General features: G+C 33.8%; 1 protein-coding gene across 1 annotated transcript; it reads right to left on the minus strand.

Moving 5' to 3' along the window:
• Positions 1-42,732: 42,732 nt before the first annotated feature.
• On the minus strand, positions 42,733-43,988 carry LOC124237216 (eukaryotic translation initiation factor 3 subunit F-like). Its single transcript, XM_046656663.1, has one exon. It carries the CDS (start codon positions 43,979-43,981, stop codon positions 42,872-42,874), a length of 1,110 nt encoding a protein of 369 aa, XP_046512619.1. The 5' UTR covers positions 43,982-43,988; the 3' UTR covers positions 42,733-42,871.
• Positions 43,989-72,089: the final 28,101 nt, after the last annotated feature.

A 72,089-nucleotide genomic window follows, 5' to 3' on the forward strand; every position in this document is an offset into this window, starting at 1 on the left:
CTCTCTGTCTCTACGTGTTCGTTTCTTGTTGTTTTTATCTTCTATTTATTAGTGAGAATCAGATGTTATTTGTCTTTCACCTTCTCACTTATTTCGCTTAGCATAATATTTTTAAGGTCTATCCACGTTGTCACAAATGGCAAGATTTCCTCTTTCCTTATAGTTGAGTACTATTCTATTGTGTATATATATCACATCTTCTTTACCCATTCGTCCCTTGATTGGCACCTAGGTAGCTTCCAAATCTTGGCTATTGAATAATGCTGCGATGAACATAGGCGTGCATATTTCTTTACGTATTTGTGTTTTCATGTTCTATGGATAAATACCCAGCAGTGGAATAGCTGGATTGTATGGTAGTTCTATTCTTAATTTTTTGAGGAATCTCCATACTATTTTCCATAGTGGCTGCACCAGTTTGCATTCCTACCAGCAGGGTATGAGAGTTCCCTTTTCTCCAGATCCTCTCCAAGGCTTGTTATTTATTTTCTGTCTTGTTAATTGAAGCCATTCTGATGGGGATGAGGTGATATCTCATTGTATTTTAGATTAGCATTTACCTGATAATTAATGATGTTGAACATCTTTTCTTGTGACTGTTGGCTATATGTGTATCTTCTTTGGAGAAATGTCTATTCAGATCTTTGGCCCATTTTTTAATTGGGTTGTTAGTTTTTTTGTTGTTGACCTATAAGAGTTATTTAAAAATTTTTGATGTTAACCCCTTATCAGATATATAGTTTACAAATATCTTCTCCCAATTGTTTTGCTGTCTTTTCATTTTGTTGATGGTTTCCTTTGCAGTGCAGGAGCTTGTTAGTTTGATGTAGTCCCTTTTGTTCATTTATTTTAGTGTCTCCCTTGCCTGGTCAGACATGGTACTTGAAAATATGCTGCTAAGACTAATGTGGAAGAGCATACTGCTGATTCTAGAAGTATCATGGTTTCAGTTCTTGACATTCAAGTCTTTAATCCATTTTGAGTTAATTTTTGTGTATGGTGTAAATAATGGTCTGCTTTCATTCTTTTGCGAGTGTCTGTCTAGTTTTCCCAACACCATTTACTGAAGAGATTTTCCTTTCTCCATTGTATATTCTTTGATCCCTTGTCAAAAACTAGCTGTCTATTGATGTCTGAGTTTATTTCTGGACTCAATTCTGTTCCACTGATCTGTGTGTCTGTTTTTGTGCCAGTACCATGCTGTTTTGGTTACTATGGCTTTGTAGTATATTTTGAAATCAGGGAGTGTGATACCTCCAGCTTTGTTTTTTCTCAAGATTCCTTTGACTATTCAGGTCTTTTGTTATTCCATATAAATTTTAGGATTCTTTGTTTTATTCCCACGAAGAATGTCATTGGGATTCTGATTGTCATTGCAATGAACCTGTAGATTGCTTTAGGAAGTTAATTAACTGTGTTAATTCTTCCAACCCAAGAACATGGAATATCTTTTCATTTCTTTGTCTCTTCTATTTCTTTCAACAACGTTTTATAGCTTTCACTGTACAGGTTTTTCACATCTTTGGTTAAGTTTATTCCTAGATATTTCATTCTTTTTGTTGCAATTTTAAACGGGATTTTATTCTTAATTTCTCTTTCTGCTACTTCATTGTTAGTGTATAGAAACACAACTGGTTTTGTACATTAACTTTGCATCGTGCAACTTTAAATTTTAATTTATTATTTCTAAAAGATTTTTGGTGGATTCTTTATGGTTTTCTCTATAAAAAAAATCATATCATCTGCAAATAGTGGCAGTTTTACCTCTTCCTTTCCAATTTGTATCACTTTTATTTCTTTTTCTTCCCTGATTGCTCTGGCTGGTACTTCCAATGCTATGTTAAATAAGAGTGGTGAAAGTGGGCATCCTGTGTGGTTCCTGTTCTTGGATAGATGGCCTCCATTTTTTCTCCATTGAGAATGATATTAGCTGTGGGTTTGTCATATATGGCCTTTATTTTGATGAGGTGTTTTTCTTCTATCCTCATTTTATTTAGAGTTTTTGTCCTAAATGGATACTGTATCTTGTCAAATGCTATTTCTGCATCTATTGAGATTATCATGTGACTTTTATTCTTCATTTTATTAATGTAGTGTGTCACGTTGATTGATATATGGATGTTGAACTATCACTGCATCCCTGGAATAAATCCTACTTGATCGTGGTGTATGATCTTTTTAATGTATTGTTGTATTCAATTTGGTATTATTTTGTTGAAGTCTTTTGCATCGATGTTCATCAGGGATATTGCCCTGTAATTTTCTTTTTTTGTGTTGTGCTTGTCTGGTTTTGGTATCAGGGTAATGTTGGCTTCATAGAATGAGTTAGGAAGCTTCCCCTCCTCTTCAATTTTTTGGAAGAGTTTAAGAAGGATAGGTATTCAGTTTGCTTTGAATGTTTGGTAGCATTTCCTGGGGAAGCCATCTGGTCCTGGACTTTTATTTTTTGGGAGGTCTTTGGTTACTGTTTCGATCTCCTTAATAGTGATTGATGTATTCAAATTCTCTATTTCTTATTGATTCAGTTTTGGAAGGTTGTATTATTCTAAGAATTTATCCATTTCTTCTAGATTATCCGTTTGTTGGCTAAAAGCTTTTTGTAGTATTCTCTTATAATCTTTTGTATTTCTGAGATGTCTGTTGTAATTTCTCCTGTTTCATTTCTGATTTTATTTATTTGAAACGTCTCTCTTTTTTTCTTGGTGAGTCTCACTGAAGTTTTGTCAATTTATCTATATTTTGAAAGAAGCAACTCAACTTCAGTCATTTTATATATATATGTATATATATATATATATATATAAGTATATATATTTTAGTTTCTATTTCATCTATATGCTCCGATTTTTATCATTTCCTTCCTTCTACTTATTTTGGGCTTTGCTTGTTCTTCTTTTCCCAGTTCTTTTAGGTGTAGTGTTACATCATTTGTTTGAGATTATTCTTTGTTGAGGCAGGCCTGTATTGCTATAAACTTCCTTCTTAGATTTGCCATATCCCCAAAATTTTGATGTTTTCATTTGTCTCCAGGTATTTTTTGATTTCTTCATTGACCTAATTTTTTCAGTAGCATTTTGTTTAAACTCTACATATTTGTGGCTTTTCCAATTTTCTTCCTGTTGTTGGTTTCTGGACTCATACCATTATGATCAGAAAAGATGCTTGGTATTATTTCAATCTTCTTAAATTTATTGAGACTTCTTTTGTGGCCTGATATGTGATCTATCCTGGAGAATGTTCCACGTGAATTTGAAATGAATATATATTTCTGTTATTTTTGGATGGAATGTTCTGTATTTATCTACTAAGTCCATCTGGTCTAATGTGTAATTTAAGGCCAACGTTTCCTTATTGACTTTCTGTTTGGATAATCTATTCATTGGTGTAAGTGGTGTGTTAAAGTCCTCTACTATTATTTTGTTGCTGTCTATTTGTCCTTTTGTGTCTTAATAATTGCTTTGTATATTCTTAGGTTGTCCTGTGTTCAGTGCATAGATATTTACAAATGTTATATCCTCTTGTTGGATTGTTTCCTTTATCCTTATGTGGTGTTCTTCTTTGTCTCTTGTTACAGTTTTTGTTTTAAAGTCTATTTTGTTTGATAGTAGTATTGCTGCTCCAGCTTTTTTTTTTTTCAAATTGCCATTTACATGGAGCATCTTTTCCATCCCTTCACTTTCAGTTTGTGAGTTTCTTTAGATCTGAAGCATTTGTCTTGTATGCAGCATATATACGGGTCTTTATTTTTATCCAATCAGCCACCCTGTGCCTTTTAATTGGAGCATTTAGTCCACTGACATTTAAAGTGGCTATTGATAAGAATGTACCTATTTCCATTGTGTTACTTTTTTCCTGGATGTTTTACCAGTTCTTGTTTGTTCCTTTCTTCTTCTTTTGCCTTTCCCTTGTCATTTGATGCCTTTATTTAATATTATGTTTGGATTCCTTTCTCTTAACTTTTTGCGTATTTAACATAGCTTTCTGGTTTATGATTACCATGAAGTTTGTATATAATCACCTACAAATATGGCTATCTATATGAAGTTGATTGTCTCTTTAGTTTGACCTCCTGCTAAAAGCTCTACTCTTTTACTCCCCTGCTCCCACATTTTGCGTTTTCGATATCATATTTAACCTCTTTTTTTGTGGTTGTATATCCATTACCCTCTTCTCATGGAAATAGATAATTTTAGTACTTTTGTCTTTTGCTCTTCACATTAGCTTCATAGGTGATTGATCTGCTACCTTTACTGTATATGCTTTTACCAGTGATTTTATTTTATTTATTTTTTGATAATTTTCTTATTCCTATTTGTGATCTTCTATTTTCTCCATCAATAAGTCCCTTTAGCATTTCTTGTAAGGTTGGTTTCTTGGTGATAAACTCCTTTAGTTTTTGCTTGTCTGGGAAACTCTTTTATCTCTCCTTCTATTCTGAATGATAACCTTGCTAGCTAGAGTATTCCTGGCTATAAGTTTTTTTCCTTTCAGCATTTTGAATATATCATACCTCTCCCTTCTCTCCTGTAAGATTTCTGTTGAGAAGTCAGCTGATAGTCTTATGGGGTTTCCTTTGTATGTAACCTGTTGCCTTTCTCTTGTAGCTTTTAGGATTTTCTCTTTGTCTTTAATTCTTGACACTTTAATTATAATGTTTCTTGATGTGGGCCTCTTTTGGTTTATCTTATTTGGTGCGCTCTGTGCTTGCTGTGCTTGGATGTCTGTCTCCTTCCTTAGATTAGGAAAATTTTCAGGTATTATTTCTTCAAACAGATTCTCTGCTCCTCTGTCTCTCTCTTCTCCTTCTGAGACACCTGTAATACAGATGTTATTGCACCTGATGTTGTCCCAGAGGTCCCTTAGACTGTTCTTGTTCTTTTTAATTCTTTTATCTTTCATCTGTTCAGCTATGGTGCTTTCCTCCAGTCTTTCATCCAGATCACTAATGTGTTCTTCTGTGTCATCTACTCTGCTGTTGAATCCCTCTAGTGAATTTTTCCTTTCCAGTATTGTGCTCTTCATTTCTAGTGGGTTTTTTATATTTTCCAATTCTTTGTTGAAGTTCTCACTGAGTTCATCCATTCCTCTCCCAAGATCAGTGAGCATCTTTATAACTACTAGTTTGGACTCTTTGTCAGGTAGATTGTGGCTATTTTCTCTCCGGAAAGGAATTACTGCCTCTTCCATGTCTGTCAGCAGTGTCCTTGTTGATAGGATTCTTTTTATCCAGTTTTCAGTTCTTTCTCAGGAGTAATTGTTCCAAGAGTAGTTGTATATTTGTTGTGTCCCTGGCAGGAGGTGAGTTCAGAGTCTGCCTATGCCACCATCTTGACACCATCCTCCATATTTACCATTTTTTATACTCTTTATTCCTTTCTGGAAATCTGACATTATATCAGATATTATTTCCCTTTAGTAGGAAAACTTTCCTTTAGCATTTCTTGTCTTGCAAAGTAGCTGAAAATTAATTATTTTTTAAATTTTATTTGAAAATCTCTTTAATTTACTTTCATTCTGGCGGGATATTTCATTTTGTTTAGAATCCTAGATTGACAGGGTTTTCTGCTTTTCCTTGCTTTTACCACTCTGCACTTTAAAGTCATTCTTGCACACTCTTCTGTCCCCTATTGTTTCTTGTGAAAAGTCAGTTGTTATTAAAATTTTTTTTTCTGTAGGTAATATGTCACTCTCTGGCTGCTTTTACATTTCTTTTTCATCTTTGGTTTGTGGCGGTTTGCTTATGGTGCTTAACTCAGTCTTTTTTGTTTGTGTGTTGATTTATTTTTATATTCCTTGTGTAAACGATCCTGAGTTTCTTCAATTTTTGAGTTTATCTTTCATTAAATATTCAAAAAATTTGATTGCTATTTTTTCAAATAATTACCTCCAATTTCACTCTTCTCTCTTTGTGGGACTCCAGTTACCCATATGTAAAGGATTTTATATTTAACCAGGAGATTCTGAGTCTCTGTTCATTTTTTGTTTGTTTTTATTTCTGTACATTACTTTGGATAATTTCTTTTAAGTCGATGTTCAAATTCACTGATTTATTCTTCCATCATTTCCAATATGCCATTAAGGCTAATCATTGAATTTTTTTATTGCAAATGTTTCATTTTTCAACTCAATTTTCAATTATAATTTTCATTTTGTTCCCATAGCATTTCTTGTATTTGAATTTCTATGAACATATTTTCTTTTATGTACTTCAGCATAGTTTTAATGTTTGCTAATTCCAAGATCTGGGTCATCAGGAGGTTGTTTATTACCTTTTTTTAATTCAAGTTTTGACACCCTTACAAGTGTCTGCTTTTCTTCAGTCTCCAGCATCTTTAGATATATTGTAGATATTCTTTTATTGTTGTAGATCTTAAGTATATCAGTCAGGGTTTATGGGGAGAAGCAGAATCAGTAGAGATATTCAGAAATTTAGTACAAGGTATTGGTTTATGTGATCATGGCGGCTGACCAAGCAAGTCCAAAATCAATAGGGTAGTCCATCAAAATGCAGGTTCCTGAGCAGGATGAAACTCACAGACATTGACCAAAGTTGCTATCCATAGATAATGTCTTCTCTTTTTTGAGGAAGCCTCTGCTTATTTTTAAGTCCTTTCAACTAATTGAATCATGCTCACCCATATTACACAGTATAATCTCCCTTACTTAAGTTTTCTATATAGGGATTTTTATTACATATGCAAAATACATTCAAAGCAACACCTAGATTAAAACACCCCCTAGATGAATGTTTGATTTTTGATTGAATAACAAGACAACTTAGACTAGGGAAGTTGACATATCAAAAAAGCCATCACATTTTTCTTATGGTTCTTTCTCCAGAATTTTTGTCATTACATTTCAGTTGTGGGAGGGGTGATGTCACTATGACAGAAGGAACTTAATGATTACTGGAAGAGGAAACTCTCATTTTTCTAATTTTATTTTTCTCTCTTTGATATTTCAGCTTTCTTATCCTCACTTTGCTTTCAGTAGGTTCTTACCTTGATTAGGCTCTTTCCAATTTCACTTTATTTTGTGAATATTTTATTTTTTGCTTCTTGTTTGTCCTGAGCTCTCCTGACTTGTGCTTTATTTCCTTTTAAAACTCTTTCTCTCCTTAATTGCTCTCTTTATTCTATCTTTCTAAACTTTTATTTCTGTTTTGTGCTATTGATTCATGACTCAATTTTATTTACTTAATTATTTTTAATTCACTGGAAAGTAGCTGCATAAAATAAATATACTACCTTTGGTAACGTTATCTCCTTAGGTGGTTTGTCTGTTGTTTGCTTTTCCTCTTCATATTTTCCTTTTTTAGGTAGTGGCATTTTAAAAATTACAGCAAAGATGCGCAGATTTGGATCATTTATAATCCTTGATTTATGACCTGTTCTTTTAATTGGTTTTTACATAGGTCACTTTTTCTGAGTTAAGTATTTAAGTTTAATAATGAAATAGACACTCAAAAATCACATCCAAAATAAGAGATAAAAAGAAATATATCTATATCCTACTACCACTATCCTCTGCTTCCCTCAATCTTTTAGACTAGGAGCACCAAACTGCAGTGTGGAGGTTGGTCATCTGCTTTTGTAAATAAAATTTTATTTATATAATATCTGTGGTTACCTTCAAGTTGAGTAATGGCAATAAAGACCATTTGACCCACAGGCTAAATTAGTTACAATCTGAAATTTTAAGGAAAAGTTTGCTGAGCATTAAACATGTTACAGTTATCACTTTATTGAATTTTTAATTTATTCCTAAATTATACACATGTACTTTACTTGTTTTTAACTTTATAAAATGAATAGCATGCGTTAGTACTCTTTTGTGTCGCATTTTTTCACCGTAATTGTATTAAAGATCATCCATACGAATCACTTAAATCCATTCATTATTATTGATGTACACTATTTCATTGTATGAATATTTCATAATTTATTCACTCACTCTTCCTTTGGAGGTAATCAGAATTGTTTCTGGGTTTTGGTGTCATGCAAAGTTCTATACTTTAAGGGCCTTGCCCAATGTCATATGATTATTAGCTAATTCAACTGGGACTAAGGCTCATATTAAGACTTTTTTCCCATTATATGTTAATGAATATATTGTTTTCACTATTATGAAGATCTATAACAACTTCGGAGAAATCTTTTAATATTTAATATTCAATTCACTACAGTTTTAATGTTAACATATAATGATCTGTAAACTCAAAAATATTTAAATTAATTTTTGTTAATGCCTTTGTAAACATATATATTTTCTTGAAGAACTTTATGAAAAATATTTCTTCATTTTCTAAATTTGATTTTATTGATTTTAAGTTCATGTATTTCCCATACTTTATCTAACAAATTGCCCCAGCTTTTTATGAATATAACTCTAATAAAAATCCTAAGATCCTTATGAAGAGTTTCCTTATCAATAGTTTAATTAACTATAGTCACATTTTCCTTTGTATTTACTTTGTAAATTCTGAATACTTTGATTGAGGTTTAAGTATTTATTGACGAAATTAATGTTTCATGATTGTGCTGGTGACTGTAGAGGTCAAAATATGGCAATTATTTGGGAAATAAAATATAGCTTTTTAGAACTCAAGCGAAGTTGGTATAAGATATAGACTTTGAAGTCTGTTTTATTACTAGAAAACACATTTATTAAAATTGTTTGCAATAGTAAAACACAATTCAGAAATCTTGTACCAAAACATGCATTTTCTCATGATTAGTAATACACACAAATTATTGCAAGACATAAAAATTATGTTGCTGCACAAACAAGATATCATGTGATAATATATTTAAACAGGTTATAGGCACATGCAATTTCCACTGTATGTTTTATATTAATATAAAAATTAACTACTCATAAAATGTAATAAAAGTCATATTTTTCTTGCTGAGCCTCAATGATCATAATTTGTGTATTAATTTAATGACCAGAAATAATTAAGTAAAGCTAGTTAAATCCTACGCATGTTATAGATTATGGTATTTGGTTGGATGTTCAAGATAAAAATTCCAAGCTCCATGAGAACTATTTTCAGCTTTATAAAACAACTAATATTTTGAAGCAATAGATTTGTCTTTATTTTTCATGTTAAGAAGAAACTTCAAAAGAACTAAATCTCAAATTTTCATAGTTACAGTTAGATTTGCATTTGCCCACGATCTGTTATACCAAGTTATTTCTTCCTATTTTGGTTTGAATATACCCTTTAATCTGCTGAACTAGAAAATTCAGGTCTTAAGTTCATTAATTGCATGGGCATGTGCTCAGGAAGCAAAGTTATCTACATCATATTTATGGTATAGTACATTATATTTAAAATAATGCAGGTTTAATATTTAACCAACAATTATTAAGAATTTTCTGCTGATTTTCCAGTCTCCCCTTCTCAAGTATATCCTTTCTGAATGTTTGGAAACATTTTTTTAGTTTTTTTTTTTGTGAGGAAGATTCGCCCTGAGCTAACATCGCTTGCCAATCTTCCTCTTTTTTTGCTTGAGCAAGATTGTCCCTGAGCTAACATTTGTGCCAGTCTTCCTTTACTTTGTATGTGGATGCCTCCATAGCATGGCTGGTAAGTAGAGTAGGTCCATACCCAGGATCCAAACCTGTGATCCCCAGGTTGCCAAAGCAGAGTGCATGGAACTTTAACCACTTGACCTCAGGGCTGGCCCCTGTTTTGAAACTTTAAATGGTAATTTCATATTAGCTCTTATTACGAACCTTTCATTTATTGGTAAGACGTACTTTCAATACCTATTTTGAATTGATCTTCTTTCTCTAGAAATTACCTTAGGATACTCTCTCAAGGCCTTTTCCTTCTTTCTCTTAGATATCTTTGACTCCCAGTTCATTTTCTCTCATCTATTTACAATATTTTCCACTCTTATCCTTGCATCTTTCATTTAGGTCCCTAGAATGACTGGCAAGGCCTAGTCTTACAAGGACAGTATGGAGATTCCTCAAAAAATTAAAAGTAGAGCTACCATATGATCCCGCAATCCCTCTTTTGTTTTTTGGGTATATAGCTAAAGGAAATTAAAACAGGATCTTGAAAAGATATCTGAATTCCTATGTTTATTGCAGCTTTATTCACAATAGCCAAAATATGGGAACAACCTAAGTGTCCATCACAGATGAATAGAGAAATTATGATATCTATATAATTTTATATATATATATATATATAAAATTCAGTCAGTAAAAGGAAGCAAATCCTGCCATTTGCAACAATATAGATGGACCTTGAGGGTATTATGCTAAGTGAGATAGGTCAGAGAAAAACAAATATGGTATGATATCACTTATATGTGGAATCTAAAAAAGCCAAACTCATGGAGACAGATAATTGAATGTTGATTACAGAGGCAGGAGGGTGGGGTAAATGAGGAGATGCTAGTCAAAGAGTATGAACTTCCAGTTATAAGGTGAATAAATTCTGGGATCTAATGTACAGCATGGTGATTATAATTAATAATTCTGTATTATATACTTGAAAGTTGCTTAGAGAGTAGATCTTTAATGTTCCCACCTCAAAAAAGAGATGATAATTATGTGATGGATGAGGGTGATGGCTAATGCTATGGCTGTAATGATTTTGCAATATATAAGCATTTCAAATCAACATATTGCACACTTACACAACCTTACGTCAATTATATCTCAATAAAACAGGGAAAAATAAAAGAAAAAGAGATCTGGGTTTATGTTTTATATTTTTTCAGCTTATCACTAAAGATTGCTGCATCTCTTTCTACAGCTCACTCAGATAGGTAGTTGTTAAAATCAGAAACAAATGGGCACCAATCTTGAAAGTTTCCTAAGCAAACGAAATCACTTTAGTCACACAAAAAAACCTTATTTTACCAGATTAACTGGACCTGAGTCATTTCTTATGCCTCTGGAAACCATGAACAAAACTTGAACTGTTTCCCAACGTTGACAGGAGGTAACCACTGAAAATTCTAACATAACCAATCACTATAAAGAATAAACAGTCACTGCTTTCTCACTATATAAGCCACTTTATAACAATATCTTCTTGAGCCTCATTTCATGTTTTGCTTTGAGTGTTCCTGGTTTGAAAACTGTATTGTGGTGTGTGCACAATTACCTTTTATTAATTACTACTTCAGTGATTCATTGGTTTTACTTTGGCTATTTCTGAACTTTTTTTTTTTTTTTTTAAGAAAGATTAGCCCTGAGCTAACTACTGCCAATCCTCCTCTTTTTGCTGAGGAAGACTGGCCCTGAGCTAACATCCATGCCCATCTTCCTCTACTTTATATGTGGGACGCCTATCACAGCGTGGCTTTTGCCAAGTGGTGCCATTTCTGCACCTGGGATCTGAACCAGTGAACCCCGGGCCACCAAGAAGTGGAACCCGTGAACTTAACTGCTGCGCCACTGGGCCAGCCTCTATTTCTGAATTTTTGACATTTCATGGAGTCAGAAGTGTGATCCAAAAAAGACTCTCAATGATTCCAAGGCTGGTGAGCAAACAGTTACTGGTTTCCACATTTTCCTCACTGCTCTCTTGCCAACCCTGATATTTGAGGGTAAGTTTCTCTTGGATCTGAGCTCTGCTCTTTTGTATTTTGAGCTCCCTAGCTTTATTATGCATACTTGCTTTCTGTTTCTGTTTTGGTTTTTTTATCTGTTATTTGTTGAAGCTTCCTAGTAAGTCACTCATTCTGTTTGAAAGGTGGAAACACATGTCATTCTTTGTGTTGTAGAACAGCTTTTGGAAAACAGAGCCTCTCATAGTCAAGACATTTTAGGGAATCCAAAAACAAGATAAGTTCTGCCTGGTCGTTGGATCAGGATCTTGTGACTTTTACTGGAAAAATATGCAAACTTTCAGATAATTTCAAATTGTAATGGCCATTCTAGGACAACCTTGTTTTAGATAAGTCCACCTTAAGGGATTCCCTTAAAAGAGAGAAATTCACGTCTCTCAAAGACAATAGAATACATTTTTTAATTGGTATGCAGAAGTTTCTCAAAGGCAAAATGACTCCAAAAGCTGTTCTAAAAGGATCCCTGCAACATGTAAATAAAAAAATCTCTAGTAAAATACTTTGGTCATCTGAGCAGGTAAACTTAACTTAGTAAAACAAAATCTGTATGATCTCTGTTTCCATCTGTGTATGTGTTTATGTTGTGTATATATATATGTTGTAGATATATTTTTCTACCTCTGGATAGTATTGCCAAAATTAATTTGTAAAAGAGCTCAACTTAATTAGCTTAAAAATAGGTGCTTATAAATTAATTATTTCTAAATTTCAGAAGTGTAGAATCTAACCCAAATGTTTTTCAAGTTCACATGATCTTAGATAATTTTTTTTTTTAAAGATTTTATTTTTTTCCTTTTTCTCCCCAAAGTCCCCCGGTACATAGTTGTATATTCTTCATTGTGGGTCCTTCTAGTTGTGGCATGTGGGACGCTGCCTCAGCGTGGTTTGATGAGCAGTGCCATGTCTGCACCCAGGATTTGAACCAACAAAACCCTGGGCTGCCTGCAGCAGAGTGCGCGAGCTTAACTACTCGGCCACGGGGCCAGCCCCAATCTTGGATAATTTTTGATAAATAAATCCTAGTTTAAATTCATTGGTTTTATAAAGCAGACATATTTTCAAACCTTACCAACAAGAAAAAACTTAAAATGATGGTTAACTGTCTAATGCATATTTAGGTCTATTAATAACCATGTTTTGTGCTAGCCTGAAAAATTTCTATGTGGCAAGCCATATCCCATATATCAGATGCTTGTGGCCTGCTTCAGGAGTACAGAGAAGTCCAGAAAATAATGTATTTTTTATACTGCTTTATATGCTGCTTTAATGTATTTTTTGAAAACCCATACATAGCACACGTGGCAAAGAAGAGAAATGAATGGCTGCTGCACTGGGCTGGCCTCTACTGTAGGCAGTTCAGCTGGACACTGATGCCCAACTAGAGGCTGAAACTCAAGTTAGAAAGTTGGAAGAGGGGCTGACATTAGAGAAGGACATGCAGTTGTTCACTATCCTTCCAGCTTCAGGGCTGGCAGACAAGGTGAAAGCACAGGATAATAAATTTGAGAACTCAGAGTGCCATTTTTCAAAGCTAAGAGGACAAAAGATGCCATGGATTAAGATCCAGGTGCTTGTGACAAAGCCTAATTAGACTGAAGAGACAGAATCTCTGGCAAAGTGATGAAAGTAAAACAGAGGATTTTATGGTGATTGATGGGGAAAGAGACAAAATGACCCATGCAGTCTAACCCCTAAGGCAAAAGAAAATTTTAAGTAGCAATTACCCCAAAATGCCTAGAAGAAAATTTGAATGTTTTTGTCTGTTGCTTGAAGTTGTAAATCTTATCATGTCTTTCAAATGTAAACATCCCAGGATTTAACCAAAACATTGTCCACAGAAACTGAAGGAAGAAAAAAAAGACTAAAAAATACAGACTGTTATGGAAGTTCTCTTGTCAAAATGAATTTGAGAAAAGAACTAAAGTTTTTTACAAAACTACTAGAAATAATAAGGGAAAAGAAAATGACTATATAAAAAAGTAGGTAATAAAAATAGAATATGTATTTGAATAAGGAAAGATATAAAGGACATTTTTCTTTGGTAAAGGGAAAAAAAGTGATTCTGTCCTAAAACGAAATGACTGTTCCAAGACAGAAAAAGAAAAAAGATAGGACAAAACCTAATTGGATATAAAAAGTTGCAGAAGGTTGGTGGAAAGTTGCAGAAAGTTTATAGAAAAAGAATCTTGAGAAAGAAATTTTATGTATGGTCAAGCTGACTGAGATTAGAATAGACTTGTTTAAGTTAAGAAGAAGAGAAGAATTTTGGTATCAAAAGTACACTGGTACAAAATTAGAATTTGGCTTTCTTTCTATTAAAAGGACCAAAATTTCTTAAATTATTGATCTGCTCTTAATAAGAAATTACAAAGGTTTTACTTTATCTTTAATGTAATCTGCCTAGAAAGCAAAGATTCTACTATGAAAATATTCCCTGTGCTCCACATTGTCTTTATCAGGTGTTTGACTATTTTTTTAAAAAATGAGTCTTTTCAGTATTAAATAACAAAGACTTCTTTTTACAACTGTTAACTTTCTGTATCTGCTTTTAAAGTTTTTTAATTGTTCCTTTGGTTTAATGGAAAACCAACTATTATTTCACAGTAATCTGTGATGCTATTTGATAAAGGCTTTTAAATCCTGTGACATTTTTAACAAACTTCCCAAAATCAAATTCTAAATTGAGTAAAAAGAGAAATCTTAATTTATCTAGTCTTATTCGATATATTAAATTACATGGGAAACGTCAAATAAAAAGTAATGTTTAACCTCATTAGATCATATTTATATGTGATATATATTATTAAAATAAGTAATTCAGAAATTATCTAAAATTTCTAAATATCTGTTATGTTTTGGTATAATGATAGCAATCATAATTCCAGCTATCTTAAAATATTGTATATCACAAAAATAACCAAATTTACTTATCAATTGCATTATTTGTATGTGTATATGTGAACTTTCACCAGATCTTTAACCATAGCAGTTTTGATGTCTTTTGTCATTTACTAACAGTTGTTTTATGCTGAAAATTTTGCAAAAGTCTTCTGGCAAAAGTACTTCATCTTCAAAGAGATTTATAGAAAAGACCCTTACAAGTACTGTGAAATGCAGGTTTCTGATGACTTTAAGAACGTAACACTTAACTGGGTAAAAATTTCTAAAACTCTAATGGAAAATTGATTGATTCATAAAGTTGCTAACCCAAGATGAAGCAAAACAGAAATTACAGAATAAGGATGATGATAATTTTTATGAGTTTATTTAAAACATTGCTGATTCTTTAATGTTCTATTTCCCAGACAGAAAGGACTGCTTTTTCTCCCCTCTTTTAAACTATGTATAACTTACAGCAACTTGATAGAGAGTATCTTTACAACAAACGTTGAAACATTTATTTTTTCTCCCTACCTGATCCCTCCAAAATTCTGAAACTCTTATTAAATATTCTTATTTTTCACAAAGATATATTTGTTTGCAAAAGCTCAATAAGAATCTGTTCTCCTTGTAACAAGACAAAATTGGACAAGTCTTTGGCTTGGCTTCCTAGCCTTGAGAAGCTTTTGAAAGTCCAATGTGAGGTTTCTTATAAAAAATTCCAGCAAAGCAGATTTTAAAAATCCTATAAGGTTAATCACTATTCTTTCTGCACTTCTGTAAATAATCAGGCCAAGTTTATTGAAACTAGACTTAATTTGCAAACAAATTAGTGTTACTGGTAGAAATAGGGATGATTATAAAGAAAAAAATTATGTTTCAGTAACACACCTTTATGGATACTAGATTCTAGTGCTGCTGATTATCTTCAAAGTTTTGTTTCTACCTGTGAACTATCCTGAATCCTGGCTTCTTTTATTTTCCTCCAATATTTGGCTAGAATTCTCCAAACTAACATTTTCAATTTTCTTTCACTCTTTTCACTTGGTATCACTATGAAACTAAAGCTGCCCTTTTCCCAAAGCTATGCAAGCTAAAGCTGGACAACTTAACATAAACTTCAGGAAAGCACCTCAACAGCTCACGTGTGGACAATGTTCGTGCTTGTTGCTGTGTAGCCACTCAGAAAGATCACCAGAGATATTCAAACTGCAAACCAGGCAAATCTGTCAGATTACCTCTACTTGCCCTCACTCCATCGAAAGATGCTTAGAAACTGATATCTAGAAATTTTCTCAACTGGCTGCTCTCCAAACTCAGAAACTGAATATGTAATTTACTTAGACTATTAACCTTTCTTTTTGTTTCCATAGAAATGACTATCATTAAGTTACCTAATTTAGGTAGAAGGTCACCTGTAACACCAGCTCTTGAAATAAAACATCCTCACATTTACCCTGTCCTAAATAATCATGAGAACATGTATTTTGCTAACAGGTCATGTTGTGCATGTGTAAACAACTTAAAAAGATTGCAACCTATCTGAGTTACTTAATTAGTTAGATCTTGGTTCCTGGGAATCTCTGCTTTGGGGAATTTTTTTAATCCTTGACTATTGTTCCCCTTACAGTCATCATATTAGCCTTTCTAGTACATTGTATACTCTCGAGGGTTTTAAATGCCTGTTGGCAGTCACTCACATGCCAAAAGGTATCCATCAGGATCAGACAACTGAATGAAATCACCAATAACCACATAAATGATGAAGACAGTGATTACATTACCCTCCAGCCTGATGACACAACTAGTGGAACTAGCAAATACTGATTTCCTTCACTATCCTGAAGGGAAAGTTCTTATGAAACCTGTCCTAAGCCAAAATGATGTAAAATGAAGTAGCAATTACCATTAACTTATATGGGAAAAATTTTTGTGTTCCAAGATCCAAAAAATAATATACCATATCATACCAAATAACACGTAAGACCTAAAATAACACTAACATATAGTAAAAGCGGAAATAATATGATAAATACACAGCCTATAGGAAGTAGAAATATTGTATACACAGTAGTGGTTTCACTTACCAGAATCAAGAAGATAGTGGGCACACTGGAAGGCTGAGAGATGGTGACAGTGGTGACGGTGTGTGAGACTGAGTCATGGAAAGTTGGGGTGGTGGGAGATACAGACAGCAGGAGAGAGAGGAAGAAGGTCATCTATTAACATCATCGTCTGAATCCATCAAGGCAGGCAGGTCACTGACATCTACACCTTCTTCTATGTCTGCTTGCCTTGATGTTGAAGGTTGACTTGGTTGTCTGTTTTGGCTGATGAGTCAGCCTTGAAATACAACAGTATGCTTGACTCATTAGCTTCTATACCTGCCCATTGCAAAACAAATGCTCAACATTGTTTTCACTTTTTGTCTTCTTTTGTAAAAGCGAAAATCTTCAGATTTCTTTTGGTTAGTGAAAACGGGTACTAATGTAGGTCTTTTGCAAAAGCAAAGTGGCGTGAAGTGAACTTTCGGAGAGCAGGGGAAACCTGTATGTGATTCTTGACTTGACTACATCAATAGTGCTAACCAAGAATAATGCCCTATTGGTTTGTCATACTCTCAGCCTGCTGAGGGAATGACCAAAAGGGGGACATTGTTAAAATCAGAACCAAATAGAGACCAACCACAAATGTTCCCTGAGCAGGTAGAACCAGGTTAGTCATACAAAGCTTAATTTAGCCTCTTCTGCAAGTCTAACTTGATCTGAGTCATTTCTTGCTTATGCCTCTGGAAATCATAAACAAAACTTGAACTGTTTCCCGAGGTTAATAAGAGGTAAGCACTGAAAATTCTAACATTATAACCAATCACTGTAAAGAATAAAGAATCACTTCTTTCTCACTCTACAATCTGCTTTATAACAGTATAACCCTGGGCCTAATTCCGTGTTTTGGTTTGAGCATTCCTAGTTTGCAAACTATATTTTGGTGTGTGAATGATAAGTTTTTATTAATTAATACTTCAGTGATTCATTGGTTTTACTTTGGCTGTTTCTGAACCTTTGATAGTTTTATAATTATTGTAATAATTGTACACAATAAATGTGTATAATTATATATATATTGGCTTCCTTTTAGTTTTACTTTCTCATTAACCAAATTTTTAAAATGATTCTAGTTACTTTTTGATTCCCTAAACAAACCTAATTTTTCAAGAGATATTATTTTGTTAACAAGACTTTGAAATTTATTTTTTGGACTTTGTGGCTGAAATATTGCCTGAGTTTTTTTTCTACTTCTACTCCCCCAAATGACATATTGTCTATTAAACAAAAACTATTAATACATGTATTCAATGCTTTAAATTACCCTCTAAACACTGATTTCATTGTATCCCACAATATTTGATCAGTTGCATTTTCATTTTATTTGCACGTATTTTTACGTTTCTCTCGAAATTTCTTTGATCTGTACGCTTTTTATGTGTCGTTTAATCTCTAAATATTTGGGACATTTTGAGCTATCATTCTGTTATAAATTTTTAGTTTAATTCTATTGTCATTTGAGGACTTTTATGATTTCTATCCTTTCCATTTTCTTAAGGTGTATTTTATTTATTTTTTTATCTTAAGGGATATTTATTTATTTTGTTTTATGGCCCAGAAAGTGGTCCTTCTTGGTGAACATTCCATGTGTTCTTGAGAAAAATGTGTACTCTGCTGTTGTGGGGTGAAGTATTCCATAGACGTCATTTAGATCAAGTTGATTGAAGGGGCAATTCAGGACAACTATATACTTACTGATTTTCTGCCTGCTTGATCTATCGGTTACTGAAATGTGGTTATTGAAGCCTCTAAGTATAATAATGTATTTGTCTATGTCTCCTTGTAATTCTGTCAGTTTTTGCCTGACATATTTTGATGCTATGTTGGTCAATGATTGTCATGTCTTTTTGGAGAATTGACCCCTGTCTGATTATGTAATATCCCTCTTCTGCTTGATAACTGTCCTTCCTCTGAAGTCTGCTTTGTCTGAAATTAATATAGCTACTCCAGCTTTCTTTTGATTAATGTTAGCATGGCATATCTTTCTTCATCCCCTTACTTTTAACCCATCTATGTCTTTATAGCCTGTTTCTTGGAGAAAATGTGTAGATTTTTTTTTATCTCCTTTTCCAGTCTGTCTTTTATATATAAATTGATTATTGCTATAATTGATTTAACATTTACCATATCTGTAATTTTCTTTTTTATTCATTACACTTGGTCTTTTTATTCTTAACTCTTTTCCTGTTTTTTTTTTTTATTTGTTTGTTTTTGTGGGGAAGATTCGCCCTGAGCTAACATCTGTGTGAGTCTTCCTCTATTTTGTATGTGGGATGCCTCCACAGCATGGCTGATGAGTGGAGTAGGTACACACCTGGGATCTGAACCTGAGAAACCCAGGGCCAACAAAGTGGTTCATGTGGAACTTTAACCACTTGGCCATGGGGCTGACCTCTGTCTTTTCCAGTTTTAATTGTACATTTTACATGATTCCATTTTATCTTCTCTTTTAGTACGTCATTATACCACTTTTTTAAAAAAAAATTAGTGGTTTCCGTAGAGTTAGCAATGTACATGTATAATTAATCTAAGTCTGCTGGAAAACGATACTATGAAATTCTTATAATATTCGCAATTCCTCCCTCTCCTCCCTTACAACATTTCTGTCTTTCATTTTATTTATCCATGTGTTATAATCACACAATATATTGCCTCTATCATTACTTTGACCAGGTATCATTTAGATCATTTAAGAATTAGAAAAATGAAATATTTTATTTTACTTTTATTTCTTCTCTGATGCTCTTTCTTTTTATTGATCTGAGTTTCTGATCTGTATCATTTTTGTTCCCCTTGAAGCTCTTCTTTCAACATTTTTTGCACAGAAAGTTATTTGAGAATTTAAACTGGTGGGTAATTCATGCAGCTTTTGTTTGTTTGACAAAGTCTATTTCTTCTTTCCATTGAAACATAATTTTGCTGAATATTGAGTTCTTACACCACTCACAAAAATGAACTCGAAATGGATTAAAGACTTAAACATAAGACCTGAAACCATGGAACTCCTAGAAGAAAACTTACAAAGAGACTCCTTGACATGAGCCTTGGCAATGAGTTTTTGGATATATACCTAATGCACAGGCAACAAAATAAAAAATAAACAAGAGGGACTACATGAAACTAAAAAGCTCGCACATAGCAAAAGAAACAATCAATGAAGTGAAAAGACAACCTATGGAATGGCGAAAAATATTTGCAAATCATATTTCTAATAAGAGGTTAATATCCAAAATGTATAAAGACTCATAGGACAGCGAAAATCAAATACTCAAATTAAAAAATGAGCAAAAGACCTGAATAGACATTTCTCCAAAGAAAATATAGAAAGGCCAACAGGTACATGAAAAGATACTCAACATCACTAGTCATTAAGAAGATACAAATGAAAACTGCCTCACATCTGCTAGAATGGCCATCATCAAAAAGATAAGAGATAACAATGCTGACAAGGAAGTGGAGAAAAGAGAGAACGCTTGTGTACTGTTTGTGAGATTGTAAACTGGTACAGCCACTATGGAAAACAGTATGGAGATTCCTCAAAAAATTAAAAACAGAACTACTATATGATCCAGCAATTCTGCTTCTGGGAATATATCCAAAGGAAACAAAAACACTAACTCAAAAAGATGCCTGCACCCTCATGTTCATAGCAGCGTTATTACCATAGCCAAGACACGGAAACAACTTAAGTGTCCATTGATAAATGAATAAAGAATTGTGCTATGTATACACTATGGAATATTATTCAGCCATAAAAAATGGTAAAATCCTGCCGTTTGCAGCAAAATGTACATTGAGGGCATGATGGTAAATGAAATAAATGAGACAGAGAAAGAGAAATACTATATGATCTTGCTTATATGTGGAATCTAAAAGCAAAACAACAATAACAAAAAACAAACATAGAAAAAGGGATCAGATTTGCTGTTACCAGAGACAGGGTATGAGGGGAGAAAGAACAGGATAAAGATAATCAAAAGGTACACAATTTTAGTTACAAGATAAATAAATACTAGAAATATAATGTACAGCATGATGACTACAGTTAACAGTACTCTATGATATATACGAAAATAATTGAGAGTAAATCTTACGAGTTCTCATCACAAGGAAAAAATTTTGTTGTTCTTTTCTTTTTTTATTTTCTCTTTTTATTGTATCCATGTGAGATGATGGATGATAGCTAAACTTATAGTGGCAATCATTTTATAATATACGTAAGTCAAACCATTATATTCTACATCTTAAGATTGTGCATTGATTGTGTCAATTGTTTCTCACTAAAACTGGAAAAAAAATTATTATACTTTGGTGGATTTTTTTATTTCAACACTTTAAATATTTCACTCTATTTTCTTCTTTCTTGCATGGTTTGTGAAGTGAAGTATGACATAATTCTTCTTTTTGTTCCTCTATATCTAAGAATTTTTTTCCTCTTGTTGCTTGCAAGAACTTGTGTTTTTATTCGCAGTTTGAATATGATATTCATGGGTGTAGATCTTTTGATATTTACCCTGCTTAGTTGTTCTCTGAATTTCACCTGTGGTTTGGTGTCTGGCATTAATTTTGGAAAAAAATCTCAGCCATTATTACTTTAAATATTTCTTTTGCTGTTTCTCCTTTCATTTTTGTGTATGTTGGGGGGAGGTATTTCCATTATGTATATACGACCTTTTATAATTCAGAGATTTTGAATATGCTTTTCTACTTTTAATTATTTTTGCAATTTGGTGTAAATAGCGTTTACTGACGTTTCTTCAAGCTCATAAATTCTTTCCTCCGTGGTGTCCAGTCTGTTAATGAGCACATCGAAGACATTCTTCAGTTCTGTTACAGTTAATTTTTTTTTAATTTCCAGTATTTCCTTTTGATTCTTTCTTAGAATTCTCATCTGTTTGCCTATGTTGCCCAGTTGTTTTTACATGTTGTCTACTTTTTTCATTAGAGCATTGAACATATTCATTTTAGTCATTTTAAATTTCCTGTCTGATAATTCCCAAATCACTGCCATATTTGAGTCTGGTTCTGATGTTTCCTTTATGTCTTCAGACTATTTATTTTCTTCTGTTTAATGTGTCTTAAAATTTTTTGTTTAAAGCTGGATGTGATGTACCTGGTAATATGAACTGAGTTAAATAGGCCTTTAATATGGGGTTTTATGTTAATCTGGTTAGGAATTGGGCTTGTTTAATATTTGCTGTAGCTGTAGCTGTCAGAGGCTTCAATTTCCTCTTTTTTTGTCTTCTCTACTGTGATTGGGTTTCCCTGAAAAATCCTTCTTTAAAAATAGAGTCTAGAGGCCAGCCCAGTGGCATGGAGGTGAAGTTCATGCACTCTGTTTTGGCAGCCCGGGGTCCATGAGCTCAGATCCCGGGCATGAACCTACACACCACTCATCAAGCCAAGCTGTGGTGGCATCGTGGCATCTCACATACAAAACAGAGAGAGATTGGTACAGATGTTAGCTCAGGGACAATCTTCTTCACCAAAAAAAAGAAAAAAATCTACCTTTTGTGGCTTTTCAGCTGTAATTTATCGTTATTATACTGGAGCTCTGTTGAGGCCGTGATAATGTTTAGGGGGAAGGGAAGCGTTATATAATCGTATTATAAATTTTAATCTTTTAGTGGGCCTATGTCTTTGATCTTCACAAGTGTTTTTCAGCTTCCTCCTGCCTCCCTTAGGAGAGAAAGAAAGGGTGAAGGGGTTGGAATTAGGTAAGGGTCTTAGAAAGTCTTTGCCCTTGTTGAATAAACCTTGGTTCTGGGGACTGCTCTGGACATATTACAAAATAGGTACTTATTCTGAGGATTTTCCTGGTTCTTCTACTTGAGGAACTGATGAGGTTCCTAGAAGTAAAGACCACAAACCGTGGGCGGTGGGCGGTGGGAGTCATAAGACCGAGGGCATCAGAAAATTCTCATCCTCATAGTGGTCCACATTCTGCCTCCAGCAATTAGTCACAATTACACTTAAAGTGTTCCTACTGGTTTATGGTTCTAGAGGCTTCTACTCCAGGTCAGCTGATCTCAGATATGATTCTCTGTCTTCACCCGTATCTCCAGATTTTTGGGGTGTTGCTTTGCCCCATGACTTAAATTCTCTGATGGTTCTAAGAAGTGTCATTGAATTTCACTTTGTTCAGCTTTTTGTTGTTGTTGTAAGGACAAGAGTAACAACTTCTATGCCCTTTATATGTCCAAGCTAAAACAGGAAATCGTAAAATCCTCTATTTATTTTATTTTTTCCTTCTGTTCAGCTCATGACCTGGCTGTGACTGAAACCCTACTCTGGGTCTCCAACATTCAAGATTATAGTCATATATTATGTCATCAATAGAGGAATCTAACTTGTTAGTTCATGGCTTTACCTGGCTAACTGCTTGTAGGCAGTCACATGAGTGCTCATATTTAGCTAATGTAATTTCTTCCTTCCTCTTGATCAGTACTTTAAAACTAGATGAAAATAAGAAATAAATTTTGTAATTGGTACAGCTAACATAAAGTTAATATCTCTATTCATTTAGAGATTCTCACAATCCATCCAAAGTGTTCACATTGCACAAAAGCTTGAGAAACTGTAAAGCCGTCTACCTTGACAAAGGAATGAATCTCCATATTTACAGCTTGGATTCAAAGTTTCTTGTTTATTCTTTGCTGATGCATCACCATCTTTTGTAATTACATTTTGACTTCATTTATTTGCAGTCTTTCTGCTGTCTGTGGACTGTTTATGATGAACAGAAGCTGAACAATTTGTTTGTTGTTCCCATTTAATGCACCTAATATATCAGAAGCATAAGTATGTCAAATACTCACTTCTTTAAAGATAATGCATTTATAGAGGGCACTGCTTTTTGGCTTAAAGTTACTTTGATTCCAAGGGTTTAAAATGTATCAAATATGAAGTAACATATTGGGAAGTCTCTATACATATAGAAAAGTTTCTAAGTTAATTCAGCATTAAATGTTAGTGATATTTTATCTAAAAGAAATAACTTTTTGCCAAATAAACACAAATAAATATGGATATGTCATTTGGAAAGGAGTTTGAAAAATCAGAATCAGAATAAAAAGTATGCACATTTATAATATCTGACATAGAATTTTTAAAGTATAGATTCATTCTACACTTAAATTTCCGTTGTCTAAATAAATAAATTCCTTAGTTTCCTCATTACGGTATAATACATCTTTGGCATAAGATAATGTTAGAGAATATTTTCTACAAATAAAGTCCATAGTTTCAGAAATACAATAAAATATTAATAAAAATTAAACTCTAAAGATTTTCTTTTGATGAATTTGCAAATGTTTAAGGAGATTTTTTAAGTTAATACGTTCCTTTGAATATACATACTTGGGGCTCATTAATATTATCTTTTAGAATTAGTTTTAAAATACTCACATACATTAAATTGATATGTAAAAGAAATCTGTCAATGTTTTTCATTAATTGTATCTTTTTTAGGTTGAAACTACTGTATTTTTGCATATTAATTACATATGTCTGTAGCTTCAAGGCTGTTTTATCCCTTCTGCTATTAATAACAACAATGATAAGAATAACTGACATGCTAGGTGCTTTGTATGTGTTAAATAATTGACTCTCTCTGCAACTTTAGGAAACAGTCTTTATTAACCCAATTTTACAAATGAGAAAATTGCGACTAAGAGTAGTTAACTTGCCCGAAATGTCATACCGACTAAATGTCAGAAGGAGGCAGCATTAAGATCTGTCTGACTCCAGTATGCTGGGGGTCAAGCATTGTTATGTTCTATGTTTAAATATAATCAAATCGATACATTTTTATTGTCTGAAGTGGCAATACCTTTCTTACATTAAAAGAAAATATGCCAATGAGAGTTTGTTTTCTTTTTGTTTTTCACTTGTACAAAAATGAAATATATATGTATAATGTAATATATAATGCATATATATGTATATGCAATCAGATTATATTCCCAGTGGTAGAAAATCAGATGAAATAATCAGATAAATAACATTGTTTTTTATTAAAATACTAGATCGCAGCAATTCTCACATTAGAGCTGTTTTTCTTTCTTTTCTTTCTCTCTTTCTCTCTCTGTTTCTCTTTCTCTCTTTCTTTCTTGAGGATGAGCAACATAATAAAAAGTCTGGTACTTTGGAGTCAGGGAATATTCCAGTTTTATATTCTACATCTGTCACTCTGCAGTTAGATGATTTGGATATGTTGCTTGTCTTTTCTATGGCTTGTCTTTTCCCCCCACTCCCTCTCGTTGTACTAGGGCCACAGCTACTTTGCACTGTTGTCCTAGGATTAAATGAGGCAATACAATATGGTAGGAACTCAGTGGATGCTTATTTTTTTCTGTGTCTTTCAAAAGACTAAGAGTATATATTTCTTCTTATTTTTCTTCCATCACTTGTGTCTGCCCTAGTGAAAATAATTTGATACAGGATACCAAGTACTATGTAGCTCACTTTACCTTTTTTTCCTACTTAAAAAAGAAATTGCAGTAAAAATAGGTAACATGAATTAATTTTACTACTACAGTGTAAAGTTATTTTTGTGAAAACAAATTCTCTGATTGTGGTTAGGTATAGTATTTGGTTTGACACACATAGAGTGAAAAAATTCTTTTGGGGTGTGTGTGTGTGTTTGCACACTATGTGTTTAAAATAACTTATCAAATGACTTTTGAACCATTTTGTTGTGCCACGTGTAGAATAATGAGGTATATAAGGGCAATTGTTCAAATAATGCAGCATGACTGAATACTGGTGAGATCCATAGACAAGACCCAAGAGGACAGTATTCTTGTAAGAAGCATTCAAGCAAGATCTAATAAGCTCTGCTTCTACAGGCCAAGTGACTTTGAGAACACACAAAAAGGGAAGTGACTCTGAATTACATTGCCAGAAATGTTTCATTATCCTCCTGGAATGGAAGTTATAATGAAGGCAAACCCCAGAGTTCTGCATGTTCTTCTTTATTATTAATATGAAGGAGAAATGATGAACAGGGAATTTTTATAGAAACACTTAGTCACTAAAATTATTTCCTAAACTCTCTGCTGGTGGAACTTTGATAGTTCTGACTTAACAAGTCGTGAAGTTTGGTATCCATTAACCGCCGATTATGATTTATTTTCTAGTTAATTTTCCTTTATTTATTGCTCTATTTATCATATATCATTTTGGAAACCTGACTCTCACTATTATATTCTTTAAGTGTGTTTAAGCCATAATTTATTCCTTACATGTATTTCTATTCTCTAAATAAACTACCTTATTTTAGAATGAATATATTTTAACCAAGCAAATGCTATTGAAAAACATATCCTGTTTATAGTGGAGATTCCCTTGATATAGTTTCTTTCTCACTCTTTCTTACCCTCTACCTCTGTTTCTTTCTCTCCATCTCTCCCTAGTTTCAATCTCTTTCTTCAAGATGAGCATCTGTTTACAATACTTTTTAAATATTAAAAATGCATAACCAACTTTAATGATCTCCACATACTTCTGATGGAAACTGACTTCATGACAATAATCAATATAGTTTTACATTTTTATTCAAGAAAATATGTAAGTTAGGTTAAGTTGTTTGAATTTCAACCAAAATAAATCACCAGAATGATGTTTCATTTTCATACTTTTAATTTAATGTTTATTGTTTCTTTTAAAACCTAAATGTATGTCACTATGTTCAAATGTAGTTGAGATTTACAATAACATTCTCTGGTCTACATAACAAATAGTGTAACATATTACTTTATGAATCATTTCCCTGGGTAGATATTTCATCAGCTTTTCAGACGTTATCCTTAAGGTACTTATTTAATGTCTGTTTGGATGCCTGCCACCTTCATATACTAGTGCTATGTTTACGAACAAACACGTGTGTGAGAACAGATATTTTTATGTTGTAGAAATTTAGTGAGTGTTCCAACACAAGATCAGGTGACTGTTTCTGAAATTGTTTTTGTACATCTTAGCCAGTCTTTAAGGGAGATAGAATAAAAACAATATCAAATATCATGGACACATTCGATAAAGAACCATTTCACGCCAATGATTGGGTCCTTTAAAGCGGGTCCCAACGTGATCATGGATGATTCATATCGCACTTGCAATACTAAAGAATGCTTAGATTATGAGTTAGTCTCCACCATAGAAACCCCAAAGCCATTAATTTTAGATAGTAACATAAACTTAACTTTTATCAATGAATCTTCTTTAGCTGTTCAGTACACTATCTTATGGGACACTGATCACCAAGTTAAAGAGGCAAACCAGAATTCCTAAATTGTCCCTGGATATTAGGAAACATGAGTATAACCTTATTCTACAGAGAAATATTGAAAGATCAGTTAAATCAACGGTAGATAATGTATCTTTTTCTTGTCATTTGATCTAAGTTTGTTAAATTTTCCTTTTCTTACAGCTTAGGCAAACTAACTGATAAACAGCCTTTGATAATACCTAGCTAGTGTTCAATTCCTCATTTTAGAAACTCAAAGTGGGGGAGGGGAGTCCAGTGGCATAGTGGTTAAATTCATGTACTTTGCTTCAGTGGTCTGGGGTTCACAGGTTTGGATCCCGGGCGCAGCCCTAGCACCCCTTGTCAAGTGACGCTGTGGTAGCATCCCACATAAAATAGAGGACGATTGGCATAGATGTTAGCTCAGAGACATTCTTCCTCATAAAAACAAAACAAAACAAAACAGACAATACCTCAAGGGAGGTAAGTAGCATTCAAGCACACAGAGCTAGTTTAGGGAAAATCAGGATTAAAAATCCTGTCTTAAACTCTGAGAGGAGAGATCTCTCACTATTCCATATTCAGTGGAACAAAAGATCAACAAGGACTTCAACATTATTAGAGTAATGATCATTGTAAAGCAACCCTGATGGGCTAGATAATCTCCACTTGCAAATGACAATAAGATACTCAAATGTACTGTCAGAAGTCTGTAACAGCCTTTGAGAAGAAGGCAAAATGAATACATTTAACTCATCTGCAACCAGTGAGAGTCACTGGGGTTAAAAAATTGCAATATGAACAGTTGTCAATGGAAATAGGCTGGTTCTCCCTAAATATTGACTTTGCCTAAAATTTAGCCTATAATACAGTACTAACAATTCCAGACCTTGAAAGTATAGTTTAGACAATGAATCAGATCCTTCATGCCCATCTGACAGGATCTTTATGGATGACTTAAGAAACATTAAACAATGAACATGATTAGGTGCTAGCAGATATTTCGTTAATTTAATTGGAAGTTTAAAAACCTATTTGGACTTATTACAACAAAAGATGCTGATATTTTAATGAAATGTTACTTTTATTGTAAACATATACATACTTATATGGTGGCAGTTTTGAAATAAAGAGATAAAAATCTAAGCATAAAGTAACAATATATAACGGAAAGAACATTTGGCAAAGTATCAGGAAATTGAGGTTTGTCATTCATTAACTAGTTTCTTAACTTGCTTTGTTTTAGTTTCCTTAGGTACAAACAGTAGTTTCTCTCTGTTGAAACCACTGATCTCTCAGTGCTCTTCTAGTGTTAAATTATGATTCCTGAAATTTTTCATACTGATGAGATAGCCACATCATAACAAATATCACAAGTAAGAGAATAGATTTGGGTAAAGCAAAACTAAAAATGCTATTAATAATTTGTATTCATATCTAATAGTCATTTGAAAAGATCCTTGGACATTAGTTTGATAATTCTTTCACAAAACAGTTGGCAAAATCAAGTCAATATAATGAATATCTATTGAGTAGATTCAAGATATTTTTAAGATGTAGGCCCTATTTTGAGTATACTCTAAATGATTAAAAACTATACAACGCATCCATCAATTATAAAAAGAAAATGTCATGTGTAAAAGAAAATGTCATGTATAAATATGTGTAATAATTTTAGACCCTATATCTTACTGCATTCAAGTAGTCATCTCAGATAACTTTCCTGAAAAATACAGAAGCTAAGGAATGATAATAGAAATGTATCTGGTCTATATGTTGAAAAAAGTAGAACTATAAGACTCAGGAAAATGTTTGCAAAAGGTGAACAAATCCTCCATCAAGAGGGCAACATACATTTCCTTACCTTATTCCTCTCTCACTTAGGTGTAAAAATATGTCTCGGGAATACGGAATTGCCTATGGTAGAAAGGTCCTAGGAAAATACCAAGGATTTGCATGGGTTTCTGGACAAGAAGAAAATATTAACAAGAGTCAGCTTTTGGGTAGGTTTTAGCTTTTACTCCTGTAGCTGACATCAGAGATAGACTCATTCACTCATTTCAATATCCTTCTAGTTGCTTTCTTTTACTATAGAAACCTCAGTAATTATAGATAGAATAATAGAAGTTACTGGTGTTTCCTTCCTGTGGAGGTTGTTGAATGGACGGTGTTATTATCTGGAAGTTGTTGCTGGTCCTTTGCAATCTTGCTTTACAGATGGATACACTTGGTACCACAGGGATGTTATGGGTATTGATCCTAGTAGTTTTAAAATCTAGGATTTAACAGAGATTCACGGTGTCTGAACCAACTGGTAAAAGTAGAGCAGACTTTCATGTATGAAGGGGGACTTTCCTGTTATCGCCCCGTTCTTTAGTGAATAGACATCATATAGCAGAAGGGGGTGTATGCGTGTGTGTGTGTGTGTGTTCTGGAGCAAGGATACAGAATAAGGGATTCCTATAAGGAAAGTAGAGGAAAATGATATAGAAATAAACTACAACTATTGAGCTAAAAAGCAATTCTGGTTAAGTATCATTGGTAACACTACAAAATAGGATTAAAGTATAAGAGTAGTATAAGTGAAACATTATATCTGTTTAATTTAACTGATAGAAATGTTTTTGAATATTTTTGGTCCCAATTTTGACATTATTTGTGTAATTCTGTACTAAATTTCTTAATATGCAAGTAGTGATACAAGCCTAAATTATTCATTGCTAAATTGTTACCAATTTTTACAATGTTTAAAGAAACGGTCCCTAAGGGAAAATCCATAGCATTTGAAAATTTTTTCACTAAGGAAATACAAAGACATGGATTAATTCCCAGATATTTTACATTTTGTTTGTTTTTTGAGGAAGATTAGCCCTGAGCTAACATCCGCTGCCAGTCCTCCTCTTTTTGCTGAGGAAGATTGGCCCTGAGCTAACATCTGTGCCCATATTTCCCTGTTTTATATGTGGGACACCTGCCACAGCATGGCTTGATAAGAAGTGCATTGGTCCAAGCCTGGGATCTGAATCCACAAACCCCAGGTCTAGGCGGCTGAAGCACAGCATGCGAACTTGACCCCTACACCACCAGGCCCGCCCCTCAGATATTTTACTTTTTTGCTGTGCTTTGTTTGTATGATTTTTTAATAAAGTACAAAGTCAGGCAATTTATGAAATGTTAGATTATAGAATTTTAAGCTTGAATATAGAGAATGCATCTGAATTAATGTTTTGAGGGACATGCAAGAAGAATATTAGAAGCAAATCAAAGTTTGCCAGATGAAGCTGTAATGAGACACTCAGGGTGGGAAACCATGAAAATGTAGCAGAAGCTGTTGCGACAGTTTTGTGAATTTCTCCAGAAGCCCTCAGCTGTTCAGAAGTAAAAGGAGAAACCAGATGGTGGAGTTTAACTTGGTTCAGAATCGATAAGGCAGTGAAGACTAAGAGATGAAAGAAAAAAAGATGGACATTGTTATCCCAGCAAAGCTGAAATCAAGATTTTCTCCAACTACGTTCCTTCCAAGAAGAAGCATTTACTACCTAAATCTACTTCTGCCCTGATATCTAGCAAAGTTAAATATGATCCCGGGTTCAGTGAAGAAAATTTGGACCAAGATAACTTCTCTAAAAGCTGTGGATTTGCTTGTGATTCTGAATTTTTTTAATGTGGGACCAGTGCTGTGATAGTCTTGCAAATTTTAACTTTTTGGACTTTTTTAAAAAACAGAAGATGTGGGAGACTTATTGTTGAACTAATAAGTGAAGACACCATATCCATTCCAGAAAAAGGCAGCCCAGGCTGTCTCATTGCCCCCTGGGGACCTGCGTGAGGCACCCGGAACTGAGAGCAAGCAGAATTAGAATTGTAGAGGATGAGGATTGATGCTGGACTTCAACTTTTGGAGGCTTTAGTTCAAAAAGGGCATATTTTGATTTTGGCTTGAATTCTTTCGGGTTTCAAATAAAATGTTAAAAATGTCTTCAATTTAATAAAATGAATTTTTTATTTCATGGAATTCTAAGTTATAAAGAATTCTTTATTATTCTCTGGGAGCTTTAGAAAGTTAAATTTCATATTCTAATTTAAACATATATACATATATAAAAATATATATAGAACAATTTCATAAAATTTATATATATCTATATATATTTTAAAACTTTATGAATCTAAATTGACCCCTTGTTGGAAATGCTGATTTTTGCTCATATGCTTTTGCACACTACAACATGAGCAATTTTAACTGGGGAGTTACGGCAGCAATTCTGTGCAGCCCTGGTGGAGGACTTGTCTCTGACAGGAACTTTGCGTTTGCTTTTCTGGGTGCTCAGGGATTGTCAGTATTTTGGGACTGGTTTTTATGAAGATTTCTCAAGTTAGGCATTCTATATCAAAAGTAGGACATAAAGTCCAACTTCAAAACCATGTGTGATATAGTTCATGGTTACAAATTATCTAGAGACTTTTTTTTCAAACTAGAGACCAGGTCATGATAGAAAGTTTTTGTCATCTTCCTTTAGTTGTAGGTAGGTTCTTTGTTTTGCCTAGTTTACCATTTTACTAATTATGGAGCCCTTTGAGGATTCCTCCTTTACATGAGGGTCTAAATTCAACTTGCGTCTCCCATGGGTTCAGGTCTTACATCCATCTCCCATGTATGTACTGGAGTGGTTCTTTGCGCCCTCCCAGGGTAGCCAAAACTTCCCACCACTAAGTGCTGACTGAACTGGTTTATGTTCTTCTGTATGCCTGCCACGAAGGGTTTAATCTAATTTCATAGTATTTGAAGTCGTACACTTAAAGAAATGTTCAAATTTTTTGTGATATTTCTAATATTTGCAGTGGGAAGAGTTTCTGGCTTTCTAGTTAACAATTTGCTGGAACCAGAATTTGTTACTTAGTTATTGTTAAATATTTAAACTTTTTTTCTAGTTTTTTTCTATACTAATTAGTCTATTCAAGTTCATTACATCCTGGGATGAATTTGGTAATCTGTGCTTTACAAGAAATCTTCAAATTCTTTTAGGTTTTCAAATTTCTTGTTATAAAGTTGCAATGTATTATTAAATATTGAAAGACGTGAAGATTTATTGAATGCCTACCACATTCTAGGCACTGTTCTGTGCACCAGGAATATGACAATAAACCATATAGTCATTTTCTTTGCTTTCATTCAGTTTTCATTCTAGTGCGGAATTTATAATGCAATTAAATAAAAACTATATAATGGATTATAAATGTTGGTTTAAAAATTAAAGACATCAAAAATTCTCACAAGAAAACATCTATGGATGTAGGCAGGCAAAGGCTAGCACAGGAGTACAACTATGAAATCAAGGACTAAGCACTATTTATTAATCTGCCATCTTAACATGGCATTGTTGTTGCTTAAGGTGATGATCATTGGACGATGATGTTTTTCTCATTCTTGCTTCCTTGTGCTATCACATGGCTGCCAGAGTTTGAGGAAATTTAAGAAAGGAAGAGAGGGAGAAATGTGAAGCCATTAATTCTTCGCTTGCCTCTGTCTCTTTCTTTTAAAAGTAAAATATTTTCCTTAGGAGCCTTCCATCAGACAATTGCTTTAGTCCTATTGTCCAGACTCTCACATAATCAGCTCTAACTCAAAGGAGGCATAAATATTGAGCTTCTGGCAGGAAAGAATAGAATTGTCAGAAATGGTTTAAAGCACGGGCTCACAAACTTTTTATGTAAAGGGCCAGAAAGTAGTATTTCAGGCTTTGCGAGCCGTACAGCCTCTGTTGCAACTATGCAGCTCTGCCAGTGTAGTGTGAAAGCAGCCATAGACTATGTAAATAAGTGAGCATGGCTGTGGTCCAACCAAAGTTTATTTATAAAAACAGGTGACGGGCCAGATTTGGCCTTTGGGTTTTGCAGTTTTGGACTGATCATGATTCATTCCCTGACACAGAGCAAATTGTTGCTTCAAAAAAGAAAAAAAAAAACGAAGAAGGAATCTTTGCTGTCAAGGAAAAACAGAGTGTTGCGGTTGGTATGACCACAAGTCCTAAATTTAAATTCATTTATTTTTAGTTTTGGTTCATTTATGGCAAAGCGATAAAGACTATATTTTTTTTTTCAGGTGTACATCATTATATTTTGACATCTGTAAGATTGTGCATTTTAATTTCCCATTGTGAGTAAACATTTTTTTAAACTTAATTTTTATTGAGTTTATGATAGTTTACAATCTTGTGAAATTTCAGTTGTACATTACTGTTTGTCAGTCGTATTGTAGGTGCACCCCTTCACCCTTTGTGCCCAACCCCACCCCCCTTCCCCTGGTAGCCACTAATCTGTTCTCTTTTTCTACATGTTTAACTTCCACATGTGAGTGGAGTCATACACAGATTGTCCTTCTCTATCTGGCTTATTTCACTTAACATAATTCCCTCAAGGTCCATCCATGCTGTTGTGAATGTGATGATTGTATTCTTTTTCATGGCTGAGTAGTATTCCATTGTATGTATATACACCACATCTTCTTTATCCAGTCATCAGTTGATGGGCACTTAGGTTGTAAACATTGTTGTATGAAATTCTCTTCATAGCTTTACAAATGATTTAAATTTTCTAGTTTTATTTATTTAGTTTTTTGTGTAAGTCATTTAAGAATGGATTTTTTCATTTCCAAATAGTAAAATTCTTTGTTCTGTGTCTTACTATTTATTTTTAATTGGAATGTGTTATGATCAGATAAATGTCTTGTAAAGTTTAGCTTTGGAAATATTTTACAGATGTCATTCTAAACAGGTCATAAAATATTTAAATTATTTGTAAATGCTCCATAAGCATGCACAAAAGAAAAATGATACATTTTTACATGAGTGTGTAGGTATAATTAAAAATTATATGCATGTAAATATATTCTACTAAATTCAAAATTTTCCTACTAAAATAGAAAGTATTCAGAATAAACTTCAGCAATATGATATTGATAAAAAGCATCTTAAATTTGGGGCGGGTCCAGTGGTTAGTGGTTAAGTTTGCCCACTCCACTTTGGGGGCCCAGGGTTCACAGATTCTGATCCCTGGTGTGGACCTACACACCACTCATCAAGCCATACTATGGTGGCACCCCACATAAAAAGTAGATGAGCATCGGCACAGGTGTTAGCTCAGGGACAATCTTCCTTAAGCGAAAAAAGGAAGATTTGCAACAGATGTTAGCTCACAGCCAATCTTCTTCATCAAAAAAAAAAAAAAGACAAAATTAAGTGACAAAAAAGGTTTGATGTAAGGAGCATATGTGTATGTGCATTAGATATTGTTTGTTTCTCTTGTACTTAATCTCATCCATTTTATCCTCCCCTGCTATAGCAGTGGCTAGAAAAGTAACAACATATTTCCCTGTCTCTTTTGCTGCTAGGAATAGCTACTGCAAAAGGGGGACAATGGCACAGAATTTGGAAATAAGGCCAGTGTTGTCTTCCTGCATTATATAATTTGTATGATGGTATAAAAATTCCATTATATAATACAGCTCATTATCTTGTTTCTTTCTTTCTTTTCACTTGTATTTTCCTGGTTTCTCTCTTTTCTCATCTGTATCTATCATAGTTCAATGCAGAAAACCACTGTAGGTATTTCAAGGAAATTTGGTGATTAAACGTGATTTGAAGGGCTAGACAAGGGAAAGTCAAGGAATTACCACTAGGCTGTTGTTTCCAAGGTTATATGACCCTGCTGGCAGTATTGAATCCAGGAAACTGAAGCTGCTTCGACTTTCACCACTGCTTCTTCATGCTCATGATCCTGGTGTACAGACACTGGAACTGGAGCTCAAGAACCACAATAACTCACAGCTATTACCATTTGTTTTCCAGACACCACAACCGCAGGGAGATGGCGCCAACTTCACTTCCAAATTCTGTACTATTGACCTCATTCACAGAAGCTATATTACATCAGAACTCTACCTGCAAGAGAGGGTGGATGTGTTTTTACCCTTCAAGTCACTGCTACATTGGGAGAAAATAGAATGGATGGGATCGGAGGTGAATGGAATAAGCAACAACTAATGCCTTAAATCTAACCTTTCTTTCTTTCTTTTTTTTTTTTTTGAGGAAGATTAGCCCTGAGTTAACATTTGCTGCCAATCCTCCTCTTTTTGCTGAGGAAGACTGCCCCTGAGCTAACATCCATGCCCATCTTCCTCTACTTTATATGTGGGACGCCTACCACCGTATGGCTTGCCAAGCTGTGCCATGTCCGCACCCGGGATCCGAACCAGCGGACCCCAGGCCACCAAGAAGCAGAACGTGCGAACTTAACCGCTGCGCCACCGGGGGCCCCTAACCTTTCTTTATCACATCGTTGAAGTTGTTTCTTGAAAATGTCATGGCTGAAGTTATTTTTTTTTAACTCAATCTGACAAATTTTTCTCTTTTAGTAGGAAAATTCAGTCTTTTCATTTTTTGGAAGAATATGGTAAATTGACATTATTTCTTTCATAAGATGCCTTGAATGAATGTGCTATTTTCTTCCTCCCTTTGCCTTGACACTGATGATACATTCAAATTACTATTCTCAATGTGGGACTCATTTCTTGAATATAAAAACAAGACACCAACTGTTTCACTCACTAATACAGTATTCTGTATGTCTCCACTCACAATAAGACATTTCCTTGTGAACATGATTATTTTCTCTCTCTCCTCATCTCCAGATGAGACCTTTAGAAAGTCTGAAATTCTCCTCTTCCTTCTCCTCTTTGTCCTTTCATCTTCTACTTTTTCTTCCTCTTCTTTTTCTCCTATCCCTCCCTTTCTCTTTCCCCATTACCCACTTACCTCCAACTCTGTGTGTTTTGTTGAGATAGAAAAGTACTTTTAGCTCCAGAATCAGTGCTCAGCACTTATATTAGGCATTCCTAGAGTGCCTATCACTAATCATGTAGATGAAATAGAGAGATTCTACCTCAAGAACCCCACTTGGCACTTATGTGACAGATTCTTAGGGAGTATATTTCTGTCCATTTGGATTTCATAACAGTTGGGTAGATAGATAGCAGCATTCCCTGATCATCATTGCTTCCTTTCCTCTACATACAAATTATTAAAATAGTTCACCGTCAATGCAGAGACAAATGAAGCAAAAGTTGTTTAGTATACTGACTCCGGATTAGTATCAAGACCAGAGGTAAGAATATTGTAAATAAACATATGAATTGGGAATAAATGAATGAGAGGATGGGAAGGAAAAGAATTGTCTATCTGATGGAGGAAAGTTAGATTTGGAGATCTTTTAATAAATGATATTTCCAGTGATGCGCAGGTTAATGCATGACCCTGCCAGAGGATTGCTGAGGTGGATTAGATATTGAATAATTTGGTTTGGAGGGGATTATCAAGAAAATTATTTTTAAAAGTGTTTATAAATTGTAAAATGATTTTAAAATATAAAATAATATTTAATCTCTTTCCTGTTATTCTTCATTTGCTTTATTATCTTTGTTTTCCAATCCTATCATTATTATTTAATTATTGCATTGCCAGAACAAAATAACAGTAGCACTATTTAATTATCAGTATTAATATCAGTATGTTATTTGATAGTTTAACATATACTGAATATTAAAAGCATTTTGAAAATAACTTATAAACGTGTCATAGAACCAAAAATATGTTTAATAATGAAATATAAACTTTAACATGCATTGTGATTCTCATACAAATTGTTAACAGCAAATTACACAAAATGTAAATCCCATGTAAGTGAAGAATAATCAGTCATAAAATATAAAATTAAATGATATTATGTAACTTTATTGTGATTCTTGGATACAAGTTTGTCATTTGTCATTATCAGATCTGAAGCATATTCTTTACTAATTTTCCAGCTGTCGAAAAAGTTCTTTTTAACTATGTTCTAGATGAGTCTTGACGAAATATCAGTTAAAATCTAATTCCAAATATTGTCCCCTTGACTCCTTCAACTTCAATAATCTCATCTTTTACTTGATGCTTTTGAGATCTCCAGATCCAATATGTATAGATGGATACGTCAAAGTAGAATTAATTATATCATTTTTAATACCATCATTTTAATTTTTAACTTAAGAAAGTCTTTACATAGAGGAAAGATTATTATTATAATACACACTTTATCTTTTTTCTTTCTTTGGAAAACTTCTGGAAATGTAAGGTAATGCACATTCTCTTGATACACAGTTTTAATATGTGCATCTCGATTGGTAAAATTTTATATTCCACATATTTTGTATATGTAGAAATAATGGAATTTTATACTAAAAAGAATGAGTACTGTATAAACTACAGTGCATACTGGAAAATGGGATTTCAAAAATATGATATTACAACATTCTATTCACTATTCTGATCACCATTATTATTTGATATTTTTTAAAAATGTTGATGACTGACCCGGGGCTGGCCCCGTGGCCGAGTGGTTAAGTTCGCGCGCTCCGCTGCAGGCAGCCCAGTGTTTCGTTGGTTCGAATCCTGGGCGCGGACATGGCACTGCTCGTCAGACCACGCTGAGGCAGCGTCCCACATGCCACAACTAGAAGAACCCACAACGAAGAATACACAACTATGTACCGGGGGGCTTTGGGGAGAAAAAGGAAAAAAATAAAATCTTTAAAAAAAAAAAATTAGTCTCTTAAGCAATATATATATAAAAAAATAAAATTAAAAAAAAAAATGTTGACTGGATGAAGGAGATCGTGAGTGAAGTGTACAGGCTTTTTGAAAGAGGAGTAAGTAGTCAAGAATTCAACTAGATAAAGGTTCATGAAAGTGGACACAGTTGGTCTTTACTAAAATAGATGTTGATTCTCTATCTTGCATCTATCTATATATCTCATCTATATCTATCATTTTTGAACCAATTTTTTCTCAGTCTTTGAGGTTGAAACATGGAGAGACTGTAAATTTTTTTCTACAATTTGTTATAGTTTGGATATATAACAAGTGTATAATAGTAAGATTGTTGCTTAAGCATGTGAAGTTGACAACCAGACTTATGTGCTTTTGTTCTCGTCAAGATGCTCTCTCTACCCCTTTTATATACATCTACACACAGACACAAATATACATGCATACACACACAAACACAAACACAAACTGTGGTAGAAACTTTCTGCTAGCTGCTATACCTACCTTTATTGCCCTGTTTTTCTTAATCATCCTTCAGTTAAGAATAGCTGTGTGCCATATTTAAAGAAAATGAAATATAGGTGGACATCACATTCTCACTTAGATTACTGTAACAAAAGCCAAACTTACCTATTATACATAGAATCCCCAAGTACATTTTCTACAGCACAGATATTTTTAAGTTAGTAATCTGATTCTATCCACCTAAACCAGAAAAGTGACAATGTAAAGAAAATGAATAAAATAGTAATGGTAGATATTTGGGAGGCAGAAAGAAAAGCGTGTTGTTACTAATTAGATAAGAACGAGAGGTGAGGAGGGGGGATCGAGGTGGCTAGCAAAAAGTCAAAGGCAAAAAATGATGTCCTCATTTTGAATAAGTGGCTAAATTGTGATTCTACAGAATAAAATCAAGAGCACAGGAGGATAAGTAATTTGGGGATAAATAAAAATTACAATTGCAACATGTTAAAATTTAGTTAACTATGGGCAATCCAGAGAGAGATCTAGAAGGTAATTTTATACATAGTCTAGATTTTCTGAGGGAGATTTGTATTAGGAATATACGTTTAGAAATTATGGTAATTGAAGAAATATAGTATATAAATTCCTGACAAAGACTGCAAAGTGACATGCAGAGAGAAGATAGTCTGAAAGAAAACCTGAAGTGTAGCTATGTATTTGGGATGTAAGGAAGAAAGTGAGCCAGTAAAGAAGGCTAAGGAAGAATGGCCAAAGTTGTAGGTGTCACGGAAAGGAAGGGAAGCAATGGTTTCAGGAAAGAAGAAAATGATGAAGACAATGAATGGTCCTCATTTGAGTAGAAGGAAACAGAAGTAACTTGTGACCTCAGCAAGAACATTGGATATAGAGTAATAGGACAGAAGAGAGTCTGCCAAGCATTGAGGGGTAACTGGGGAATGAAAATTGAAAATAACACAGATGGAAATTCCTTTTAAAATATTGATTATTAAACTGTTGGATGCAAGAAAGGGTGTGGAACCAAAGCAAGGATTTTGTATTCATTTGTTTTTAAGATGTGATAAATGTGAACGTGCTTAAGTGTATATGGGGACAAGAAGGAAAAGAGAAAAGGAGAAAAGATATAGAGAAGAGACTGGGTAGAAAATACACAATTAACAGAACAAGATTTTAGAAAAAGTGGGAGATTACAGGATCCAGGATAGCAAAGTTGTAGTGCTAAGACTTGGACAAGAATAGAGACACATTTTTGACAGTTCAAGGGGAGAAAAATAAAATAGATGTGTGTACGTGTTGCAGGAATATTTGTAAATTTCTGTGAAATAACTCCTGTCTTATGGCTTGTATTTTGTCTCAGAAGAAGGAAGCAGTGTTCTCTGTGAATGGTGAATGGATGGGTTGGCAGTCTCAGGGAACTGAAGGTTTGAGAAACAATGTGGAGAATTAGCTAGCTGCTGATTACAGAAACAGATAGATTTTCTGATATCACTGAGAATCTATTGAAGTTGCAGATTTTGCCTTTAAATTGGTCCCATGTTCAGTGTCATATGACTTTCCCCCGTAAGCTCAGTAGTGCAGGGTTGAATGAGAACACAGAGTTAGATCAACGCCATTGAATTTCTTTTTACCTTTTAAGGACCATTCCAAATAAGATATTCTTTATAGGAAATTATCTAATTCAAGTCTTCACCCTTACTAAAATAATTTCCCGTCTTCTTTTGTCTCTACATTCTGTGTTTAACACCACAGCCCTTTTCTTACTGCATTCGACTTATTTCTCTATGTCCTGTCTCAGCTGATAAATAATAAAACTCTTTGTTCATACTTGTAGTTCTAGCGTCCAGTGCATTTCCTTCCATTATCTGCTTACTCCTGGCTAAACGTTGAGAATCTCAAAGAAAATATTCCTGAGATTTTGTCAAGATTGGTTGTTTAAAGGAATATTTTCCCAGATCCCTACTGAATGCAAAAGGAAAAATCTGGAGTAAATTTGTGTGATGGACCATAATGGGAACATTTATATGGTGAACACTGGATACTTCATTCATTGAGATATCTAAAAGATAAAGCTCTGCTTTCCAATACATTATTCACTAGACACATCATGCTACTGAGCACTTGAGCTAGTTCAAATTGAGTCATGCTTTAAAAATAAAATACAAACCAATATTTAAAGAATTAGTACGAAAAACAGAGTTCCATATATCTACTTAATATTTTGTATTAATTGCACGTTAAAATGAAAATACTTAAATCTATTGAAATAAGTAAAAGATGTTTAAAATTAACTTCATCTGTTTCTTTTAACTCGTTTTAATGTGGCTGCCAGAAAATTTAAAATTACATATGTGGTTCCCATTTATGGCTCTTATTATATTTCTATTGGATACAAAGTTTTGAAAATAATACTGAACTAAAATTCATAGATGTGTTGCCTTTTATTAATACACATTTTTAAAAATGTGTTAATTTCTAATACCTTGGATAATCCAGTTTGCAAGGGTGACTCATAAGTTTCCATATTCTTCGTATATCATATAATACATTCAATTTTTACATAAAGTTAAACTGCTAGAATTGCAGTAAAATTATCAGAATACAATTATCTAATAATATGCTTAATTAATATTATTCTCAAACAAATTCTCCATGTGTTTCATATAATCCAGTGTCAGCATTTTGTTCTTCTTTCAAGACATTGGCTTTCTAATTGCAATACAGAGACAGATTGAGATCATTTAGCAATGCATTTATTCCTGTTCAGGATAATGAATAAAATATCTTTTGAAACAGGATAATTTTTAGAAAATTTTAATTATTAAAATCCTGTAGTGGTCATCAGGTTGTATAATAAAATATACATTTATGAGGTTTATCTATCAAATAATAAGAAGGGTAACAAATATGAAAAGAAATGAAACTTATTTGACTAACACCAACTATAGGAGACTCTGTTTTCGATAGTCTGTAATGTCTCTCACAGACATTTAAACGTTAAAAAAAATGTGCCCTATAGCTTGATGTCATATTAATGAAAAATTTTTAGTCATTTTATGAAAGAACATAAGATCTTTGTTCCTGTACATGTTTATAAAATATGGGTTATATGTTTACAAATTGCTACTGCTGCTATGAAAACTTCACTTATGTATTGAAAGCAATAATCTGAAATTCAGTTATATTTTCATGAAATTTCTTAAACGTGACTTCTGCTTTCTATATATTTACCATCTGTCCATAATGCTATGAAAACTGGGCAAAACGATGTGATATCAGGAGAGAAACCACAAACACAAAAGAAGCAATTTACAAAAATTCTTTTGGATAAATAATTCATATACCCTTATATTCAGAACACTCTTCATTCTCTTGTATTTTTAAACTTTTCTTATAATTTTTATAAGAAAGTATGTATACCACTAAATATATTATTCAATTTGTCCAGCCTACAAAAATCCCATGAGTTAGATGACAGCACAGTGAATTTTTTATTTTAGAAATATTTGTAATATTTTCAACATAAGGAGTATCTTTTTGTATAGACATGCCCTCAACTTCAGTTAATAATGAATTATTTAACAGAATCAACACTTTATTGCTGTTGAATATCAAGACTAAGAACTGCACAGATAATAGATTAGGTTTTCTTTTATAAACCAGTGCAATTAGAATGAAAGAAACTATTGAAGACAGAAGTATAAATCCATTCTGAGGAAGAATAATACATATATGAATTATGGAAAAATAGACACTTGCAAATACCTATCATAGTGATCATTTGTCTTATTTGTGTTCATCCAACATCTGTGACTGCTTACCCATCTCATTGGTATTTCCCATGTTATGTGTCTCATCTTCTTGAAGTTACAGCCAGATAATTATCTTATCAGGACTCCCTCACAGGGAAGGTAGGTTTCACCAATCACAGGCATTACCATAAGAATTATCACTTAATGCTCCAAAAGAGAGAATTGAATCAAACAATGCCTCGTCAATTGGCTACTTTACTTCCAGGGAATTTGTATCCAATCTATGTATTTATGTTTTAGAAAGACTATATATCTTATAATTTTTAACATATAAAGAAATTTTTATCATAATTATATTTAGCCATATAAATTTTGCCACATGATACCTTTGTTGCTGTCGTATAGATAAAACCTGTAAATGCGTATTTTATGGTAGAACCTGAAGAACACTACAGGCATTTATTATAAGTGATCAGACAATCCAAGGAGGAGGGCAAAGAAAAGAATGTCAGAAGTAGTTTTACCTGAAGAAATTTTATACTATTTAGCCTAACCAAATACAATATTTGGACAGAATAATTCAATATAATAAAAAAAACTCTGCTGCAAAATATATTTTATTTAATTCTCTAAACAAGAGTAAACATTCTGCTAATTGATTTCTATTACCTGTTGATTGCAATTAGGAATTTAATGACCTGTTGGAAGAAGAAAAACATGCTGATATTTGATTATATCAAACATATTGGAAATTATTTTGAGAGTAATTTTATTCTGAAAATTATTCGATAATTGGGCTATGGCACACTTATTTACATTCTAACAAATTTAAATGAATTATGTGAATTAAGTGACATGTAACATGTCATATGGAAAATACAGAATCTTTTGAGTCACCCTTGTACATTGGGTTGTTAGAAAATTAACACTATCATTGAAAATAAATGTTACTATTAGAGAAAGACAATGTAACCATAAATTTTAATTCAGTGTTATTCTATCAGCGCTGTCCAATAGAAATGTAATACGTAATTTTTTTTTTTTTTTTTTCATTTACAAAAGGTAGGCTATGTTTATTTAGACTCACAAGCAGTTGACTGACTCGGTGTGACTCAAACCACAAAGAAACCAGCTATTTCACTCCATTCTGAGTCCTAGGATTGGGGCCCATTCACAGGTTTACGAGTTTCTCATTGAGGGCAATTTGTGACTGTGTGAGATTGGCCAAGTAGGTCACCATCAGCAGGTCATTGATGTTGCTGTTGAGCATGGTCTCGAAGTCATCAGGAACTATCTTGGGTACTTGGTTAACCAGACTCATCAAGAAGCGGCCCACTGTATTGTCAGCTGACACCTTTCCAGACAGTACATCCTCTGCGTACTGCAACACTGTGCTTAGGGCATCCTGGATGCGAGCCGACGCCCCTCCTACTTGCTGCAAGTCACTTGAGAGTCCGATCACCCGGTTGGGGCTAAAACAGGTCTTCATGATCAGGTCAACTCCGATGCGTTCTGTGTCATAATATGCATATTTCACTGTCAGAGGTGTGAACATCACCCCCATGGTCCTCCCAGGGACACCCATTAAAGTGCTGACATAGGCCTTGATGCTCATGCGGCCGTTCTGGAGGCTCGTGTCCACAGTGAGGTGAATGGGGTTGGGGGCTTCCCGGCTGTAGTACTCATGGATCAGCACAGAGTGCTCTGTGATGTCATGGCCTGTAGCGTACCAACCCAGGATGAGCTCATTTGGAGAGACCTTCTTGTGCAATTCATACATGTTCTTAGCAAATTCCATGTCAACAGCCACCTCATCTTCTGACTCGTTGTGTGGCACTGAAAAGCAATTGGTGACTTCCACAGAGTGCTTGTCAACGGTTTCCAGCAGGGTCCCGATAACGCGGGCAGCGCCCTCGTTGCGTCGCTCGTAGCTGTCCACGATGGAGGCCAAAATGACCGGGTGCAGGCGGACCACGCGGCCGCTGGGGAAGGGGCCCGGGAGAGCAGGACCCAGCAAAGACTGCGCCGGGGTCTGCGCTGGGGCTGGCGCCGAGGCCGGGGGCTGGCCGGGAGCCGCGGTCGCAGTCGCCGCTGCCGCCGGGTCTGAGGATGAGGCTGGAGCCGCCGTCGGGGCCGGAACCGGCGCTGGAGCCGGCGCTGAGCCTGGGGCCGGAGCTGTGGGTGAGGCCGGGGCTGGGGCTGAGGCCGAGGCTGGGGCAGCAGCCGTGGCTGGGGCTGGAGCTGCAGGAGGAGCACTCGCCGGTACCGTCGGTGTGGCCATCTTGTCGAGAGAGTAATACGTAATTTTTAACTTTCTAGTATCCGCATTAAAAAGGTAATGCGAATCAGATGATATTCATATTAGTAATATATTTAGTATATACAAAATATGTTACTTTTAGACTGTAATCAGTATAAAACATTAGAGATTACACACTTTTTTTTGTCTAAGTCTTCTAAATATATGGTTGACTTTACACTTACAGCACACTCCAATTCAGACTAGACTAATTTCAAGCTCAATAGCATCATGTGGCTAGTTCCACTGTTTTACATGGCGTAGATTTCCCCAAGGTAGGCACACCTTGATAACTATACACATATATCTCAATTCCTATATGTGGATTACTTAGTTATCAAATTCCTGGAGCAAAGAGGAATGTTTCTGGGGCAAAATAATGTGGAAGAGTTTGAGGAGGATAGAGAGGAAGAAATGACCTCTGTTCCCCACAGAATCACCTGGCTTTGCTTTGAGCCCACACTAACAGAGGATTAGCAGCAGAAGTTGATAGAAAATTTGGGTGAAAATCAGGGCTCAATATGCATGACTAACAGAATTATTCAGGAGTCTTTTCTCTCCAGCTCTGCACAGAACTCTTTACTCTTTAAGACCCTAAGGATATGAAGCTGTGGGAGGATGAAGGAATTACATCATAACCATGGACAAAGCATTCTCTTCAGCAGAGCCAGAGAAATTTTTCAAGAAGTTTTACAAGCAAAGCAGCTGTCAAAAAGTGGGAGCTGGAGTAGAAAAGGAGGAATAGGACAGACATCTGGTGAAGACTCTGATGGATATACTGGTTGAGGAAATATTGGTAAGGAATTCTTTGGGACTTCCAAAAAAACACAAAATAAGGCATTTATGGGGAGTGTGGAAGGTAACAATCTGCTACTAAGAATGAGGAATATTAAGCAGATAGATATTTGTGCTACATGTATTTGAAATTAAATGGTAACTTTTTATATTACTCACTTAGCAACAATAAATGCAGTATTTGGAGACGGTTCCTTTTCAAATACCTAAACTTACGTATCTACATTTCTGTCATTAGTGTTAACAAAAATCATGGTAACTATATACCCTGAAAGATAATTTGCTGTTGATGAAGAAGTACTCATTTTGAAAAGTATATGTAAATAAATAAATAATCCAAAACTGAAAACCGCATTGACAGCAAAGGTGGAGAACTGAAAACGGTAATATTCAAGATTCATCTTTCAAACAGATGAAATAGAATGATTCTAAGTAGAAGTAGAAGAAATTAAAGCAAATAAAACTGTTATGTTAATAAGAAGACCAAGCTCTACTTTGTTGGTAAAAATCAGCAGTAGAAATTACTACCTGGCAGTGTGTTCAATAATGAGGATTTATATTTTCAGCAAGGCTTTGAAAAAACATGAATGATAGGAAATTTTGAGACAGCATTAACTAATAAAATATAAGGTCCTAGTCAGGTTCAGAATTATCCTTAATCAGTGGACAGTACTCTATAGAAATAGTAGCTACCATAAATTCTGTAAAGAGAAGATTCAATGAAAATTATGTTGGGGCCAGCCCCGTGGCACAGTGGTTAGGTTTGGCACCTTCCGCTTTGGTGGCCCAGGTTCAGATTCCAGGTGTGGACCTACACCACTTGTCAGCCATGCTGTAGTAGTGACTCACATATGAAAAAACAGAAGGGGCCAAGCTGGTGGCATAGTGGTTATGTTCACACACTCCGCTTCAGCGGCTTTGGGTTCATAGGTTTGGATACTGGGCGTAAACCTACACACCACTCAACAAGCCATGCTGTAGCAGCATCCCACAAACAAAATAGAGGAAGATTGGCACAGATGTTAGCTCAGGGACAATCTGCCTCACCAACAAAAAAAAGAACAAGAAGATTGGCACAGATGTTAGCTGAGGGCTAATCTTCTCAAGCAAAAAGAGAGGAGGATTGGCAATAGATGTAAGCTCAGGGCCAATCTTCTTCAGCAAAACACAAAAAGTCCCAAAATATTCAAAACATGGCTTGCAGTATAGAAAAATAATCAGAAAGTGCTGAGGAACTGCTTAAGAGAAAACTGTGTAGACATTTTTTGCAGTGTATTTTATCCTGAGCAATCAATTGCAAATTAAAATATTGTCTTAATATTATTTTCCATTAGAAAGAATACCAGAATGTTATTCTTGTCTTGATCCAAAGATTCATGAATGTCTAAGCACATAATATTTAATAATAGAAAGAAAAGTATGTGCAATATATATTATTTCTAGTTATCAGTAAATATTTAAATAGGAAAGTCAAGTAACTAACTATATATAGTTTCTTTAACTCAATGATAATTCAGTGAGCGCCTCTTGCTTATATAGCTCTGAGCTGAGTTTTGTGGATGAGTAAATGGGTGATTCTAGCTTCAAGGATCATATAGCATAGAACTAAATATATCTGATCTGGATTTTCGTAAAATAAACTATACAATAAATGAAAGTACCGAAAATAAAGTGTTCATATACGTCATAACAGAGCACATCACGGCCAACGCTTCCTTATTATCAGCCTGGCTAGGTACAATACGGGTAAACCGGGCAAGGTGACGGTCGTAGGGATGACAGAAAGCTGTTGCTGTCTGTCAATGATTTGGAGCCGCAAAGTTGAGAGAAAGACAGCCAATGCTGGGATGGCAAATACTGGTGTTGTGTTGCTGTCAACTCACACCGATCCTTTAGTAGTGACTTTCTGGATGACTATTACAGAGATCATAATAGGACAATGTTAATAACCAGTCGTCTCTGACTCCAGAGCTGGGCTCTGAAACAAGGTGCTATCGTGCCTCTGTTAGAGCTTAGTGTCATAAACATGCGCCTATTATTTAAGAAGAGGAGGAAAAGTCGGAAATAAGTGGAGAGTTTCATAATTGTAGTGAAAGAAATGAGACAAGACTGTGATATGGGAGCTAAAGGGATAATATTTTATTCATATAATGCGATATTATAATGCACTATAAAGTTTCAAGTTTAAAGTTTGTACAATTTGTCCTTATTTTTTAATCTAAATTTCAGAAAGTAGAAGGATAACTTCAATAAATTTCTGGAATTTACAATAGCTTGCTTGGGGACATTTTGCCAAGCATCTCTGGGGATACTCTTGGGAGAAATTTTACTTACTGATTTTCTTCGAGAAAATGAAGCAGAGAACCTATTTTATTCTCCTTTTGATCTCATTTAAGTAGCCCTCCAGCAACTGAAAGTATTAGTGTTTTGATGGCTGGTCTTCTTTCTAAATTCGATGTTGCGATTTTTTCTTGTATGTATTTTTTAGGCAACCCATGTTAACTTATATTCCTGCTTACATAAGTGGTTTTAGCAAGTCCATCGATATAATTGGATGAGACTGTGTGGATCTCTTTAATTAGAATTTTCAGTAAGTTGAGCGGGAACTGCTTCTACTCTGATATGCATGTGTAATTTCCACTAAAGTGAGCAAGCATAACTAAGGACAATGTTTTCCCCTTTGAGCACTTTGAGTTCTATGAGCTCCAGATGCTATGGAGACGCCTATGACTATTCCCTTATTCAAACTGTTGATTTGTTATGGCAATATAATTCCTTATGAAATCACTTTTGTTTGTTTAAATGAAGTTTTAGACTCCTCCAAAGTAATATAAGTTCTGGTTATGGAGGCGTTAACTTTTCAGTGATGGAAGAAATATTTGCTAAGTGAAATGAAAATATTTGTCAAGGCCATCATGCTTCCAGTTTGATGATTCTGGACAGGATGCTGATACTAGCTGGCAGAAAGATATGAACATCCCTGCAGATTAAAATGCAAATTTTATTGCTGAAAACAGCAATACACAGAAAGGCCATAGAGCCTTTCAGCTTTCTGACAGCAGCTTGCAGAATCAGTGCACTGAATCACTCAATATCTTTAAGTGTCTATCCTATTCTGGAACTCCCATAAACATCTGCTCATGCTGTACCCATGCCAAGTTCCAGTTTTAAGAACATACAGGCTTCAAGATTAAATAACTGTTGCGCTCAGCAGTTTCTCTAGAGTAACCTGAGATTGGACATCTCTTAATTAAAAAAAGAGGATGAGGTAAAGTAAAAGGTGATAGGAGAACATTATATAGAGATTTAGGCCTTCGATAAGTGTTTCCTATCTTAAAAAATAATCACAATTTGAGCTTGATTTTTGCTGATTGGGAATGTTATATTGCACGCAAAAAATGAAATATTTTAATTTTGCAGTGGAAAGAAGAGACTAAAGGGTTTATTCAAAAAACATTAAGTGATTCGTAGACACCAGGGCCTCTACCAGATTGAGTGGATACAGAAAGAACAAAGAAATCGTTTGTCCTTAGAGCAATTACAGTTTAACCAGGACATGGCCCCGTGAACTACTACTTTTAGTGTAATGTGATAATACCTTGTTTGAACAGCACATTCTATGGTCAAGATTGATTTTGTTGCAATCTCTCAATACAGAAAGACATTCTTCCCTAAATAGAAGAAAACTTGATTTTAACTTGTTTCTTGGTGATACACATTCAGAAAAAGTGTTTATTAGGTGATCTCAAAATCTAATGCTATCATCATCTTATTATAACCAGTTGTTCTTTAGAACAGAGCTACTCAGAATACCAAATTAGATCTTGGCCAATGTTGTAAACACGGTGATGAACTTGAGGTTTCTTTTTCTGAATTTCATGTTGACTTGATTTCTTAGAGGATATGCTCTGGTCATCTAGAGGTTTATTTAAGTTTACTCAGATACGTTTTAATATGTAATCTATTGAAAATCATTACTTCTAGACGTCATTTTTTCCCAAATTTTTATTTTCCCAAATAAAATTCTTAGAAGAAGACTTTAATTTCAGATCTGTAAAACACCTTATTCTTGCCCTGTGTACTTCGAGTAAAGTCAAATTTTCACTTTCGCTTGAATTGTGTACAGTGCAGTCAAAGCTGAGTCATCTATAAACATTTGATATGCAGCATATTTTATATTCAATTTTCTCTTAGCAACCAATATAATTCTAGGTTACTATAAACTATCCACATATTAATTTAATGTAACTGGGCAAGGTGTAATCATGAATGTACGTATGTAAAGAAATCCTGTATATATTTTGAATTCAAATTAAAATGAATAGGAAAGTTTTTATTTTCTCATTTACTGTTTAAATGCATTCATGCCTCTGTTTTCCTTGATCACTTTGAATAATATGCTAGAGTTAATTATATTTGCTTTATCTTTAATTCCATTTGTGTGTTTTAATTTTGTTCCTTTCTCTTCTACTATCTTTAACTTTGATACATAATTTTAACAGTGTTTTACATAGCATAGATAACAATTCCTAATGAAAATTTCTCATATTTTCTTGTGGTGTTTTTTGTGCTAATATTTTCTTATTATATTACTACTGATTCTGAAAAGTATGAAACAAGTGTCATATTTTACAAGCCCATTTCTAGTTTACATGAAGCATAAATTATTCCATGTGACGAATAGCTAAAACAGAGGCTGTAAAACAAGTATACATTCATGCAATTATTGTTTAATACCTAAGAATATATATCCTTTCCTTACACGGGAAAGGAGATGCTATGAAAGCTAAGAGGTCTGAGTATTGTCCTGTAATCTGAGGGGAGAAAATGATATGAAAGAATCTTCACAAACTAATATTGATTTAGATTTTCACTCTGTGAGGGAGTTCAAGTATTAAAAATTAATGAATGCCATCCTTAGACATTAAAGACAATAGGAAAGCAAGTTATGCATTGGTGTAGTAAGTGGTTTGGGTATTATCCTTCTCTCTTAATAGTTTTTATAATTAAAACTGTGGAATAGGGCAGTGACTTTGTCAGCAAATGGTCACGCATGTGAATGAGAGCTAAGCTCACCGCCATCAGCCAGAACCGATGAGAGAGAAAAAGTCGCAAAAATATAGTCTCTCTTTCTACAGATTTTTCTATGAAGAAAAAATTTCTGAACATCAAGGATTTTTAAAGAAAGAGAAATTTTACCAATTTTTGGATTCACATATGTTTGTTATTAAGGATGGTAATGTATGGAATAAGGGCCTTCTCTCAACTAATGAACGTTTTTTTATGAAGCCAAACATTTACATGTCTATTTAAATCTATGAGTTGGAGAAGATGCACACACACACACACACCCCCTGCAACACACATACTTAAATTCACATAGTCATGGCTTCATTTAATATTTTTCCTCCCTCAATTTTTTATTGATGATTTAATGATTTATTGATGAGCCTTAATGTTCTCTTTCATCTAATTGATCTTCTTGGAAAGAGGATTGAGGCCAACCATTCCATTACTCAATAATTCATGTTCCCAGGCCACTAGAATAAACCTGGTTACATTCCAGCAACTGTAACTGATCAAACAGTTGTTACAATTCATTGACAGGAAATAATGAACACATGGCTGATATGTTTTGAACGATACTTCTTCCATTTTTGTTTTAGGGATTTAAAAACTGTTCATTTTCTCTTGCAAAGCTTCTCATACAAAATTCTGTGGCTTTAATACTCTATTTTAAACTTCATGTTATTATATTTAGGAAATGAAATGAATCCTATATTTTAAAGTGAATTCAGTGGGTAGAGGTGCCGGTACAATTTTTTTGTCAAAATTTGGCACATATTTGATAAATTTTGAAGACATAATATTTATCTAATTAAAATAATCTACAGTTGAATTGACAAAACAAGATGAACATGGTTATGAAAGGCACATGTTCAAATATTTTTTAAAAGACAATACAGAAATACAGGATTTGTCAAAATAATGCATGACAGTCAAGTAGTAGTGAACATAATTAATAAATAATGGTTCTATATATCACATTTATATATATATATGTGTGATATTTGACGTTTACTGAATACTATTTATCAGGCATTAGACTAAACTCTTCATATCATTCTATCCTCAGAAAAATCTTATAAATTATACTATAAGTCCTATGAGTCCAGAGTTCGGAGAGATTTACCTGTGAGGAAAGGCCTAAAATTACTTTGGAAAGGTGTCTGGTTATTAGTACTTGGAATTGCGTCATTCTAAAGTATAGAAGAGGACATTGTAAATAACTCACATAGTTTAGGGGAAAGGTGTGGCAATGGCTTTGTGATGACACGTTTAGAAGATACTAACAATATCATTTTGGCAGTTGAGAAATACTGAATGCAATGGCCGGAAATTGGTGTAAATTTGGAATGTAGTTTTCAAAGGATTTTGTGTACTCAGCTAAGATTGCTATCTTACGTATTACTTAATATAAGCGAGATGTTGTGCAAAAGGCTCTACGCATAAGAAATAATAACACATTTTATACTTATAAGAGCCATATGAGATGGATACTTTTATTACCTTTATTTCACCATTGACTAAACTGAAGCACAGAGTTTGACTTGCGCAAGGTCACGCAAAGAACAAGTGGCAAAGAGAATGTTCTCAGGTAGGAAATGGGGAGTCAGGGTATCTGATTAAGTTGTACAGGAGAGGGAGAAATTAAAGATGAAAGGTCACTGAGTTTTTGAGACTAGTAAAATGGGAGAATAATATTGCCATTGTCAAAATAGGAAGTCAAAAAGGGAATCCAGGAGGGAAGATTTAACTGAACTAACATACTTCCTTCTGCATTTTCAAGACGTGAAGGAACTAGGATAAATTTCTCAAGGGCACCATTATGAAAATTGAATCAAGATCTACTCTTTTTTCTTTTTAATTTTACTTGGCTCTCTACAAAGACGGAAACACCATAAGAATGTTAAATTTCCTCAGAGGGATAGTTCTGGATGATAAATTATTAAAAAATAGCCTCTAGTTTACATGTAAGTGTCAGACTTTGGTACACAGCCAATTTATTTATATATTCTCGAGTTATAAAGTGAAAACATGGTCTTGGAAGAGGAAAATCCTGATAGCATATTTACATTAAGAACAATAGTACCAACAACAGGTCATTGGTGTATTATTTTTCACTTGTTGAAAGGATTGCATGCTATGTTAGAGAAGGATCTGTGCATCTCCTGTGGAGCAGGTCGAGGTTATGATCTGTGGAGAGAAAAACTCTAAGTTCAAGTCTGGTTCTAAGACTTACTAAATTGATGCCAGGTACGTCTGTTTTATAGTATCAGTATCTTTATTTTAAACATGGGAATAATTTGAGAGATTGCTAGATTGTTGATTAAACGAGATAGCACATGTAATTATATTTTGTAAATTATTATATAAGTGTGGAGGGTTTGTATTACAACCTCAGTTTCCATGGATGACCAATGTAAGTGGCAGACAGACACTTTTAACAACAGGGGAGAGGGCGACATTAAAGTTCCCTTTGTTGATGACGGAGATTGATCTCATTATGACACAGAGTCAGTGAAGTTGCCTGGGTATTGAGTTACGCATTACAGAATGTAGGCAGCAGTAGTTAAATCAACAGCCAGATTTAATTTTTGTTTTGAGAAAGTTGCCTAGATCATTTCACGTTTTATTTTAAAGAAAAACAATTAGAAACAATTTCTTTTCTATGTTCCCCTAGATATCAGGGCAAAAACCAAAGCTGAAAACATTTATGTGTGTGAGATTCTGTGTGCCTACTGAATTTGTAGGGTAATCAAAATAAATAAATAATTTCCGTAATCTCATTCTTTCAATCTGGACGCACGTTTCCTTAATATTTAATTTCCTATTACTTTTAATTATTTTATTGCAGCATATGTACACTGGATTAGACTTTGAAACAGTCATTTGGCTATTTTAGTAATTTCTATCTGCTTTAAAATGATTTACTATTTATTTAATGTACTGGCCATTCATGGCTTTCCAATTTGGAATCTCCATAATTCAAAATTAATTATAAAAGAAGATTCTATAATGGTAGAACTTCAACCTTAAAAATGCAGTGCCTAGACTGGCAGGAATGTCACTGGAGCAATGTCCCTGACAACTACATTATCAAACAACATCCACTGGGTTGGCAAAGGTTAAGACTGACAATTACCTCTGCTTGCTGCTCAAATGGTCACTGTGCCATTTTGTTCACTGGCATTTTATTCATCTTATTTCAACAGAATGAAAGTTTAAATACACAAAGTAATTACCTGAAGGCTGAACAGATTGGATTGGACATTGCATCCTCATCAGAATTCAGCAGTAGTATAAGAGAAGAAAAATGAGCATAAAATGGAGAGTAAATAAAAGATTGGCATAGAGAAAGATTTCTGTTATTCCTTAATTGATATGAAGAAGAGAGAGTTTTCATATGACCTTAAACTTTGTTTTTATACCACTTTTTAGGTTGGCATATGATTATAAACTTAACAGCTTTGAATATTTCTAGTTATCATTCATGCAAACTTAAAGAACCAAGTCTGGTCAGAAAGGAAGCAGATGGAGAGGGCACTGCCATATAGACGATTATGAGCTTTGTTACTACATTGTTATTCAAAGTATAAGTCCACAGAATTAAAATAATATCACAAAAAAATGCAGCACCCATCATAATTGAGCAAAATACAATTGTGTCATAAAACATATATATATATATATATTTGTGTGTGTGTGCGTGTAAGGACGATTGACCCTGAGCTAACATCTGTTGCCAATCTTCTCTTTGCTTGAGGAAGTTTGTTACTGAGATAACATCTGCACCAATCTTCCTCTATTTTGTATGTGGGACACAGCATGGCTTGAGCGGTGTGTGGGTCCACACCCAGGATCTGAACTTGCCAACCCTGAGCCCTTGAAGCTGAGCATGAGAACTTAACTATGATGCCGCCAGGCTGGCCCCAGACATAGCTAGATTTTTAATACAGATCCTCAACATATTCTGTCAGTTGATTCTCATTAAGTTAAAAAGATCTCTGAAATGAATATAGCTTATATTAAAAGAAAACAGATGTTTTATTTTATATTTACTCAGACTTGGATTGACAACTAATTATTTTACGTATGAGTCTGGAAATAAATATGTACTTGCAGTTTATTTCCAAGAATAAAAAAAAAGTTGAGAAGAGGAACAAGTGATATATATGACAACTGCTCCTTGTAGGAAATTCTTTGTAGTTGTCATGAATTTCAGTTATGAGACACTGTCACTAATTTAGAAGCCTAGAAGTAGTTTGGAGGGATAACAGTAAATGTAGCAGACTATTGAGGGAGAACTTCATGATTTAGCTAAATTGAATGTATTTTTAGAGTCTGAAATTGCTCTTTGAATATACATGCAGCAGTGGGAAAAATCAACGTGAGATGTGTGGTGAGATGTGTGGTGGGATTAACACAAGATAAGCAGCGTGACGTAGAGTAAGAAAGTTATCCTTCCTAAGGACACAGGGTACAGTGGCATAACAAATGATAGAGAGATATACATATATAAATTCTTTGTAAGATTTTTGGTAATAGAAGGAAAAGGTAACTAAAAAGGAAATAAATATCCATCAATACAAGATTGCTAAATAAATTATGGGACACCAATAAGATGAAGTAATATGTAGTCCTAAAAAAGGATGGAGGGAATTCATGTGCAGTTGACATGAAAAACTTTTTATGACATATGCATGTTTTAAAATAAAGTATCTAAATATAATACTACTCACATATAAATAATAAAAAATAAATTACTAAATTTAATGATTGCAAATTTAGTTTTGTAAGAAAGAGCCAGAAACTGCAATTACCTCTAGGAATTAACAAATGAGAATAGATGTAGGAAGGGACGTTCTAATATTTCCTTATGTTCTTTTCTAAAGTTTAAAATTTTTGGCATAGTAAAATATTGTGTGTAGTTTTTGATAAAATAAAATGTGTTTTTTAAAAAATGATGACTACTCCTTCTCACTTCATCCCTAATTGTGTTCATCTTTTATAAACTCTGGCTTTGTATACTTCTGGTCATTCAAAGAATCCAGAATACTCTTTGAGGGTTTATTATAAGGAATTCCTATGTGGTTCTTCATATCATTTTCACAATAAACGTTATTTTTTAAGAAAACTTCTCTATCTAATTCACCTGATTCAGACACTGATTTCTGAGGAAAATATTTAGCATTCCTGTTTTAAATCAATCAGAACATGATAATGATGTATATTCAACTTAAATCTCTCTTAGAAAACATGTATAATGATTTGTTAATAACTACCCTAAAAACATTTTCAATATTCTAAATTATTTAGCTTAATATTGTTTCAAATTTAATAATCATTTTCTATGATCTATATTGCAGAACGCTACATCTGTAATGGTAAAGAGGAAATCATTTACATTTTAGATGAAATATTAACTAAATGGAGAGATAATTAAAATGACCATTATACAAAATGAGTAGGTTTCATCTAGATTGTAGATTGATCTTTAGTTTTCTTATTTCTTCCTATGATTATAAGCCTTCAAGTATTTAATGATGAAGCAATATTGTTTATTGAATAAATTCTAAATCTAAATTGATAATATATAAAAAATGAAATGTCTACTTTTCAAACATTAAAAATAGCTTTGGAGGCTGGTCCAGTGGTATGATGGTTGGGTTTGCGTGTTCCCCTTTGGCACCACGGGGTTCAAGGGTTTGGATCCTTGGTGTGGACTTAGGCACCACTCATCAAGCCATGCTGAGGCGGTGTTCCACATGCAAAATGAAGGAAGAATGGCACAAGTTGTTAGCTTAGCAACAATCTTCCTCAAGCAAAAACAGGAAGACTGGCAACAGATGTTAGCTCAGGGCCGGCTTCCTCATCAAAAAAAAATATAGCTTTGAAAAAAACATTCACATTATGGAAAACAGACCAAGCTAATGTTGCCTATCTTTTGCTTATTGATTTGTCTCATAAAGATTGAGAGAACTAAATAAATAGTCATACATTCTACACTGTTGCAAATTTTTGCCAAAGTTTTAAAAGTATTAAAGATGTAGAATCAAATATCTATGAAGTAATTTGGGAGACTCTTACTTGGCTTTCGGAATGAGATTGGTAGTGAATCGTCTACTGCAAATGGGGGAAGTTTGAGGGAGATTGGTTTTGAGGTTAACACTTTTTAGTTTGTAATTCTTCCCTTTCAAAGGCTGTGGACAAGTGGAAACATTTATTGACTATAAATAAGCAAAAAAAAAAAAACAAAACCCACTGAATTTGAAGCCAAGGGAAGAATACTAGATTTGAGTTGCATTGCAGCCCTCGGAATGCTTGAATCACCCGAGTAAAGTATGTAAAGGAAAAAGAGTAGAGAAATAAGATGCCAAGATTTGAAAAGGAGCCCAAGAAGAGGCCTAAGGAAAAGGACTAAGGGTGTATAAAAGAAATCCCAGTGAAAGTTTCATCATGGGGAAAAAAGAAAGGAGAGTTTTTAAGAAAGCAGAGTGTAGAAAAATGCCAAATGCAGCAATGAATTCTGAATAAAGATTAACAACATTTGTTAATGATATTTTATCATGAGCCTGATTTCCTGTTAATGTTCTCTTATAAAGGATAGTTGTGAAGCTCTTAGAACAGTGACTTTTACATAGTAAATACTATGGAAGTGTTTACTAAAGTTCCAGAGGATTTAGAAATGAATCACAAGTGATCTCCATGCTAAGCAGATTCAGTAGAAGTCAGATTCAGTGAATTGAGAACTGAAAGCAGAGACAGCAAATGTACATTTCTTTTTTTATTGAGTTCATAATAGTTTACATCAATGTGAGATTTCAGTTGTACATTATTTCTGGACTGTCACCACATAAGTGCTCCCCTTCACACCTTGTGCCCATCTCCCAACCCCCTTCCCCTGGTAACCTCTGAACTGTTTTCTTTGTCCAAGTACTTGTTTATATTCCACATATGAGTGAAATCATCTGGTGTTTGTCTTTCTAAGACTGGCTTATTTCACTTAGCATAATTCCCTCTAGGTCCTTCCATGTTATTGCAAATGGGAAGAATTTGTCTTTGTTTCTGGCTGAGTAGTATTCCATTGTATATATATACACCACATCTTCTTTATCCAATCATTGGTTGATGGACACTTGGGTTGCTTCCATGTCTTGGCTATTGTGAATAGTGCTGCAATGAATACAGGGGTGTATATGTTACTTTAGACTGTTGATTTCAAATTTTTTGGATAGATACCCAGGAGTGGGATAGCTGGGTGATATGGTAGTTCTATTTTTAGTTTTTTGAGGACTCTCCATACTGTTTTCCCTAGTGGCTACACCAGCAGTGTATGAGGGTTTCCTTCTCTCCACACCCTCTCCAACATTTGTTATTTTTAGTCTTAGATTATAGACTTAGATTATAGACTTAGAGATTATAGCCATTTTAACAAGCATAAGGTGGTATCTTAGTGTAGTTTTGATTTGCATTTCCCTGATGATTAGTGATGTTGAACATCTTTTCAGGTGTTTATTGGCCATCTGTATATCTTCTTTGGAAAAATGTCTGTTCATCTCCTTTGCCCACTTTTTGATTGGGTTTTTTGCTTTATTATTGTTCAGTTGTGTGAATTCCTTATATATTACGGAGATTAACCCTTTGTCAGATATACGATTTGCAAATATTTTCTCCCAATTGGTGGATTGTCTCTTTGTTTTGATTCTAATTTCTTTTGCCTTGCAGAAGCCCTTTAGTCTGATGAATTCCCACTTGATTATTTTTTCTTTTCTTTTGCTCATCTGAGAGGTCATGGTATTTGAAAAGATCCTTTTTAGTTAGATGTCAAAGAGTGTACTATCAATATCATCTTCCAGGAGTTTTATACTTTTAGGATGTATCTTCAAGTCTTTGATCCATTTTGAGTTTATTTTTGTGTATGGCATGAGATAGTGGTCTACCTTCATTCTTATTGCATGTGTGTACATTTCTCTTTCAAAAAGATTTTGTATAAAAAGGAAAAGAAAGGGATATATTAGTAGTCAAAGACTTTTAAACACGCAAAGGAGAATTAATGGTTAACAAAGGTTTGGTGATAGGATGTTGAGAGTTCATACATCATGATCCTAATTTTATCAGTTAAATTGGAAAAAAAAAATAACCTGTGGTGGAGTCATACGACATGAATTTGAATTCAGTGGTAAAAATATAGAAACATCATTGGGTGGAATTAGATTTCTACAAAGAAAAAGTGAAAAATCTTCCTATTGTAAATAAGGGGTTTAATATCATTGCTTCCATCATCTGATTCTATCTTGAAACTTACGCTTGTTCCATGTAAGGTGAGTGAAGGAGGAAATTTTCGAGTCCCAGTTGTGGGTATGTGCAGTCATATTAATCTATTTTCTGTTAAATTGAGTGTCTGTGTCCTCAGTTAACATTAAGAAAAGAAAAAGAGGCCAAAATATTTTAAACCTTCATATCTGTCTCAAACACTTGCAAGTAGTAGTTTTATTTTCACGGTAGAAGAATAGGTAAAAGAGATTTAGTGTTAACATCAAAGTTACTGACCATGTAGGTTCAGGGCACAGGCCTCCAGGGTCTCCTAATAGAATATTCCTCCTGCACTACCTGTATGGATAAGCCATTTGGTGTGAAAATGAGTCATTTATGTTATTGTAGGTTTTTTTGTGTGTGTTTCTTATTTTTTGTTACTCAATTGTTCTCTTGACAAGGGATTAAAAGGAAGGTATTTTGAAAACCTATAAAGTGATTATTAAAGACATTTTGGTATTAATGACTTCCTTCACAAAATCCAATTATTTATTTTTTTGATGCACTCAGAGTTCATTATCTGAAACTCTTTATGATGAACATAGAAAATAGAGGAAGTTTTCTAAATCATGACTTACTAACAAGAGGAAGCATAATATAAGTTACAATTGAGATGAAAGTGCTAGAATAAGAATACCTTCTACATCTGTACAGATGGCTTGGGTTAGAAATAACACAGTATAACATAAACAAGATAGTAGAATTAATTTAGAAGTAGTCAATAAAAATTGCGTATCACTTCATGGAAGACTAGAACGAAATACTCTGTGTGACTCCATGACATAAAACATAGTGTGCCTCATTGCCGCCTTAAATACTGGAGAAGCTTCTTAAAACCCGACCTTCCTTCAGAGGATTATCTCATAGAACAAAAGACATCAACCTCTTTATAACCCTGAACATGAAATGAGAAATCTTACTAAAACCAGCTGCAGCTGCTTTTTCATGAGAAGAGGAGGTGATGATATGGTACCAGATGCTCAGTGTCTCCTTCAGTGACAAAGCATATTGGTGACTTCAAGTAGGGCTGGCATCTCGAAGAAAGCAATTAGGTTCTTTGTGAGTGATGGTGGTAAAGAAACCAAAGTAATTAGGACAGATTAAAACAAAGACAGATAAATATCTTGCTCAAACAGAGGTCGAAGCTACATGACCACAATTACTTTGGAAGGAAAGGAAGTGGTGCATGTGGTCATGGGCAGCAATGCCCTAATATCCCGACTGTATCTTTCTTATAAAATGGTTAATAAAAACCTTTAATTTAAGATGCCATATGTAGTCACATCAAATAAATATATTTGGTTAAAATATTTTTTATGGTCTTTTAAAAGAGTTAAACAGTGTAGGTATATGTTTCTAAACCACTATTTTTGAGAGGAACTTTTAAAGTTGATACCATAAATACACTTAGAAAAAACTCTGGGAGATATTTATGAGTTTTAAATTTATTCTCTAATTTTGTATAGATGTTATATATAACATTTATATTATAGATAATATATAATAATATATATTATAATTATTGTAGATACTATATAAGATAATATATAATATATGGATTGTCGAAAGATCTTTTTTTTCAGACACTCTTGCCTGTTTCTACATTGTGGCTAGTCTGCTATCATGATGTAGTGGGCTAGCATCCTGAATATTATTTGCTGGTGAAATATAGGTTCACAAGCAATAATAAGTAAAATTACTTAGTTTATACATTGCAGCCAACAAATATATCTAAAAGAGTAGCTTAGTTGTAGATTTTTTTCAGTCATCTTAAAAAACAAAATTAAAGATGAGAGTGATTTTATGGTTCTGCAGTTAGAAAATTTAAGAGTTAAATAAGGACCATACAAGCTAGTGTTAAAGGCACAGGTTAATAAACCAGCTTCCTTCAACTGGGATTAAATTTTCAGCTACACTTTATCATGGTCAGCTCTAGGTTGATATGAATAATTCTTACAAGTCAGAGAATACCAGACCCTTCTGTGATAGCATGCCATTCTCTCCCTCACTCTTTGCATGGGTGACTCTGCTAGATGGAGCTGAAGATGCTAGAAGATATTTAGGTAATCCAAGGATTTAGTAGTCAATCCTGAAAATACCTAGGAAACATGAACTAACAATAAAGTGACAAATAATTTGCACTGTTAATAACTTTTCTCGCTTTTCTCCTCCACACACGCATTTTAGCTATTTGGGCACTTGGGGCCTAAAAAAGGAGAGCAAGATTGAGAGATGCATGCATTTTACTATGGGGTTCAGAGAATGCCCATGTCCAAAGTTGATTCTATGAAACTGCACTGAATTTCCATAAATTCTAAAATTTCACTAAGTTCTCCAGTCTCTTCCCAGTTCTAGCTCCTCCCAACATCATGGCAACTGGTGTAACAATTGAGGCTAAAGGAAAGATTTCTGATGCTTTGTTTTGTAGAGCCTCCACAGTTTTTCTTTAGATGATTCACTATTCACAGCACTTGAAAATAATTTAGCTATCGTACACTAAATATTTCAAAATATGTTTCTTTCCTTTTCCTTGTTTCAGAGTATTGAATTAAAGCCAAGTAACAAATAAGAAACAACAGAGAAGAACAAAAGTAATTGACATTCCATGGCCATCAAAGGCATCTGGAGAATGGCTGTAATGGAGAATAGGGATACAGAAGAAAGTTTTCTTTTCCTGTATCTGATGCCATTTAACTAAATATTTTAATACACCTCAACAAACACAATCACTGGTACACTAACTGTTGTAGTTTATATATTCATCATAATATAGAAGATGAAAAGACAATAGAGGATGAAAAGACTATTTTAATTATTAAAACGTTCAATTGTTAGATGGTAGTTACATTACAGATGAAATAATAAAAATAATATAAACAAATCTCAAGTGTGTTTTTAAGACATGAATTTTTTTTGAATCTAGAAAGCAACTACAAATATAAAGTTTAACAGATGACCGAGACAAAAATGTTTTGAGTTTAAAAAATAAACACATAGAATGCTTATAGATCTGAAATTTCAAGAAGTGTATACATTACTTTACGAGAAAGACTCCCTTAGGGTCTAAGAGAAGGAAAAATAATGATAACAACTTGAAACACACTTAATTTAAATACATTCCAACACCTTCAAGATATGTTTTTTTTTTTTTTTTTACTATGACTAAAATGCTTCTTTAATCCTAACAAATTTTGGATTCTAGATGTGATGACATATGAATATGGCAACAATTCCACTGTGAGACTGTTGAAATAATCATATCACTCAATGTCATGGAGAAATATCAAATATACACTTTAATACAAATTAGATGACATTATTTTATAACTTGACTGACACCAAATATAACTATTTAAATAAAATTATATACATTTACATTCTGAGCAAGCATATAGCTGGGATTTGCTTGATGAAGGTTATTATCAGTGATCTGAGATATTTGAATACGGATTAAACATTAAAAAGATGTGAAGTTAAGAATGAACACTAGGTATTAAATGTAGAATACACAATAATCAAGTTGATATATCCTTAAAAAAATTGAAATGTGTGGAAGGTGCATATGATGAAGAATAGTGGATAATTTGGAAGATAGTAGGAGAAGGATGAAAGTAGTAGTTTTGATGTACATTTTGCTCCATATTTATTAGAAGAGAGAGTTGTGAAATGAAACCAGTATTTAGAAATATGTCTTACCATGAAATAAAGGAAGTATTAAACAAAATGACTGTCTCTGTAATGAATCAGTCCTCAAAGGGTGAGAGCCAGGACTAGCATAATTTGAAGTTGGAATAAAGATGAATAAGATACATGAAAGATTCACTAAAAGAAGAAGCAATTTATAATCAAACAAAGCATTTCCAAAACTCTAAAAACCAAAATAATTTTGGTCCTCTTAATAGCAGACGTGATTCCCTAGTCAAAGCAGGTATTAACAAGCAATATCTAATATAGTTTATCCCAACCCTTCATGAAAATACCCCTGTAGATAAACACAGAGATATCAAAATTGATGACAATCTTCTAATCCTAATTAATAGAATGCCATGAACCATATTTTAGAGGGATTTTCCACTAATTATGCAACTCACACAGGTGGATTACAAAGGACAATTTTGAACTAAACTTACCCTTTATACTGAACTCCAAGTCGATTAATAACCCATGAAAAGGTAGGAAACTTTTCAAACTAATTCTATTATATACTTTCACTCAAGGACACAATGACTACAATGAACAGAAAGTAATCTAAACAAATTGAGGGCCATTGCCCAGTTCTTATTTGCTGAGTTGCCTGACCCAAATTTGTTCTTTAGCCATCATTCCATGGCCATCAGCTTTCTGATTTTTACATTCATAGGATACCATAAGTAAAAATGCACTATCCAGGAAAATGTAGAAGATCAAGGGGAAATGTGAAGCATCCTAAGTTCCTTAGTCAGGGAGAGGGAAATATTGACACTCTAAGCAGAGTTAATAGAACAACAATTCCAATACATGATAAAGGATGTAACCTTTCATGCAATACAGATAACAAAGTACCCAACCTGCATCTAAAGCATATCTGATGATCAGAAGAATGGGAACTCTGATCTTGGTTCCTAAGTTCAGTGGAGATATAAGTACATGCGAAGTATCACAGATTAAGCCAAGTTGCTCTACATCAATCTAATTTTGTGATTTTAAGTCCTCTCAGATATAGAATATTTTTGGATGTCCCTTTTATTATCTTGAAATGATATCCAGAGAGGATACAACTTACCTACACTCATAACATTTACAAAACTATCTTAACTATAGTAAAGAAGATGGATAAAAGTATTTATGTATAATGAAATGTATTTAATATGCAAGCTTAAGCAAATTCTACTGGAGCAATAGTCTATAAACTGAGAAGACGTGACCCTGAAGATAACACAGAGCCTTTCTAAAGATTTTAGTGTTTAGTTTAGGAAAAGTTAATCACAATTCAAAATAAAATTAATGGAATTACATCTAAAAGTTCACTTATGATCTCTAAAAGAAAGTCTCAAAAGGTAAACACATGGTAAATATATGCACTCTCTCACAATTACTGAAAAGTAATATGCATTTTATCATGATCCTTATAAAATGTATTGTTTAACTACACTTCATTATCAAAAATTGATTAACAAAAAGTAGCATAATTATTCTTGTATGATAATAAATAACTAACTTATACTAGATCTGTGTCATTTTAACCTGAACTTGGACTTCTTTATTAGTCCATTTTACATAATGCACTCAATAAAGTTGTTTTTTCCCTTTATATAATATAATAGTGGCTTTTATTATATGCTAAACAATAAATCAATGTTTATTTCTACAGAAAACTATAGTAGATTTATGTTTCAACAGAAAGTAAGTCTTATTGTTGGTTGGGTTTGAAATCAAGATTGCCTTTTCTATTAGATTTTGTGATGGATATTTTCTGTGTCAAGTGAGCTAAATCAGCATATCTAAGCACTTAAAGATAAACTATTTGATCAGAAATATTTTTAGGAGACAGTGTCAAAATGGCAGTGTAGGCAGAATCTGAACTCACCTCCTCCCATGGACACAAGAAATTTACAATTACTCTTGAAACAATTACCCCTGACAGAGAACTGATTGAAAAAGTATTTGAAAACTTAAAGTGATTAAAGGGACCATAGCAGCCACTAGCAGCTGAGCATTACAACCAGCTGGCCGAGGAACAGCCTAGCCTCTTTGGGCACCTGTGGCAAGAACAACCCTGATACAATAGAAGGATACATATAGCCCACACATGGGACACTCTGGGAATATTTGGAATTGATGACAAAAGGGAAGCACACTGCTAGGTCTCATAAGGCGTCACTTACATAACGACATCTCTCCAAGATTGGGATTTTGTACTGAACTATCTAATACACATATATAAGCACAGAGAATGAGGCAAAGTAAGGAGAGAAAGGAATGTGTCACAAGTAAAGGAAGGGGACAAAACCTCAGAGAAAGAACTAAACAAAACAGAGATAAACAATCTACCTGACAAAGAGTACAAACTAATAGTCATAAGGATGCTCACTGATCTTGGGAGAAGAATGGATGAACTCAGTGAGAACTTCAAAAATAATTGGAAAAGATAAAAATAACCAATCAGAAATGAGAATACAATGCTGGGAACGAAAAATTCACTAGAGGGATTCAATAGCAGAGTAGATGATACAGAAAAATGGATCAGTGAGCTGGATGAAAGACTAAAGGAAATCACTCAAGCTGAGCAGATAAAAGAAAAAAAGATTAAAAAGAATGAGGACAGTCTAAGGGACCTCTGGGACAACATCAAGAACATTAACATCCATATTATAGGTGTTCCTTCTCCCAGAAGAAGAAGAGAGAGACAAAGAGGCAGAGAATCTATTCAAAGAAATAATAGCTGAGAATTTTCCTAATTTAAGGAAGGAAACAGATGCCCAAGTACAGCAAGCACAGAGAGCATCAAACAAGATAAACCCAAAGAGGCCCATACCAAGACACGTTATAATTAAAATGTCAAGAATTAAAGATAAAGAGAGAATCCTAAAAGCTACAAGAGAAAAGCAACAAGTTATATAAAAAGGAAACCCCATAAGGTTATCAGCTGACTTCTCAGCAGAAATCTTGCAGGCTAGAAGGCAGTGGCATAATCTATTTAAAGTGCTGAAAGGAAAAAATCTACAGCCAAGAGTATGCTACACAGGAAGGTTATAATTCAGAATGTAAAGAGAGGTAAAGCGTTTCCCAGACAAGCAAAAACTAAAGGATTTTATCACCAAGAAACCAAGCTTATAAGAAATGCTAAAGAGATTTATTTAAGCAGAAAAGAGAAGGCCAAAAATAGGTATAAGAAAATTATCAAAACAAAAAATAGAAATAAAATCACCAGTAAAGGCAAATATACAATGAAGATAGAAGATCAACCACCCGTGAAGCTAATATGAATGTCAAAAAAAGCACTAAAATTATCTATTTCCATGATAAGAGAATAATAGATACACACGCAGAACAAAGAGGCTAAGATATGATACCAAAAATATAAAATGTGGGAGGAGGGGAGTAAAACAATAGAGCTTTTAGAATGAGGTCAAACTAAAGAGACCACCAAGTTAATATAGATTGCTATATGCATAGGTTTTTATATATGAACCTCATGGTAATCGCAAACCAGAAACCTATAATAAATACATGAAAAAGAGAAAGGAACCTGAACGTAATGCTAAAGGAAGCCATCAAACCACAAGAGAAGAGAGCAAGAGAAGAAGAAAGGAACAAAGAAAAACTGCTAAAACACTGAGAAAAAAGTAAAAAAAAAACACAATTAGTACATTCTTAGCAATAGTGACTTTAAATGTCAATGGACTAAACGCTCCAATCAAAAGGCATAGGGTGGCTGACGGGATAAAAATCAAGATATATATCTGCCTAAAAGAGACACACTTCAGACCTAAAGATACTCACAAACTGAAAGTGAAGGGATGATAAAAGATACTCCAGGCAAATGACAATCAAAAGAAAGCTGGTGTAGCAATGCTTATTTCAGACAAAATAGACTTTAAAACCAACACTGTAACAAGAGACAAAGAAGGACACTACATAATGATAAACAATCCAACAAGAAGGTATAACACTTATAAATATCTATGTACCCAACATAGGAGTTCCTAAATATATAAAGCAATTATTAACAGACATAAAAGGAGAAATAGAGAATAACACAATAATAGCAGGGGATTTTAACACTCCACTTACACTAGTGGATAGATCATCGAAACAGAAGATTGGTAAAGAAGCATTGTCCTTAAATGACACATTAGACTAGATGGACTTAGTAGATATATACAGAACATTCCATCCAAAAACCACAGAATAGACATTCTTGTCCAATGCACATGGAACATTCACCAGGAGAGATCACATATTAGGCCACAAAACAAGTCTCAATAAATTTAAGAAGATTGAAATAATATCAAGAATCTTTTCTGACCATGACGTTATAAAACTAGAAATCAACTACAGGAAGAAAATCGGAAAAGTAAAAAATATGTGGAGATTTAAGAAAATGTTACTGAAGAACTATTGGATCAATGGAGAAATAAAAAAATACCCAGAGACAAATGAAGATGAAAATGGGACATGCCAAAATTTATGGGTTACTGCAAAAGTAGTTCTAAGAAGGAAGTTTATAGCAATACAGGCCTACCTCAACAAACAAGAAAAATCTCTAATGAACAATCTAACAGTACACCTAAAGGAACCGGAAAAAGAAGAACAAAGCCAAAAATCAGTAGAAAAGGAAGGAAATAATAAAAATCAGAGCAGAAATAAATGAAATGGAGACTAAAAACACAGTAGAAAAATATCAAAGAAACAAAGAGCTGATTCTTTGAAAATAAACAAAATTGACAAAGCTTTAGCTAAACTCACTAAGAAAAAAAGAAGCCTTGAGTAAATAAAATCAGAAATGAAAGAGAAGAAATTACCATGGAAACATCAGAAATACAAAAGATTACAAGCGAGTACTATGAAAAGCTATATGACAACAAATTGGATAACCTAGAAGAAATACAAACATTCTTAGAATCATACAACCTTCCACAACTGAATCAAGAAGAAACAGAGAAATTGAATAGACCAATTACCAGTAACGAGATGGAAACTGTAATCAAAAACCTCCCAAAAAATAAAAGTCCGGGACCCGATGGCTTTCCTGGTGAATTCTATCAAAGATGCAAACATTTAGTAACTATCCTTCTCAAACTCTTCCAAAAAATTGAAGAAGAGGGGAAGCTTTCTAACTCATTCTACAAAATTCAACAGTACCCTCATACTAAAACCAGACAAACGGACCAAAAAAACAGAAAATTACAGGCCAATATCACTGATGAACATCAATGTAAAAATCCTCAACAAATAGAAGGAAATCGAATACATCAATACATTAAAAAGATCACACATCATGATCAAATGGGATTTATTCCAGGGATGCAGGGATGATTCAACATCTGCAAATCACCAATGTAATGCACCATATTAACGAAATGAAGAATAAAAATCATATGATCATCTCAATTGATATAGAGAAATCATTTGACATGATGCAGCGTCCATTTATGATAAAAATTTCTGAATAAAATGGGTAAAGAAAGAAAATATCTTAACATAATAAAGGCCATATATGACAAATCCACAGCTAATGTCATTCTCAATGGATAAAATCTGAAAGCCATTCATCTAAGAACAGGAACCAGACAAGGATGCCCACTTTCACCACTCTGATTTAACATAGTATTGGAAGTCCTAGCCAGGGCAATCAGGAAAGAAAATAAATAAAAGGATCCAGACTGGAAAGGAAGAAGTAAAACTGTCACTATTTTCAGATGACATGATTTTATATATAGAAAACCAAAAAGAGTCCACCAAAAAACTGCTAAAATTAATAAATGTAGATGGTAATGTTGCAAGATACAAATTCAACATACAAAAATCAGTTGTGTTTCTGTATACTAACAGTGAAATAGCAGAAAGAGAAATTAAGAATAAAATATCATTTACAATTGCAAGAAAAAGAATAAAATACTTAGGAATAAATTTAACAAAAGAGGTGAAAGAACTGTACACTGAAAACTATAAAACATTGTTAAAAGAAATTGAAGAAGACACAAAGAAATGGAGAGAGATTCTGTGCTCTTGGATTGGAAGAACTAACATTGTTAAAATGTGCATACTTCCTACAGATTCAATGTAATCGCTATGGAAGTTCCAATGACGTTTTTCACAGAAATAGAATAATAAAATCCGAAAATTTATATGGAACAGCAAAAGACCCTTAAGAGCCAAAACAATCCTGAGAAAAAAGAACAAAGCTGGAGGTATCACACTCCCTGATTTCAAAATGTACTACAGTGCTTTAGTAATCAAAGCAGCATGGTACTGGCACAAAAAAAGACATACAGATCTATGGAACAGAATACAGAGCCCAGGAATTAACCCACACATGTCTGGGCAGCTAATTTCTGACAAGGGAGTCAAGAACATACAATGGAGAAAAGAGTCTCTTCAATAAATGGTGTTGGCGAAATTGGACAGCCTCATGCAAAAGAATGAAAGTAGACAATCATCGTACATCATACACAAAAATTAACTCAAAATGGATTCAAGACTTGAATATAAGACCTGAAACCATGAAACTTCTAGAAGAAAACACAGGTAGTACACTCTTTGACATTGATTTTAGCAACATATTTTCAAGTACCGTGTCTGACCAGGCAAGGGAAACAATAGTAAAAATAAATAAATTGGACTACATCAAACTAAAAATCTCCTACACAGGAAAGGAAACCGTCAGTAAAATGAAAACACAACCTAACATTTGGGAGAAGATATTTGCAAATCATATATCTGATAAGAGGTTAATATCCAAAATATACAAAGAACCATACATCTCAACAATAAAAAAACTAACAACTCAATTAAAAAATTGGCAAAATGTCTCAACAGAGATTTCTCCAAAGAAGATATACTGATGGCCAACAGGAACATGAAAAGATGTTCAACACCACTAACTATCAGGGAAATGAAAATCAAAACTACAATGAGATATCACCTTACTCCCATCGGAATGGTGATAATTAACAAGACAGGAAACAATAAGTGTTTGAGAGGATGTGGAGAGAAGAGAACACTCATACACTGTTGATGTGAGTGCAAACTTGTGCAGCCACTATGGAAAAAAGTATAGACATTCCTCAAAAAATTAAGAATAGCACTACCATATGATCTAGCTATTCCACTGCTGGGTAGTTATCCAAAGAACATGAAAACACAAAGGCATAAAGAAATATGCACCCCTATGTTTATTGCTGCATTATTCACAATAGCCAAGACTTGCAGGCAGCCTTGGTACACATCAAGGGACCAATGGATAAAGAAGTTGTGGTATATGTACACAGTGGAATACTACTCAGCCATAAAAAATTATAAAGCCTCATCATTTGTGACAACATGGATGGACTTTAAGGATATTATGCTAATCAAAATAAGAGGGAGAAAATCAAATACTGTATGATCTCACTCATAAATAGGAGGTAACAGCAAACACATAGAGATAGACTGGATTGGTGGTTACCAAATGGGAAGGGAGGTGGAGAGAAGAAGAAAGCGATGATTAGGCAAATGTGTATGGTGATGGATTGTAATTAATCTGAGGTTGGTGAACATGATGTAACCTATACAGGAATAGAAATATGATGATGTACACCTGAAACTTATATAATGTTATAAACCAATGTTACCACAACAAAAATGAAAGAAAGAAGGAAAGGAAGAAATATTTTTTGGCAAATGTATATTAAAATAAAAAGTAATTAATCACCCAAGCTTTCCTGAGTTCCCCTAAGTGAAAAAACAACAGGTGAAATTAATTGTTATTTTCCAAGATTGGCAAAAATTTTTGTTACATTTCTCAGAAACCACAAAAGGAATTCTAAAACTGGGTAAAAATTCTTTGAAAGTCCTACGGTTTACAGTCTTCCTTTCAAAAATTGAAAGTGAATATATTCAAAACGTCAGACTAAAATTCACTAAAAATCTTCAGTGCTTGTAGTTCACTTTGTGATTTTTTGGTGCATAATAAGAAAATCACAGCCGGCCCCATGACCGAATGGTTAAGTTCATGTGCTCAGCTTCCGCTGCCCAGGGTTTTGCCAGTTCGGATCCTGGATATGGACATGGCACTGCTCATCAAGTCATGCCGAGGTAGCGTCCCACATAGCACAACCAGAGGCACTCGCAACTAGAGTATACAACTATGTACCAGGGAGTTTTGGGGAGAAGAAGAAGAAGAAGAAGAAAAGATTGGCAGCAGGTGTTAGCTCTGGTGCCAATCTTACAAAAAAATAAAGGAAAAAAGGTTAAATTAAAAAAATTGAGTGACATTCTTATAAGAAAGCACAATTTCTCACAATAACCATACATGGAAATGCAACTCAGAAAAATAATTGATGCCAAATTTTATTTTCATTGAAACAATAATTAGTAATCATACAAAGAAATAGCTAAAATCGTCTAATGAAGAAATATATTTCCAAAGAATTATTTCTTTAGTTTAATATTTAGTTGTCAAAATCTGTAATATCTTTGAGTTCTAATTTATTTACTTGAATACCAGTAACACTTGAGATGACAGCTCATTCATAAAAATATAAAGTCAAAGTGCCACGACCTAATGGAAAAATTTAAGTTTAAATTTATACATATATTTTTTGTGAGAGTTGCGTGATTATATATTTGAAATTTCAATTGCCTGATGAGGAACCATAATTATTTAAAAATAATTTTAGCAAACTTGAAAAGCAAAAATGCTTGAAGACCATTTCATTAGAAGACAAAAATACTGCCACATCCTCTCCCCTGCACCCATATCCACCAGATTTCCATAATATTCCTGGAACAAGAGTACTGCTAATAGAAATACCGAACTTCAATGGTAAATCTGAGAGCAAGAAGTCTGCATCCTAATATAAGGTAGAGGTACAAATATTGAATACATATCTTTATATTCAAGAATGAATAAGCATAAAAAAAGAGCAAATAAAAAATATACACCACGGAGCTAATAAAATGATAATATATCATAAGGAAAAAGCAATATTGCCTGAAAATTAAGAAGAAAACCATCTCTCTAAATTGAGATTTTTTTTGTAATAATCAAAAAATATTATAAAGTCACATGCTTGGGATATGCAAAAAGAGGTGTGGTTGAATGACTTCAATGAACAAGAAAATTTTCCAAAATGAGGAAAAAAGGTAAGAAAGATACATTCCCACTTTTTTTTTTTTTGAGGAAGACTAGCCCTGAGCTAACATCTGCCACCAATCCTCCTCTTTTTGCTGAGGAAGACTGGCCCTGAGCTAACATCCTTGCCCATCTTCCTCCACTTTATATGTGGGACACCTGCCACAGCATGGCTTGCCAAGCAGTGCCACGTCTACACCTGGGATCCAAACCGGCTAACCCAGGGCCACCAAAGCGGAACGTACAAACTTAACAGCTGTGCCACTGGGCCGGCCCCAAGAAAGATATCTTTCTACTTTTAAGCCAATACAGAACATTAAAACAAATAGAATCTTTACAGTAAAAAGAGAACAAACTATAAATAAAGTGCAAAAATCAAGAAACACGGAAGGTATAAAATTAGACTATCTTTACCATTTTTTATTTTCATTTATGTACTCATTCATACATATAATAAATACGTGAAAAGACATGAATTGAACACTAAAGATATTATTATGAGTAAAAACAGAAAGGCTTCCTGAGTCTCAGTCATGAACTTTAGTCAATTAATGATGAATTAAATGTAAAATTACAACTGTCATTAGTTTCGGAGAGGAGCAGCACATGGTGACCTGATGGAATGAAATATGGGTATTTGACCTGGTTTAGAAAGATTTCCCTTGAGTGTTGATAGAACTGAGAGCTGAAAGTTCAATAAAGCAAAAATGGAAATGGAAGTACAAAGCTAGGAGAAATAGCATTTACAAAGGCCCTGTGGTGCTAACTAGATGGCATGTACACAGGAATAGAATAATTCAACATCAAAAGTATGACACAAAATTACTAAAAATAAGACAACTGAAAAATCAGAATTATTAACAGATAAAGAAATACATACATGTCAATAAAACAGACTATATATATATATATATTATACTTTGAGAAATGTAGCCCAAATTTGAATCTTTGTATTTTATGGACATGCCACATATTACATCATGACTGCACGTTTAACTTGAAACATATAACTTGCCCCCCTTTTTATTGTGAGCTGTAGTAATAGTAAACCGTGAAGCACTCAGTTCTGGGTCGATCTCCTGGTCCTAAAGTTTTTAATTA

The sequence above is a fragment of the Equus quagga genome, chromosome 3 (genome assembly GCF_021613505.1).
Source record: "Equus quagga isolate Etosha38 chromosome 3, UCLA_HA_Equagga_1.0, whole genome shotgun sequence".
Lineage (NCBI taxonomy): Eukaryota > Metazoa > Chordata > Mammalia > Perissodactyla > Equidae > Equus > Equus quagga.

Excerpts from the sequence above, each read along its gene's own strand:
- LOC124237216 (XM_046656663.1), bottom strand. The coding sequence starts at position 43,981 with ATGGCCACACCGACGGTACCGGCGAGTGCTCCTCCTGCAGCTCCAGCC.